The sequence below is a fragment of the Elaeis guineensis genome, chromosome 14, assembly GCF_000442705.2.
Source record: "Elaeis guineensis isolate ETL-2024a chromosome 14, EG11, whole genome shotgun sequence".
Classification (NCBI taxonomy): domain Eukaryota; kingdom Viridiplantae; phylum Streptophyta; class Magnoliopsida; order Arecales; family Arecaceae; genus Elaeis; species Elaeis guineensis.
In genome coordinates this window covers 69,021,086-69,092,179 of record NC_026006.2, presented here as the reverse complement: position 1 = coordinate 69,092,179, position 71,094 = coordinate 69,021,086, and the positions used below count along the sequence as shown (strand labels likewise).

Genomic DNA, 71,094 nt, shown 5'->3' with positions numbered 1-71,094 from the left:
GATTGTCCCACATCAAACACCTTGTAAAAATCAGTTCCAAACCGTTGCTGAACTGAAAATCTGCATCCTGGTCTTTCAGCTTCAAAAACACTGCATCAAACATGGAGGCAATCCGCTTGCTTAGGAAATATTATAGACATTCCAGAAGATAGTTAAGTAGTTTCAAGGGAATATGGCCAATGCATAGTACAAGAAGAACATCAAGACCTGTTTAATTTAGATAAGCCAAAGTGAAAAGTTAGAAAATCCAAATCTCAAGGTAAGTTCGAGCCACACTGCAGGTGATCAAGCAATGAGATTTGCTATTTTCAGGGCATAAATCAAATGAAGTTTGCCCAGCAAAGAGAAACTGTGATCAGATTGGCAGCTGATTAGAAATTTAGTTTTCTATAAATCTTAAATCATTCAACGAAGTTTCATTTTTTGGACGCTAATAATTGAGAGCTAGACTCATCATGTAGCTGAAACCCTATGTCATTGTTTGTTAAAAAACAGGCAGTTCATAACATAAAACTTAGCATGCGCATGCCTACTAATGTACATATGGCGCAAGTTTTTGGAACACTCAAGGAATATTGAAGAGTCATAGGGTTCTCCATGATATCAAGTCTTAAAAAATAACTGATCTTTGGTTACATAATATAATAAACTACTCATCAAGATTACTGAATAAGTCTGTTACTAGACGAGAGTTACTTTCAACTACACATCGAAAAATAACAGATTAAACCACTATTCAATTACCATTATTTGCACAGCTGAAAGAGATTAAAAAGATATAAAATGATTCTTAGACATTCTTTTTCAATAACCAGGTCAAATGATGATGATGTAACTCAGGAAATGGTAAAAACAAAATGGGTTACCGCACACCCGCTAGGCAGAGCTCCATAAGCTCGTGTTATGCATCCAAAAAATCCTTCTGAAGCAGATGGCTGCCCAGCGCATGCGTATGGTGCTAACATACCCACCAAAGCTACATTAACAACTATACCTACCACTAGATCTGCAGCATACAACTCAAACTCTGCCGAGAAATCCCTGCCCCTCTTTTGAACTTCAGCAAATGTTGCACAACAAGAGTCAATAATTATCTGCATTGAATAAGAAGAAAAATTAACAACACCTCAAACACTCTTAGGAGTCTATCCAAGCACATCTCAGGGAATACAATGTAACAGACCTCAGTGCCAACTTTAAATAGGAAGGATGGATCGGCAAGCATTCGGTTCCGAAGGAGTGAGCAAGACTTCATTGCAAAACCTAGAGGCCAAGCTGAGGCCTTCAATTTGATAGTGAAAGGTTAAACTACTTTAAACATTGAAAACCTTCATGATAAGATGTGAAGCCTTTTTTTTTTTGGCCAAATAATGAAGAAATACCTGCAATTCCAAGTATCTCAAAAGAAGAACTTTTTGGATCCCTACAGTTTTTGCATCTTCTAACATGTCGGAAGGCAGACTGAACCCCTGCCTCTCTGATCGCTTCATTGAACTTTAGTATTGGCCCAAACTCATCGTCTTCTCCGTTATTTTTTTCGTGATCACCATCATTTCTGCCACCATCACCTCCCCGTCTGCCTGGTGGAAATTTTCCATTACCACCAGATCCATCAGGATGATCCATGCCTCCATTTCCAAAATCAAGGTTTGGATGATAGTTTGATTTAAGAACGCAAGCTTCCTTTTTTAAAGAGGCATCACCTCCCTCCTGTGGAATAGTGATTCTCGTATCTGTGGAATCTGCTTCGTCGGGGTGCTGCAACTCACTCCTGATCTCAGAGCTCCCTTTCGTCTTCTTCGAGAAAGCACCACCAGCACTTCTCTCAACGCTGAAAGAAGCTCGAAAGGTGGTCGTTTTCAAAAACAAACTGCACTCAGCAGCAGGATCACTTTGAAACCCAAAACCCCTAACCTCGACTCCTCCTTTTCTACTCTGGCCCCTCGAAAAATTGATGCCAGTACAGCCGTCACCATGAAAATAAGTGGAATTATACAATCCAAAGTTAGAACAAGAAAACGCCATCCGATTCCCTGACTGACCTAAATATCTACACCTAAAGCGCACCACTGTGTTGAACCCTCAGAATCTTGCTGGTTTTCTTTCTTGAACTCGCAAAAACAGTTTTCCTGATTCAAGAAAACCTACAAATTTCTCAAAAAGAAAAAGAAAAAAAAAACCTACATATTTGTGTGGACCAATGAAGGGCATAAGTTGCCTTGCTTAATATTGAAGCAGAATCGGCCACAGAAAAGCCTAAGATTTGGAAGGTAGAGAGGAACAATTTGTTTTAATCATTGTTGAAATACCTAAGAACAGTGAGATTTATGAAGCCAAGAAACTGGGAAAGAAAAACAAACAAGCAGAACTATAAACTAGGAGATCTGAGCACGCAGAAGACACCAAAAACGTCAAAGAAAGAAAATATATGTGCTAGAGGGTACTGATTCTTATTGGATTAGAGAGAGGTTGTTGGATTGACTCAACCGTACGCAATGGGATTGGGAGAGGGAGAGGGAGAGGGAGAAGCGGCATCGTGGAGATGTAGCCAGGGATAAGTACCTCAGTCCCGCCCGGCGTTGCTGCCCAGCTCGCGAGATGCATCCAGGCGGTGGGCAGGGATCCTGGGTTTTAGGCCGTTAGATTGCATTTCGCCATAGGCATCGAAGCCATTAGTATGGCAACGTGGACGAGGCTGGCTTGTGCACGTATCACGGTCAGGTCTTACGTGGACTTAGTCTCTACGGACACATTTGATTTGATTTATCAGCAGAATTTTTTTTCTTAAAACATCATTTTTGAATAGCTGATTTTTATGAATATAATATTTAAAAAAAATAAAATATTTAATTGATAATAAAAAAAGTGTAGTATTTCAAAATGACCTGTGTTTAATTTAATTTTTATTTTTTTAAAAAATTATGTAAAATATTTGTGATATCCTTAACATGGAAAAAAAAAACTTATCCTATTCAATACATTAATATTATTTATAAATTAAAAATTATGATGGTTAAGAATAATTTTGATCATAGACTATGATAGAGGAAGATTTAAAGTATTGTGATAGAAAAAATATTTATTTCAATCTTAAAATTTTTATTGGTTTAAAAAAGTATTTTTTTTAAAAAAATCTTTTATTTTCTGTCCTATAGAAAAATCAGACTTATGTTCTATATACATTTTTTTCATAAAATATAAAATTTTATTTTTATAAAAATATATTTTTATAATTTTTATTTTTTTTTAAATTTCAATCAAATAAAAATATTTTTTCACTTTTTGTCAACTAAATTTTCCCTCTTCACTTACCACAAACCAAATGAGTCTTAACGTCCACTCAGCTCTCCCTGTCTATTTTCAGGATTATTATCATCAAATAAATTCAAACAAGAAAAAGGGGATTAATCAACTGTGAAGATAAGGCCTGTGAACAAGTACACGGCGGTTATCCAAGATCCGGAATCATATTGTTACCATGTTTTGATGCACATGATCATTGATGGGGTGAAGCAACTCTAAATCACCTTGATGTTGCCTAATTGGTATTCTAGTATCCTTTACTTCAAAGCACCCTAAAATATCATTAATGAAAAAGGAAAGCTACAGATAGATACAATTGGGTCAATGACACCAAAATTTAGCCACTATGATCCACAAGCTATTGAGATTTCTCTTCCTCTCACTTCTATCAAATTTTCTATTATTTTCTCTCAAAACTTATATTACAATAATCATCTCATAGCAGTTGTTGAAGCTGTATCTGTAAACTCTTTATATTTATAGTATGGTCAAACATAATTGCAAACAACTAGTATTCTAACTTTGTCAATCAATTAACTATACTAATGAATACAAATACATGATGGATATTGATATGGCACAAAACTAATCTCCCTATCATGGTTGAACGTGTGGTAAGCAAATTTGAAAAAAATTGAATTCTAAAGGTTACGCAATAAAAAAAGAAAGGATGGTTATGATTTGTAAGGAAGGAGGTTATGACTCGTAAGGATGGTTGCGGCTTATAATAAAGGAGATCATCGCTCATCTCTTGATTTTCCTCTCCGATCATAACTTCCTTCTCTATATAAATAGGGCCAAACAATCACAAAAAGAGAGATAGAGGGGCAGCTAAAGGTTTTTAAATTATCATAACATATCTAGTGGCTCATCCATCATTTTATGTTAAGATTTGACGCCTCGAGATTCAGCCCACATTAAGCCCACAGCGAGGCTCGCGGTGAAAAATGGAGTCCAACGAGACCAAGATCATCCGAAACGGAGCTCGGATGGAGGAGATACGAACTTTTGAAGTCGGCACGAGAATCGAGGCGGTGGAGGGCCGCCGGCGACCGGTGGCGGGCGGCAGCGGCGCGGCCGCAGGCGCGGCGTGCGGGACGCGCGACCCAGGCCTGCACGGGACGCGCGACCCAGGCCCGCGCGAGACGTGCGACCCAGGCCCAGGCCCACGCGGGACGCGCGATCCAGGCCTGCGCGGGACGCGCGACCCAAGCCCGCGCGGGACGTGCGACCCAGGCCCAAGCCCACGCGGGACGCGCGACCCAGGCCTGCGCGGGACGCGCGACCCAGGCCCACGCGGAACGCGCGACCCAGGCCCGCGACCCTTTGCCCCGGTCCACGGCGGGGCCTGTGGACCGTGTAGGCGTTTTCCACACGTTTCTCGCGGTCCACGGTATTATTCCGTGGACCAGAGCGCGATCCGACGGCATGGATAGCTCCCGGTCTTGATCGGACGGTCTGAAACGTGATTTGGGTTGATTAAGGAGTCCTAATCATAATCTAAGTCGTGATTAAGGTCTATAAGAGGCCCTGTGACGAACAGAGAAGGTGTGGTTCGGATTTCTCGCCGTACAGCACCGTACGAACCCGAGAAGAGAGAGAGAGGCGGAAGCGTTGCTGTGAGAGAAGGAGCAGGGTTCCTGGACAGCGGTCGCCAGGCTCTTCAGGGGTTCAGGGGGGTCTTCAAGAGAGAGAGAGCTTTTGTGAGGGGAACTTCAGGTGAGAGAGAATTGGGTGTACAAGGGTTGAGGGTGAGGTCTCCTCTTGTAAAATTTCTTTTTCATAGTGAAGTTTGCATGCCCCGTGGAGGCGAGCCCATTTGTGGCTGATCCACTTATTTTGATTATTTTTTCTTTTGTTTTGTTTCTTCTTTCTTCCTGCTGCATCGCGTGGTACTGAAAGGATCTTGAGAGGTGGTGTCCTGACCAGACATACACCAACATTTTACTTTGTTGGTTCTTAAGCTAATCTCTTGCAAGTCCTATTCATATCAAGCCGAGCATTTAGATCAAGCTTCTAAAGGCCAAACTTAGATCGAGCTCCTAAAGATCTAGCTATCAGGATCGAGGCCAAATCTTTCAAATCGAGCATTTGAGACTAAGCACTCTATTCTATTTTTTTTTTTTTATTTTATCTTTTCAATTTCTTACTATATTTTAAAATTTTTTTTGACTCGAGTATCCAAAGACTTTTATTGGATACACTCAAATAAATAGATTTTTTTTTTTTTTAATGTAGATCAATGTCTCTTTGCAGATTGACTGGCACCCTCCAGGCCTCCACCATAGTTTGGCAAAATTTTGACATCAATAGATGTATTTAAGTCTGGAACATCCCAAATTTCTTTTTTAAAAGGATGAACATGAAGAATAACTAACAGTGTAAAATCTAGCAAGAATCTGCAAATGGGACACCATGCACTGGTGCATCAAATATTATAAACCAACAGCAAAACACATATAGTCACCAAAGTTCCTTTCCAAATGTTTATGCCCTTCTCTACATTCTCTCAAATATCAAAAAATTTTATTTCCAGAAAAATAAATGGACTAACGCTAGGTACAGCCTGGTCATCATAGCTTCTCCGTCCCTTTGATTGGTGAATTCCCTTGCTCCAGCTTGAATCGGCCCCGCGAATATTTGTAGAGCATGCCACATCGCTCATCCCGACGGGGCTCCTGCGTTTCGGCCAATTCCTCCTTCCTGCTACCGGGTCCTCTAACGTCATCGAAGCTATTTGCTTAGCTCCTGCCTCCCGAGAAATCCCCCCACCTCTTCCTCGTTTCCGTGGCGCTACATTCCTCCAATAGACGCCATCCATCCGATCTCTGAAACCTAAACTCGCTCCGAACGGCCCACAACCGTGAAGTGCCTCAGAATTCTGGCTCAGATGTTTGCTTCTTGCTCTCACCCAGCCCTTCTTCAAGTCTCCTTCCTCCAAAACCTTCACAACTCCAGCTCTACTCACACTCCCCTCCACTTCTCTCCTTCAAAACCCTCTCCTTCATCAACTCCTCCTTCCAAGCTCCCTCACAGTGCCCCCCCTCCACCACTAACACCACCACCACTAGCCGCAGCAGCAGCAGCTACAACCATCTGATCCAATCCCTATGCAAGGAAGGCAACCTCAAACAAGCCCTCCAGCTCCTCCCCCAGGAACCCAAACCCACCCAGCGAACCTACGAAGCCCTCATCCTCGCCTGCACCCACCGAAACGCCCGCCCCTACGGACCGATCGTCCACCACCACCTCATCGACAACGGCTTCGACCAGGATCCCTTCCTCTCCACCAAACTCATCGATATGTATTCGCAATTCAGCTCCCTCGTCGATGCCCGCGACGTGTTCGACAAAACGCATGTGAAAACCGTCTTCGTATGGAACGCTTTGTTGAAGGCCTTTGCGCTGGCCGACGAGGCGGAAGAGGCCCTCTTCCTCTTTCAAGAAATGGGCCGAGCTAGAGTTCCGCCGAACAGCTTTACTTATGCCCACGCGCTCAAGGCTTGCATCGCTTCCTCGTCCCATTCGTCGTTGGCTTTCGATAGGGTGAGGCAGATCCATGGCCACATTGACCGACACGGATTCGAGTCTAGCATCTACGTGGCGACGACTCTCGTCGATTGCTATGCCAAGCTGGGGCATGTTTTGTACTCACAGCGAGTGTTTGATAGGATGCTCGAGAGGAATGTCGTTTCATGGAGTGCCATGATTGCCTGCTATGCGAAGAATGAGCGCCCTTTGGATGCATTGGAGCTCTTTCGGGAGATGATGCTGAGGGACCCTGATGCGATCCCCAATGCCGTTACCATGGTCAGTGTTCTTCAAGCTTGCGCTGGTTTGGCTGCACTTGGACAGGGGAGGCTCATCCACGCTTATGTCCTTCGAAGGGGACTCAATTCCATTATACCGGTGGTCAATGCTTTGATCGCCATGTATGCAAAATGTGGAAGTCTGGGGACTGCGCATCGAGTTTTTGATGGGATAAATGGTCGGAGAGATGTTGTATCGTGGAATTCTATGATTTCAGGTTATGGAAGTTATGGCTTTGGCGTTAAAGCAATCCGAGTCTTTGAGGCGATGATTCGTTCTGGGACATCACCAAGTCCTATCACGTTTGTGAGTGTGCTGGGCGCCTGCAGCCATGCCGGGCTCGTGAAGGAAGGAAAGAAACTTTTCGAATCGATGGTCCGGGAGCATGGTATCACACCTCGAGCAGAACACTATGCTTGCATTGTGGATCTCCTCGGTCGTGCTGGCCAGTTAGACGAAGCAGCTAGGATCATAGAAGGGATGCGAATCGAACCAGGTCCCACCGTTTGGGGTTCTCTTCTTGGAGCTTGTCGGATCCATGGTCACATAGAGCTTGCGGAGAGGGCATGTGTTCGCCTGTTTGAACTCGAGCCCATGAATGCTGGCAACTATGTACTTCTAGCTGACATATATGCAGAAGCTGAGATGTGGGAAGAAGTGAGCAGAGTAAAGAAGCTTCTCGAATCACAGGGGCTGCAGAAGGTGCCAGGATGCAGCTGGATCGAGGTGAAGAAGAAGATGTACTCATTTGTGTCTGTAGATGAAATGAATCCTCAGATCGAAGAGCTTCATGCTTTGCTGGCTCGGTTGGTGAAGGAGATGAAGGATAAAGGTTACATCCCTAATACTAAAGTTGTTCTTTATGATCTAGATCAGGAGGAGAAGGAGCGGATTCTGCTAGGTCACAGTGAGAAGCTGGCTGTGGCTTTTGGCCTCATACATAGTGGTAGTGGAGAAGTGATTAGGATCACAAAGAACCTAAGGTTGTGTGAGGATTGTCATTCTGTCACAAAGTTTATTTCAAAGTTTGCAGAGAGAGAGATTCTTGTAAGAGATGTGAATCGGTTCCACCATTTTAAAGATGGCGTCTGTTCATGTTTGGATTATTGGTAAGCTTGATGGTTCACAGCCCCTATCCAATTGAAAACTTCTCATATTCGAGAGATGATCGAGAGGTGTACAGCACCAGGTTATGACTTAAAACTAGTTACTAGGATCTGTATAGGGAAGATTTGAAACCTTTGTTTTTTGGTTTATCAGCATTATCTATCTAGTTGTTGCTATTTATGCCACAGAATGCAGTGTAAACATGTCACTGTCATTTAACATGATTTTTCCTTGTGTAACATCTTTAAATTCTTTCTGATAATACATCACAGATATGACCATGAAAAGAAAAAAGACGAGAATCGCTTGTATAATTTTATCTTTATTTAGCATGCAAATAAGCACCTCGCACAGATCCAACCTGTGTGCATGATTGAGTATAGGAGATGCTACAACTGATTTACTGGTAGTTTCTCATGAGAGCTGGGCTGATCAGTCTGGCAGGAGGAGCATACGGACCACTGAATCCATAGTTGGTCTCTTATTCCTGACTTTCTTCCAAGCAAGAGATTACTATCTCCTCCCTCTTCTCTTATTCCTGACTTTCTTCCAAGCAAGAGATTACTATCTCCTCCCTCTTCTTTGCTTGCTTGCAACTGAACTGCCCATTAAACCTAGAGTCCAGTCTCTCCGGCCTATGACTCCACTCTCTAGTTTTCTCTTATCAGCACTCCTTCGACCTCCTCTTCCTCATTAGCCAACCAATTTGAAACCCTGCTCCCCTTCGTCTCCAAATGCACAACTCCACAGCTATATGTCACGGGCTTAGCCACAGGCATGTCATAGGGGTGCTGGCATGGGCATGGTACGGTGCTGCGAAGGATTTGGCATGATCAAAATTTGCAATGCTGCTCGATATTTTAGAATCCCCCGGATGGGATTTGAAGAGATGCTTTGCTGAAATATTGAGGGAGCAATGGTTCGCCAAGGAGCGATATAGCCGTGGCATGATATATGTGGATACTCGAAGATTCCTTTTGGTTTGAGGGGTACGAAGCTTTGGCCATGTATCTGACTCCCCCAGGCCCATAGGAGATAGGTCTGTTGTGGCACGATTGTTGGGCAATGGTGGTGCCACGCCCGAATGATCTCACATGGAAGCGTTCAGGGCAGTGCTAGTCAGACGATCTAGCCACATTATGCAAAGAGGGGATATTCGAAAGGCTTCATTTTCGAGGGGTTTGTCCAGACTACTCTATGCATTCTTGATTTCTGTGATGGAGCGAAAAGGTGATAGAAGACTAGTCAGGCAATAGTGTGGCATACCCAAACAGGTAAGTCTCGTGAGCATCGCAGGGTGATGTCTTGCGGGGATCCACGAAAATCGGTCGGTCGTGGAGTACAAGCAGGGCTTATGAAATATCGATCAGAATATATGCCTTGAAATTAGGCCAAGGATCAAAGATGTTCAAGAGGATCATGCTGAGGAGAGGGCAGCTTCATGCAAGGATCAGTCGGTCAAAGATATTTATTTGATGGGCAAACTTGGATGCCAATATCATGGCAGTGCACAATATGCGAGCAGACCGTGAGTTAAGATGTTGGGCGGTATGCCATATATCTTCAGAATTGTGGCAGTACACAGTGATAAGCGAGCAGGTCGTAAATATTATCGAGCGGTATAGCCATTGATGGAAAGGCAAATCGAGGATGTAAGACCGAAATCGTAGCATAGGAGCTTGTGGGGGAGCTTGGATAGTAAATTTGGAAAGGCTCGGATGTGTATGATCGGCTGTAGCTTCAAGAAGCTGCAGGGCATGTCAACTTGGTAGTTTAGCTGGGCGACATTAGAGATAAGTTTGCCCGAGCCTCATGCATAGCAATGCTGCAGCATGGTTGTGTTGTATGGATTTGATCTATATAGAACTGAAGGGCAACTTGATGGGTTGCAGATCAGTAGCACAGTGGTTATGTCATAGCACAACAGTATACCGAGGATCGAGACATCTTGGGTAAGCATTACTTGGCTTGAGGGACAGAGCCTTAAATTAGCACAGAACTGCCGAGCTATAGAGCACTCTTAGGAAGAGTATACGTTATGGCACGGAGGCACGCATGAGCATTGCAGTTCGAGGGGTCGGTTGCTTGCAGCCACTTGAAAGTGTCACTTGTGTTCAATGCAATAGAGTTGCCGGACAGGGGCACAAAAGTGCATGCTTGGCTTTGTGGCTGGATAGCTGCTTGCTTATTGGTATGTCTGAGGAAAGAACTCAAGAGGACTGGTCTTGGTATGTACATGTCGGGACGCCGCACGGGAGTTTGGATAAGAAAACACTCACTCCATGGTATATAGACATCAAATTACAAGGCCCCAAGGAGTCCTAAATTTATCTAAACCCTCATTTATATTTTCCATATCATGACCGATCACCATATGAAATCATGGATTAAAATGAAAAACTAATGAAACATCCTTCTCTAATTTTTTTTAGTTGCTCAAATCTACCTGGAGGACTCACCATACATATGTAGAATGTTTAAAATATGGTGCTTCTCTGGTAGATACTAAATTAAACTTCATCTTCACATCATTATAAGTTTTTCTAAAAATTTGGTCAAAATAATTTTAAATTATTAAATGTTTATGAACATTCTAAGCTTATTGCTCCATTTATTCAATCCAATATGTTATTATAGATGCCAAAAGATGAGAAGCAATATTTTTAATTACCTAGCATAAGAGGATTGGTGCTGGCGCCATTGTCCCTTGTGACTTGCACCATCATTTTCATGCTTGTCACCTGGCACACGGCATGGCAAAGGATTATCGCCATTTACCGCAGCCACAACCACAACGACGATGAAAATAAGAGGTTATACCTGAGATCTCAAGGCCCTCCTGTATCTCATGGTTCCTGGCTTGAATAAGCATGATAATCCTCCCGCCATCGCATATCCTGGGGTCATCCTAAGTGGGGACCTTTAATCACTTCATATGAGTGGTGAAGAAAAGTTTCTTCCTACTGGCGACTGTATTGCATTGGTGTCAGGAGCAACCAATGCTATACTATGAAAAATCAACAGAAAAAGTCAGCCATGCTGCCCGATAGTCATGCCAATTCAAAGGGAGTAACAAGGATGCAATACCAGATTTTTTTTTTTTTTTTTTTCAAACACACCTAGATTACATCTGTTTGAAATTTCCTCAAAATATTAAATCAGGATACTCCCACCTTCCAGAATTATAGTGGACGATATTAACCGACTAGACGCAGCTCAGGCATCTTTTAATATGAAGATTGTCGTACTTTCAGACTGAGTAACGTGAAAGATTCTCATCGGTGGTAGGTTTCCTTATTGCGCACGTTTGATAATCAATAAAGGCTTTATCCACCTCGAGACCAGGTAGTAAGTAACACTCAGAATTAAACAGGATGCTCAGAATTAAACTGGATGGACTACGAACAACAGCAAAATCAAATTGATGCTGCTAGCATACAATCCAACTTGCCTATTCCAACCCAATGATATGCCAGATTGCAATATACACTGTATTACTACAAAACAAGGACTCATATAAGAGAATTGGATTGTCACATTCATTTAATTAGCTTCTCTATGTTTACAGAAATTGCACCAGATTCGTCATGGATGCAAAGCCCCACGGGCCAAAAGAATCACTGTACAATTAAATGAATATAACACGACCAAGCACACTGCTTCCCAGCACACTAAATAGGCTTCTTTCAAGGCCTCTATTCATCATCGCACTTGAGGGCCATCCTTTGGGACAGAGACCGACCTTGCCTGCTGTTCAGGACATCAAAGTAGGATCGGAGGCGGTATCGATCAGAATTTGTGGGCGAGAATGGCGGGCTGAGGGCAAGAGAGGGGGCTTCAACCAGAAGAAAATACAGCAAGCATACTGCTTTTGAATACTGAGAAGAAGCTTTCCCTGTATTTCCCATCATCTCATCAACCTGTATTGATTGTAAACACCAGATGTTCTTAATCAATCACCATACTCTCCCCGTATAAACAATTAAAACCAATATCTAAACAGTTTCTCACAAATTCCCACAAAAAGTTTGGACAACCATGATACATGTTGTTGTTCGAACCAAATTTCAATACATAATGCAAGAAGTAGAACAAAACCCAACATCAGCCAAATCAGCCCAGCTACCATGCATATCATATAACAGCTAAAATTAAAGTAGAGATGGGATATTCTACTCACAGCACCATGTCTGCCGAATGCGAGTGCAGATTGGAATATTATCTCAATTGCATCTGGCATCTCTGTAGTTTCTGCATGTGATTTTTTTTTTCCTCTTAAGAATCAGAATCTTGTTAATTTATAATTCAGTTAAACTTCGAGGACTTTTTACTGCTGATCATTAATAGTTCTATTTAAAATCATACCAGCAATCTGCCCAAAATCCACAGCAAGCTCCTCTGCATGCCCAACTTCAAGAAGAAATTCTTTTTCGATTAGCAAACACACAGCAACTGGCAGTTTAGAACCAATGCAGCTGATATATTCTCCTGTATTGGAAGCATCCTTGTTACTCTCCCTAGTCCTGGTCTCCGGAGATGGGCTTCCTTCCATAGCTGAAGCAGCCTGTGCATGGCAGATGTGCAGCGCTTGCTTCCAAATTGCAAGAACTACTAGCTGAACTGCAAATGCTTCCAATCGTCTACCATTTTCAATCTTTCAAAACAATGTTTCCGATGGAAAGAAACATGTCAAGTAATGATTTTGAGGAACAAAAGAAAAATTGCGATCATGAGCTAACAATCGCGATTATGATCTAAATGTGTTCTAAAAATGATCAGAAAGACTCAAAACATACAAAAAAAAGGGGGCAGCATACTAATTTGGTATCAATTGGATAACTAAACAAGCAAGCGCTGGTGCATATCAGATGGGGTCAAGTAACACCACAGAAATGATACAGAAATAGAAAATAAACTAATAAATCAAACCACTGAAATGCCAGTCCATAGATAAGAAACTTTAAAGACTAGAACCAGTGTTGCTCTATACTTTGTTAAAACGATTAAATTTGGTTCAGGTAAGCCTCTGACTCAACTAAAGCAAGGGAATATCTTATTGTTTTTGAAAAGTACAACAAAACATTGTCCAAGATACTATAGGAATATAAAAGAGAAGCCAAAACCACCTTTTTCCATCAGATGTTTTACCTTGTCTTTCACCAACTCTGTTATGACAGACGCACATCGCTGCAATGATCTAATCCTTGTCAAGCAGTGGGCTGATGGCTGCTCCATAGCATCTCCCATGTCCATTGATCCTTGTGAAGTCTCAGATGCTGGAGAGCTGTGACTTTCCAGGCTCCCAATGGCACGAGTTTTGTTGATTGCTGCACCAATTATTGGCATTGGTGCACTTAATGCACTAAACTCTGGAGATGCAATTGGCGAACTTTCTGATTTGCATGGTGAATTGCGTGACTGGGAGGCACTAACTGGAGAAGATGACATCTCCAGGGGTGGTTCGGGCACAAGGACATAATCATGGTCAGCAAACTCTAGAGAATCTATGGTTGTAGAATCTATATATCAAAGAAAAGATAATTAGAGCCAGCTAATGAACAAAATAGGAAAAAAGCAAAAAACTGAGGTTGACACCTTTCGACGAAACATTGGAAGGTCTTTGTTCCATGGTTAACTTGGTATCGTTGGCATTTCCACCAGGAGTTCTGTGGGAATCATGCCTATAACCAGCAGCTTCTAGACTATTCGTGGAATTATATCCGGAAACAATGTCTATATTTTTGGATGTGCTACGAGCAACATTATTGTCTAATCTGATATCAACAGAGAATCCATAAGTGGTCCTCACTGAGCTCTTTTTCATGGCCAGAGATGGACTTCCATCTTGCCCACTGGATTCATCATCTAAAGGGAAAGGCAGACAGTCTTCCTGAGAACTTTCTCCTGATGGCCTAGTTGGATTACACTCAACCAATGGAGTGTCATCTCTCACATTGCATGATGTCCGCCTGCTTATGCAATGTAGAAATTTACATATTTTAATATGTTTCAGAAAATGGTGTATGGTAGGTAATACTGGAACATTGGATTCAGGATTCTTTACCTCAATCTTTCATCTAAAGGATGCTCCAAAAGAAATCGGTGGTTGAAGAATTCTTCAAATGTTAGACGCTCCACTGAAAGCATGGGCTGTGTTAGAATCATAAGGTAATACATCTTTATCATTTTACCTTAACACTTCACATGGGTGAATTCAAGGCAAAATCATATTAGCCAGCACCAGTGGAAACTGAAAAGGACAAATAACAGCTCCTAGATATGCAATTGCTAACAAGAGCATGAATACTGTTCAATAATATCTTTGAAACTGCACATAAGCCTTGTTCTCTCTCTCTCTCATGCGCACACATACATGAACACATGCACATACAAAGAGACGCACACACATACACACAATAATATTTCCCAAATCCGAGTCTGCTCTTGAGGTCAAAATTGTCAAATAAAATCAGTATGTCTGGTCGTATGCCAGTTGGCGAAAGAAGAAAACAAAATCAAAACCTAAAACTGACTCATACTTTTACAAATGTCATACAAGGCAATCACACAAATACTGAAGATCCAATGTTGCTTGCCCAGAGAATTCATGGGAGTTCTATGCCATCAACATGATACAATTTCAAGTTTCAAACAATTGTTTGCAGAAAGATTGTTGATACATCTCAGGCTAACAAAGAATAGTGACCTTGCAAGGCAAACAACAAAAAATTTACCATCCAATACTACAGGAGCAGATATACAAAATGACTCTTAAGAAGAAGACCAAGCTGATGGTGACAAGAGAAGCCAGAGGTCTGTCGCTTTGTATAAAGGTCATTAAAATAAAAATTTAGTTTGTATGCACATTCCTACGTACAAAATATATTATTGCCTGGAAGTAGGGAAATAGACTCTGAGAAGACAGAAATTTCATAAGGTTAGCAATCATATTGATCAAATAAATCGTCAAAAAATTGATTACACTAACAACTATGAACTTCTATCATTGGTCTACATATAATTCGCAAAAATAATGCCCAATCTAGGTAGAAACTAACACCTAAAAAGGGGAAAAGGGTACAAAACAAACTGTTAGTAGCAAGACACTTTTACTTGGGTACCTAACCACTCTGAGATCTCTTTAAATCTTGATCCCACACGTGCTTCACTTCCTTATTCAGTTTTTTTCCTAAGAGGTGCTTCCATGAATCCACAGCCAAATGCAGTCCTCCACCTGATCCCCTTCAAGAAACCATGGGCCAAATTTATATCAGGGAAAAGAATAGCTACGATTGAACAGTTGGAATCTTTTATCACAAATGCTTTCCCTGCGCTAAAATTTTGCTCCTACATTTGATGTTTATAAGCATCGGACCGCCAGATTACTCCAACAAGAGCAACTTCTGTTTTAGAATCTGATTCTCCCTCTTACCATAAAATTAAGTGACACGTATATGTTTTTGATTGCTAGATGTATGCTTCATGCACACTTCTAACTAAATATTTCTATGTTCCTATATATGTGCTTCCTGCACACTTCTTGGTTTAATTTTTCTCAGCAAGCTGTTTTTCCCTTTTTATTCTTTTGCCTACTTATACTTTAGGCACTAAAAATTAGATGATTCTCATCTATTCTCCCTAAAATCAATAACTGTAGTGAAGGCAACAATATCCATAATACCACCAAAGCTAGTACTAGATATAGTTTTCATAATGCAATAATAATAATAATAATAATAATAATTTCAATCAAAATCTGAAATGCATACCTGGATTACGGCGCAGTAATTTTTGGCACAAATCAATGCAGTCATGGCTCAAATTGCTATCAGAAAGTAAATGTAGCACATTTGCTTTGCCTATGTTCTGAAGCAACTGGTTGAGAAAAAGATACTCCACTATTAAGACCAGAAAACTGTATTGTATAACAAGCTCAAATATAAATAGCCAAACCTGTGGATGACTATTTCCATCAAAAGGAGTTTTTCCAGTTATGAGTTGGAATAGAATGACACCAACGCTCCAGAGATCTGCCTGCTTTTCCAGAACAAAGTGAATAAAGCCAGGTTGAGAGTTATGTAGGTGGTAACTCTTATGTGGTCAGAGATGGGTGTCACCTTTGCATCATATTTCTGACATTGCATTACTTCTGGAGCCATGTAAAGAGGGGAACCACACAGAGTTTCAGCTAGGCCACGAGGCTGCAGAGATCTGCAGGGAAGGAAGCAACCATATAAGCTTTGAAGTTCAAACATTAAAGATAGTTGAAGCACCATACATTACAGAATAAAGGCTCCATATAAAATCCAAAAAGAATGACAATCAGAGAAAATGCAATATATGGACACTATAACATCTAAACTGACATCACTGATAATGTTAAGCATGTTATCAGGATTGGAACTAAGTGCAAGAAACCAACTAGAAATCAAGATTTAATTTCCAGTTTCATAATGCATCATGACTGTGTTTGACACCAAAACAACTCACTTGATTAAGACATCTTAAACTGTTCTGGTTGAAATCAGAGAGATCAAATAGACAGAAAATGGGAGAACAAGAAAATAAAACATGATGCATGTAAAAATATAGAAAGATATCACATCTTAGAGCTTGAGATATTTGTATGAAAGCAGGAGGATCACCATACCTATTGTAAACCATTTTGGCCACTTTGGGTAGGTCCGGACAAGGTTCAAGAGCAAGATCTGCCACATCAAAGGCCAGCTTATGCATAACCTCTGAAGGGCATAACTTTTATATATGGTGCCCTTTCCAATGCAACTTTTTTCTTTGAAATTGAGGTAATTATTAGAGATCTATAATGTGACAACTCACCAATAGCCCTGTCAAGCTCCAAATGGCCCTATTTCATGATCGTTTAGGCCTTTGGAACGCTTGATCAAACCAAATTCTATCATTTGGGGAAACTTTTAGACCGAGCTATATCTTCCATTCTGGGAGTTACATGGCATGACAGAAGGTAAAGTAACTAGAAGTTGAGATCTAGCTCCAGGAAGATTTTAGCTTTTCCATGATTATTCCTTAGTCATTAGTTTAGAAAATTTTAATATCTTTTAACTAATAGAAGAATTCGAACAGATTTTGGGACTTTAGATCGCACTAGTATATAAAATGGTGCTTTCATCAATTATATTATTGAATTAATGACCCCCTCCTTCTGAAGTCCATTTCTTTATTATTATTTTCCATGAGAGTCCAAGTTGTGCAGATTGAAACAATCACCACCTTATGTTCCCAACTGAATCACATATCTTGTCCATACCACGAATACTTAGTACAACATAAATTGGTCAACTTTTTCCGTTGCCATGAAGCACTGTTTTTAAAAGGTGGCAGCTTGAATTCAACCCCACTTAGGACCCAATTTCATAAATCATCCCCATATTCAAGTAAACAGCATAGTGAGTGCCCAAGTAGCTCACCGAGGTGGATCAAATTTAGACTCTCTTTTCAGGCTGATCAGGTGATAGGTGGAGCAACTCAGCGTGTTTGGCATGTCATGGCTCAATTATGAATACCCATCCCCTTCATTAGTCCCAAACACCTTAGCTGTAACTAGAGAGTTTCACTTATTCTTGTTTAATTTATTAGTTCAAATTTTGTATTGATTATTTGACATTTTATAAAGTTGCTAATTCCATTGACTTAAGCTATTTTTGTTTTAGAGAACTAACAAAAGCTTTTTATAACCTGCTAGAAAAAAAATCATGTTTTTTACTGGCTGATACGTCATGTCACATTAAAATAAGTCATTGAAATAAAAGTATATTAAAATACATCATGTCCATTTACTCATCATTTTCTAATTTTCATATAGTATATTAAAAGTAAATATTTTTAGATATATCCATTAAGGCATCTGCTCAAGTGCCTTCCTTCTGCCAAATTATTAGTGGTCCCCTGCCTGGTTTTTAGTGGGAGAGAGAGTGGGGGAGGGGGGGTGACAACTTGAAGATCTGGATAGTTGTATATCAAGAACTATGGGTTTGGTGTTGTCTGGTAAAGATAACCATTAGTCTGGTTTCATTCAGAACCATGTGTTCTGCCAAAATGATCTAGTTTCTATTTAACAAGAAAATGCTTGTGTTCATCACTCTTTCTTCTTCTATAGACTGACAGTCAAATTATTTCAAGTGAAATGAACCATCAAAATAAAAATGGGCAGAAAATAAGTCATATTATGTGATTGTTGTGATAATTAAGTAGGACTATCAGTTTCCTAAAGTTAAAGCAACTTTTTCTGAATATATAATGCAAACACGAGAACTATAGCCTGAGATATAGGGTCGAAATTGACATGGAAAGCATATATCCAATTATAATAACCATATACAGGACTAGCAACTCAAGACTGATAGATTAATTTCACATGACGATCTATTTATTTTTCCCATGATGAAGCTTTTATGAAAAGGAAATAGCATCAGCTGCATATTTAACATAATCTTTCCAGCAATGAAAATGAAATAATCATATGGATTTAGTATGATAGTCTGAACTGAAAAAATAAAGAAAACTAACCTGGCAAAGCCAAAATCTGCAATTTTCAACACAGAATTGCCATCAGATGTTGAAAGAAGTAGATTCTGTCACATAATAATCAGCTTCAGAGCTTTCTCGAAAATTATGAACTACAGAGTATAATGGTTATGGTGCTCATATTTGATCAAAATTACTATTAAGAACATCAAACCTTTTTTTTCTACTTTCCTTAAAATATACAAAATGCAAGTTATCCATGTTGAAAAACTTATTAGATATTACAATGAGTTTTGTTCAATGGATAATAGCATAGTTTTCAGAACTGTCCTGAATCGGGAGGTTCAGAGCGTGCCGAACCGGACCGGCGGGAAACGGGATGGTTCCGGCTTGAAAAATGGCACATGCCAGCGCCGAAGGAGAAAGAGAGGGAAAGAGAGGAAGAGAGAGAGAGAAGGGGAGGGAAACGCCAGACGACGCCGTCGGAGGGCCACGGAGGCATCCACACTCGTGTTGCCCGATAAGGGCTTTAACCCAGAGAAAGGGGGGAGGGATGCTATCAAACAACGGGGATGATGGTGGAGAGGGATCTCCAGCACCGCTGAGTGGCCGCCGTGGCCATCGGGTGGTGAAAAAATGCTACACAGAGCCGCGACTGCAAAACAAAGACGATCGCCCCATTCCTCGCTTCGCATTTTTTAAAAATAATGATGAATAGTGAAGCCGTCAGTGGGTCTGTCGGACTTCACTATTTCAAATTTTTAAAAAAAAATCAAAAAACAATGAAGCTAATAATGGATTTAACAGTTTCACTATTTCAACATTTAGAAAAAAAAAAGCTCAAAAACAGTGAAGCTGGTAATGGATTTGCCGACTTCACTTAAGTTGTCGAGCTTTTCTAAAAAAATCCGTGAAACAAAGGCGATCGTCCTTGTTCACGACCATAGAGCCGCAGGTAGCGTTTACGCCACCCGACGGCCTCTCCGTCAGACTCTCCTCGGTCCTTTTCTTTCCCTCCACCCTCTCTCTCTTCTCTATTTTCTCCTACAGATGATGTAGAGCGGCCCGTGCAGCCCTCCGGTGGCCACTGGCAGCATCTCCGCTGCCTCAACCTGCTTCCCTCCCCTCCTCTCTCTTTCTCTTCCTCTCTTTTTCTCTCTCTCTTTTCCTTCTCCACAGTTCGTCCCTTCCTTTATCGGTTCGTGCCGATCCGGCCTGGCATGGGACCGTACTGATTCATGCTGCCGCCGACCGAAAGTGTCTAGTACCGGTTTTGAAAATCTTGGATAATAGTGTTCCACAGTGAGGAGGAGCGCATAGCTAAGGGTATTTACATGGATATTTGGAACACCAGAGAAAAATTTAGGATTCGCACTTCAAGCCACTAATTTCAAAACACGATTCTTGAATATTAGTCAACAAAGATATAAAGTTATAAAGTACCATTTAAATGGAAAGTTCACAAACTTCAAAATGAAAATACAGAATTCCAAGCATGGATTATTACATTTTTTTTCCTTTAAACATATGTGATGTTTGTTCAAATAGTTTTAACATGCTTGCGTATAAGTACAAACTCATAAAAAATCCACACACATGAAAAGTCATAAAATTAAAAGCTTAATGACTATTAATAGATGAATGTTAAATGTAAGTAAAAACATCAAAAGTTGCATATGAAAAGCAATTTATTAATAAGCAAGATCCAGTTTAGATTTAACTTTCTATTCACTCATAGGATCCAGACAGTCTGAGGGACCACCAATAGCTCCTCTCTTCTCAAGAATTCATATATCCTTTATCAGTCTATGGGCAACCATCTCCCCAGCGTAGGTTTAGATTTGACCTCAATAAGAAAATGGGGCACCTAACAATACATCTTCATCGTCCAAGAACTATGCCCCTTACATTTTAGGGTGATGATAGGATTGTACCATGATCTGCTATACGTCCCTTACCAATACCATACCATACCGATCTCACATCGGTACACTATTGTGCCATATCGACACTCAATATAATATATTGTACCATAACGAACAACGTACCGACACTATAATAGGACGATAGCAATACACGATCCGGTACCAAGATAGTGAACCTTGGATGGTACCATTCAAGCCTTTTTTCATACTTTACTTAGAGGTCTGGAGAAAGAAGCAATAAATAGAATATCCCTAATCTATTGAAGGCTTAACTGAAAATTAATTTCAATAAATGATTAAGATGAACCATGCAACAAATACTGAAGGCTTAAATGAAGATTAATTTTGATAAATTATTTAGATGAACAATAACCTTTGAAGCTAAACCTACAAAAAGTTCCAACTTTCAAAAGTTAACGTAAATCAAGGAAATGGCTAAGACAACATTGGGATCTTGCATATATGAGAGAAATTATAAGTTAATGTAAATTAAGGAAATGGCTAAAGACAACATTGGAAGCTTGCATATATGAGAGAAATCATCAATGCCTTCAATCACGAAAATATCATTTTTTTCCAAAATCGTCTACTTCACCAAATTTAAATGAAGAACTTCAAATTGTTATCTATCAGTAGTTCTTTGATCCCATCCTTCAACACTTCCATGAAGAATCTGATTCCTTTGGTAAAGCTATATAAGTATTTCACAGTTTGTCCCCGTCCAAAAAATTATATGACATAAAATTAATAATCATATATGCATTTCAACTTTATCAATTTAATAAACAACGTCTATGATTCCACACCCCCCCCCCACCCAAAGAGAGTAGACAGTACATTCATCTCCTGCCCTACAATGATCACTGCAGATTCAAGCATTCGAATTGACAATGCAAACTTTCAAATTATTTTGAGAAAGATGCTGCACACCTCAAATTGATATTATAATCTGTGATAATGTAAAAAGAACTATTGTGTTCGCCCAACCAGTGTAAGCCCTTAAATACTTTGCATGGAATTCAGAAGGCAAGCCTCCAATGAACAAAACCCTTTCTCCATTAATGAACTAGAAAACACCTTATAAGAAAGAGTAAATTCAAGCTTCCAGATATTTTCATACTTTGCCCTTGAATAGGCTGGACATAGGTTACCACAGTGACTATGAGAGATGGAAATTAGAGATCAACAAACAATATATGCAGTAGAGAAAGGTAGAACGAACCTGTGGCTTTAGATCCCGATGAACAACATTATTTTCACGGAGGACCTGCAAACCAGCAGCTGAAGAAGAACAAAACGTTATGAGAAAAGAAATTAGCATTTTGGGTTAGTTGCATGCAATATAAAGACATATGTGCAAAGATATCAAATATTCCAAAACTCAAGCTAAATGTACCTAGCTGTCGCATGAAATTCTTTGCAGTTGCTTCCGGAACTCTTCCATGGCGCTGTATATACTTGGATAGATCACCACCTCTGCAGTACTCCAATATGAGATATATCCTCCCAGAGGCCTAGAATAACAAGATAGGCAAATATATAAACAAATACAATTATTAAGCAAGATTGTTATGATATAAGGAGCGCTCTTCCTCTCTATGAAATTGCTTTAATTGAAAGAAAAATCCATAACCAATATGCATTTTCTTAGTTAATCAAGATTATATTGTAATTTGTACATTAGTAGAAAACCCTTCAGCCTGTATAAATTTTCTACATCTTCTTCTCAGATTTTAAATTCTCAAATTGTATCCATTCCTATGTAATTGAGCCATGTTTGGCTTATGCTTCATATAAGGATGCCATCTCATTCAGTTCTCCATCATGTTGCTCCCTGCCACCACCATAACCATGCACTAACGGGAATACAAAATCCAAGTCTTGGCAATCCATCCCTACCAAGCCTATCCCATGTACATTCATCACTCTCACTGCTCAAGCTCCTACATCAAGTAGTCTAAATAACACTTTCTTGATTGCTAAGGTACAACTAACACGTGACAATCACAAGATATTCTGAAGCTGCATCTCCATATTATTCTTTGAATTTCATTCGAATTGAAGACATCCTTGACTGAATGTTCATCCCTCCATACCCCTGTTTACACCACACCCTAACCAGTAGTGGAAGTTCAAAGGCAGACTAAGTAAGGCCACATGCCGATACCTGAGAAAGCTGAGTAATGATGAAAAGGGGCCTTGTCCATAATAACGAAAAGTAAACTGAGCATTAAGGTGCAACAGACTGGCCAAGCATCGGAGTTCGACTTAACAGGCCAAGTGCAAAAGCCTGCTAATCAACACCGAAGTGCTAGGTAGCAGGCTGAGTACCAAGGTGTAGATGAACACCAGAGTGCATAACAAGCAACCAGATGTTGGATTGAGTAGTGAAATCTATTGGCTTAGAGATCAACCTAGCATAAGATACTTCGAGAAAAATCTGAATAATTAATTATCAGCCTGGAGCAAGGTATTGGGTAAAACAAAATCGAACAGTTGGAGGGCAATTACCAAGGATTAGAATGTGAAGACTAGAGGTAATGCCTGGAATCTAAACCAAAAGTGGTAAAGGTCAGAAACTAATGGAAGCGATGCAAACCAACATACAGATGGCAAGTTAGTAATCGGGCATCTATCTGGCGGTTTAGACAGTCATGTATAAATTTTAAGTTGTACCCATAGAGAAGGATCTTTTCTCGAATCATTGTCATGTTATATTTTTGTAACTCTTTTCATTCCCCATAGCTCAGTTCCTTAGGAACTACTCTCCAAGTGGGTACCATCTCGGTAGTGGAAGTCCTCAAAGGTTCAGACCGTAGGACCTACTACCACTTCTCTAACCTTTCTGGTTCAAACTGGCGGCATGCCAGCAAATTGGTCCAGCTAGTATCTCGGTCCAGCCCCTCTCGTATCCAAAAAAGCAAGCAAACACCTCCAGAACCCAAGACTATAATAATTAAATGAATGTTCAATTTTCTATCGAAATGTCATCCCCATGAAAACAAACAAAATAAGTAGAGTCATTCTGATTCCCTTTATTCCTAAACCATATCATCCACCACATCTCTACATCATTCCAGCAAGGCAGACTTCTACACGCTAGTTTCATTAACTAACTAAGCCTCTGAACTTTGATTGGCATTTCACCAATACAAATCTAAGGGGTCAAAATCTCTAAAACTGTCCAGTAAGTTTAAGCTTTTCTAGATACAATCATCAAAAATATACCGACTGTTCACTTCATAGACATACACTAATAGTCAGGTAGCAAAAGTAAATGGAGTATATTTCCCAACTACTCAAAACCCTACTCTAATTTGATTCAATAACATTCCATCCTCAGTAAATAACATTGCAAACTGTCCTTTTCTCTTATTGCTTTTATCCCAAAAAAAAAAAAAAAACAATGAGAAAGGGCCTCACAGTCAATACTAGGTCCTGCTACGCAAAATCAGCAACCTTGTTCAGTTGTCCACACAGATGGTGAATTATTACAGAGCTATATACCTATCAATGATATATGGTAATAGTGTAAAGAATCAGTAGCAGCCATCATTCTCCCATCCAGAATTTTTTGGAATACCGGCAACCATCTAAAATGGCAATTTCCGTATCTCAAATTCATGGAATCTAACGAATTGACCCCTCATGTTTCCCCATGATTCCTCGTCCGATTGTCAATTCATTCTCATGTGCACCAAATCACGCAGATGAGCAGGTAGGGCATCCAAAAAGCCCCTTAACAGTACTATCTAAATTCCAATAATTCGAAGAAGAAAAGAAACTCATATCTAATGGTGCAATTCCGCCTCAATCAAAGTTCCCAACCAATGTCATATCTTCACTTTGAAGAACTGATACAAGATAAAGAAGGATGAAAGAATATGGCTATCGCGAAACCAGATGTCAAAGATCTAGCTAACATGGAGGGGCCAAAAAAAAAAGGAGAAGCGCCGACAACAAAAACAAAGGCAAAAGAAGAGGAAGAAAAAGACGAGGGAAGCAAAGAGACCAACCTGGATGAAGTCGTGAAGGGCGATGACGTTGGGGTGGTTGATCTTTCGAAGGAAGAAAACCTCGGAGAGAAGACTTTCCTGGAGCTTCTTGCTCATGCGCTCCATGACGATCTCCTTCACGGCCACCTCCGTTCCCCGAACCCGGTGCCGCCCCAGCCACACCTCTGAGAACGCCCCCGATCCGATCCGCCGCCCTATCATGTACTCTCCAACCACCCGACCTCCTCCTCCTCTGCTGCTGGGGCTCGCCATCGACCTTTTTTTTTTTTTTTTTTTGCCTTCTCTTTTTTAATCGAAGAAGAAAGAGAAGAACCCTAGACGAGACAACGAGGACGGATGGAGAAGAAGAAAGAAGATATTTGCGTTCTTCTCCGCCTCTTCCGGTTCCGTAACGAGCTCGAAAAGCGTCCGTCCGGCGGACGAGAGAATTACGGGACGGGGGACGAATCGGAACAGAATCTTGAATAAGAAGAGGGAAGCTTCTGATACTACGTCTCCGTCCAATCCACGGCAGGTTGATCTGTTACTTTAAACAGGGGTTCTTTTTATGAAGGTTGCGACCCATGGGAGGCGGCCAATGTATTATCTTTGGCGCTCGTTTGGAATGATTAATAACGCGGTGGGTGAGGGCTAACATGTCGGTCCAAAAAGATAAAAAAAATAAAGGTATGACAGCGGACGCGTAAAACATCGCGTGATGGAGCAGAAAACCGATGGAAAAACTGACGGTGGATGATGGTTAGGTGGAATGTCAGACTGCAAAGACGCCCAGTCGCGTACTGAGAAAAGACAAGATAATCATCACCAACAAGGCTGGGTTGGATGAAATTGCCGGTGATGATCGGCTGTTTATAAAGGAACGTGAAACGCCGTCAGGTTCCGGTGGCCGAGAGGAGCCCTTTACGTACACTGGACCACAACCCAAAAGGAGGGAAATTAATTTTTTTTAAAAAAATATTAATAAAAAAATATTTATAAAAAAATTAAAATTATTTAAAATTTTTAATTATATTTTATATTTTAATTTGGTATAATGAGAACATCAAAATTTTTATAAAATTTTAATTTAAATTCTCACCTATCTTTAGTCCTGTGAGATAGCGTGACATATATATATATATATATATATAGTAAAAAAAATTTATATGACAAAAAAAAAAAGCTCATGTGAAAAAAATTATTTTTTTATATTTTTTTATTTAAGATATTTTTTTTGGACAGCTAAAATCGATGATTTTTATAGAGTGATAGTCTATTAATCGACGAGCAGTGGCATTGTGCGGTGATCAGATCTTCATTTTACAAAAAAAATAATTTCTCACCTTACATTAGGGATTTCACTTATTAGCATTTAGCTTAGATTTATTTATAATTCATAATTTTTTCATATTTTAGATACCATCTCTTTTAATTCTCCTATCTATCTTTCTCCACTAATGTGCAATCAATGCAAGTTGCAACTAAAATGAATCAACAATCGACGATGGAAGAACGATGAGAAAAATGATAGATTAAGAAAAATAAAATCCTACTCGCAAGAAGAACAAAAGATAATGTAAAAAAATTATCTCCATCGTAAAAATAGATGACTGGTCACTGTCTTCTCACCGATCGATAAACTACCCCTCTTATAAATTTTTCAATATTAAATCATCCAAATAAAAAAATAATCGAATTACACAACTAAAAAAAAAAAAAAGAGAAACATCTTATCTACATCAATTTCTCCTGCCACATATCTCTATCATGTAACCTCACATGGCCATTTGATAATGGCAGTCGGATGAAATCTATGATCAAAATTTAAATTAATTTATTTAAAAATTTGATGATTTAATTATATTAAATTAAATTAAAATAAAATTAAAAATTTTTAAATAATTTAAAATTTTTTCATGATTAACCCCCGATCTAACTACAGCTAACCTGAAATTTCTTTTGGCCGTGATAGTCTGCTTCCAGATTCTAAACCATGCCAAATCTCACCCATGTCATTCACGTCCCCGCCATTACCGTCAGGACAGGTGCCATCACCGGCCATCGGTGCTACCTGATCACGTTGCCTCAGGATACCTTAACAAAGCAAATGGAATATAAATGAAGATTCCTATTACTTCATGTTTTCTTCTCCGCCTGTACGTGAGCTTTTGACATTCACCATGTTACAAAGGCACGAATCGTGATGACCCCAATGAAATCAATTCCCCAGATGCGATCCTAGATCATTGCTTGGCATGATATTGGCCGTAGGCAGAATATATTGGAAATGTGCTTATAATTTTAAGCATCACTAAGAAAAAAAACGTGACCGTACAATATCAAATCAATATTTTTCAAATAAACATAATTATATTCACAGACCTCCTTAACCTGAAGATTTCAAGCATCCTTTCTGACAACACTGTTTTGCAACAAAGCGATGACCTGGAAGGCCATCAGAATTTCCTTTTCATCTCCATTGACATTTCATTTGGACAAACAGCCGGCAGCCACCAGGCACTTCCCACCCACCTAAACTGATTCTCGATCAACCAAAGGAGGAAATATCGTTTCACTTCTTGATTAATCTCAACACATCCCCCACGAGGTGCAACGAACCAGTCACTAGGACCTAAAAGAAGCATGAGACATACGTTATCAAGATGGCATACATGATTGGTAAGTGATAAAAAGTAATACAGTCATCAGAACGTTGTTGGTTTAGGGATTAAGTCTATACTGGCAAAAATCTTCTTGCTTCCAGGGTATCCGTTGCGCATAGAGTTATTCTATACATGAATTGCTATCTAAAACGGTACACATCATAAAAGAGTGCGATACTCCAATCAGGCAGAAAAAAAGGGGAAAAGAGAATTTTCTTTTCTTTTCTTTTCTTTTTTCACGTTGGAGAAAACAATATGGCATAGGCTCACATAATGCATATTGTCATAATTATAGTGCAAGCCATAGTGCAATGTCACGTGTCTCATTTTTTTTCATGAATAGACAAGATTATACTACAATCTCAAGCAGAAACTTAATGACATATCCCATCATTAACAAGATGCTTTTGACATCTGACATCAGGTAAACTACAAAACCAATGAACTTCATAGTTTGACATCAGATATGGATATCCATAAGAATGATGCATTTGGATATTAGTAGAATATAAAGGCCAATTAAGTAGTTTCTAAACTGATGCAGCACAATATCATCTTTTACTTGGACATAAAACAAGCCTGTACCTGGAAACGAGTAGATCGGTTTTGCTGAACATGTTCCCTGAGCCACTTAATAGCTAAAGGGAGCGAAGGAAATACCGAACTGTGTTCATGGTCCCTTGTGCTACTTAGTCCTGCATCTTTTCAAGCGATAATCCATGATGTTATTTTTATCAACTGCTACTAAATAAAAGAAATTATCAAATGAAAATTATTATCAGACCAAAAAAAAAAAGATGAATGAAAACTATTATCATGCCACAAAAAAAAAAAAGGATCTGAGGGTGAATTTATTACTTTCTTATAGGTTCTATAATTAGCCAGAAAACCTTAGCATTCCTTGTACAAATTAAGAAAAAACAAGCATAAGATGACATAATACCTTTTTCGCTGTGGGTAAGGCTTTCCCACACTTTTTGAAGTGTCAACTGCCAGGACAAATCCACATGCTGAGAATCTGCTGGTGCCGATACATGGGAACCAACCTTGTTATATACTGACTGGTTTGGTACAAAAAGAGCCCTATGGAAGTGGACTCCTGAAATAATGACCACCTTTATCTTGGTTACACAGTCATGTCCAAATAAATGAAATTTCACATAAAAATGTAAGTGCAGTAATAATTCCTGGAAAAAAGTTAGTAACATAATGAATAGCTCCAGCATTGTTGATTAACCCAGCATTCCCCTAAGATACGCCAGATCAGAAAGCACCAGATCCCGTGCTCTCTGATTGCTCATGGAAGAATTCAGAGAAGAGATCTGTCTTGGACTACCAAAGACTAATCTGCACTCTGCTGAATTCCCAGAAAGCAGGACACGACATCATGCATAGAGTAGATCGTGCGGATCTGGTTGTAATTAATATGATGATTCTAGTTAATCATAAACCAAAAGATTGATGTTTTATGCAAATGCATAAGCTTGAAGCATATAAAATGATTGAGCCTTATAATCAGGGAAGAGAAATCCCTGTGATCATTCACAAATTTGGTGCATAAACACAACCACTCCCCTGTGGTGGTCAAAACAGCCACCATATGGCCCTCTTGAGTAGTTGAGTGCACATCGATCCTCTAATATGGAAGTAACATAGATATATAGATTGGAAGTCCATTTATGGCCCAGTGACAGCACAAGAAAAAATGCCATTGCTTGAATATCATGATTTTGTAAATTATTTTACCAGTTTGCAGGCTGAGCAAAGTCAAAAAAAACATTTCAAGGTATTGAAACAATATCTACAGGAAACATGATAAGAAGATGCTGGAATATGGGACTGGTAAAACAAAAATATTACAATAACTGAGGAAAAAAGCATGTAGGACATATTTAAAAAGAAATAAAGAGGACATGGAATTCAATTGCAAGTTTTCCAAAATTTAAACTAATTATGTTAGGAAAGGATAAAGAGCTGCATGAGGCAGTGGGATGGGTGTATATTGTTGGCTGTGAAATTTGATCATTATCTGCACGAAACCACTGAATCAAATGCAAAGCTTTCATGAACTGAGTTGATTCTCCCGAAACATCAAAAGATTTTTCCCCTTGAAACTTACCATACTGGGCACAAGTATTTACAAGACGTGGAAGCAATAACTGAGGATCTCTCACTGACATGCAATTGAACAGAAGTATCTGCAATGTTGTTTTTTAAAGAACATTAATAAGACCTCACTGTCAGAGATAATGGAACATAAAGAGCAGGCTGGGAGAAACTAAATAAGACTTTACCTGGCTAGCATTGTGCCCAGCAAAATGTTGTTCCCCCTGGGTATCTGAATGTTGAGTAACATCTCTAATGGCATGTGAGAACCATCTTGCACACACCTCCAAACTTTCAGGGCTATGTGCTCCATCCAAATAGAAAACCAAGTCCCCAAGGCTGAAGTTCCGCTCTTGCGACCTTAAATGTGAATCAGGGACAATTTGTGCTCGTCCTTGCAAACTGGTTATTGTGAGGCCTCTGACAAACTGGTCAGGTAGAAAGGTCTGTTTTTCATGCAGAACATGACGTTATCCTGTATATGAATCAAAACAGGAAAAGAAAAGAAATACACCAGCCAATCAATGAATCAAACTTACAGTATCTTGAAAATTAATGCCTTCTGCATTTCCAGTTTCCTTAAGCCAAGCTCTAGACAAAGAAATTGCAAGGCCTGCATTTATGTATTGATGCTCACCATCAAGTCCAAGATGTAGATCCTTCAGTGCTCCAGAATCCAGAGGTGATACAACATGCAGAGGAATCTGCAATGGAATAAAGTCAACAATGTCTCTTACATGGTCATTGGATATGTTTACATTCTCGTTTATGTAACAATGTAGGTTGTGCAATATCTTCGTTGGTTGAACTTTGCTGTGCTACTTACACCTAATTGAAAAGCCTTATCCTTGAGCACAGACATTGCTTCTTCTGGCTGAGGCACAGTATAAGCTGGAACTCCTTGCTGCATTGAAATGAACAATTGGTGGAATTTAATGAAAATATGAAAAATTTGCTTGTAGCAGGTAGTAAGTTATTTTCATAGAAACAGTTCATGAGAACATAAAAAGAACCTTAAAGATGCCAGATTTCTCTCCAGCAATTTCACCCAGTGTATTTCCTGTTCATAGAACATGGAGCATTTTGAAGCCAAATTAACTTTCTCGAAGGCAACAGCAATTGAACTTTAATCTGATCATATGCATCAAGGATGTCATGTTTACTATGACTCCTTTTATGGTAATCTTCCCTGAGTGTGTGCAAACAAGATATGTATTTTCCAGACTCTATTCTGATATGCTAGGTGAATAAATATTCTAAGCTGCAGACACATCTTTTTTTTTTTTTAACCACTATGAACAGCATGCAGCTCATTCTCAACTTACACCACTCTGGTGAAGGAACATAAGCTGGTTAAAGAGTTGCCTACCAATTTGAGTCCCCGACAGCAGTAATCTGATGGATGAAATCATGGGTCACACAAAAAGATTTTTGTTTATTAGATGAGAGCATGATCATCCAAGAGGGAAGATTGACTAGGATAGGCTCCAATGAGTTGTATAATTTTAATCCCAAGGACCATGAGATTCCTAGAACAGAAATTTAGAGAGTTGTCACCAGTAGCTGTGGTAGTGGGCAAAAGGAGAAAGGAAATCATCTTTAATGCAAAACAATAAAAATGAGTCAAAAGCAGATGACAAAAGAAAGCGATCAAGGAATCGATATGCAGGATCATCTCATTGATTTCTCATGAAGGTAAGTAGGACAATATTTTGTGGAATTGCGCCTTAAAGGATTTGAGTTTAAAATCAAATTATTTTCAACCAAAGGCTATGCAAACATCATATGAGGAGAGAAGAGAAGAAAGTTGTTCCTGAATCTGCTAGACCATGCAGGAAAAAAAAAAAAAAAAAAAAAAAAAAAATATATATATATATATATATATATATATATATATTCTGAAGTTCAGATAGAAATTAGTCAAAAATTTGCAACATATTCTAAATCACCATAGACCATACCAATTTGTAACATTATGCTCTAATCCACCCTATAATTGATCCCACGCACTAATCACAACATAGAATACATATTATAATTCCATTTAGTTTATTATTATATGTATAAATTAAACCACTCATATGTTTTAACCACCGTGGGATAGGGCCATCCAAGTTTTTCTGTTGAATGGGACCTCTTGTGTACTGACACTCGGGACGGTGGATATCTGATATCAGCCCAGTCCATTCCTTAATTTCACCCATCCTAACACAGAACTACTTTCTTGGGAATTGGATCTATAACTAGCAAAAAAGAGATAAGGGCATATAAGGGATCTTCAATCCAAACTTACTAGGAACTCAGTTTTCATGACAAAGTTTTTTAACACTAGTCCCTTTTTTCTCATGAGTCCTCAACAATCTTAATGAACCTTTTGAGCATATTTTTCCACTATTTGTAATCTATCATATTCTTTCTGTAGATAAAATAAATTTACATTATTCGCCTCCAATGTCTACACAAATAACTATTCCAAGGTTGACCTTCATCATAGAAAATTCAATAGACTCAGAATTTTGATTTTATTTTTATTTTATCACCCTCTCCTATGATTTTGTATTGTTGTTTTGTAAGTGAAATTTCGTGATAACTATTGCAATTTTAAATATCAAATATTTTTACTCAAGCTACTGCAAATTATGAAATGAATGGACAAAGATCTCCACAATTTATTGTTGTCAGGAATGTACAGTTAGATCTTTCAACACAACCAAAAAGACTGTGACAGCTTGTTCATAATTCTATGCAGAAAATATATTTGAAAAAAAGGGAAACACAACTAACCAAGAATTTCCATATGGTCGTACCCTAGGGAAGATATTCCACAAACAATAGGTTTCTGCACCTGAAAAATGATGACTAGTTTTATGTCAATCGACATGCTCCAAAGTGAGAACATTGATAAAATAAAATAATGCCCTTCACTTATTCATCCTCTAGTCAATTCATTTCAGGCAATGAAATATCAATAAGATATGATGATATAAAATACTGTTAGAATTTTTAAGGAACACCCAGATTATATCACCAAGTCATGATAGTTTTTGCTGGAAAATCAATATCTGGACTCAATAGCATTTGTACGAACCACATTAGTTGCATCAAATTTTCCGCCCAAACCAACCTCGAGAATAGCAACATCTACCTGATTCAGTCAAAAATACATTGTTAAAATAGTGATTGGTTTCTCCTGATTTCATCTGTATAGGAAAGATTGATGTACAAAATTGCAAACTTCAACATTTATAGCCAATATAAATGTGATAAAACAACAAGAAGAGAAGAGGAAATCAACATGAAATCATCAAAATGGAAAGAAGCATTATCGCAAGAAAAAGTAGAGAATGGGATTACATGAAAGATCTTGTAACACACTGGTCTGCCATGCAACACATTTTGTACTGAAACAAATTTGCACACATGCCTGCTTGATAAATAATAGACAGGCAAAGACAAGAATCCTTATTGAATTATAATGGTATAATGCACATTAAGATCAAAGTTATGATGGTCAGAGGAGTAAGCAGCAATATCCTCATACACACCAATGAGGTCTCTGCTTCCATATCAAATCCTGTCCTAACATAAAAGCAATGAAGGTGCTTAACAATAAATAAGCTAGAAATAACCCTTCAAGCTAAATGCTTAGTATGCTTGGAATATTATGAGAATCACCTTATGATTAACTTTCAGGAGGTGGCACTCCAATAAAAAGTAACTCCTTTTTTGGAAGTTGATTCTTCTTGCTAGGCAGTTGTTTGTTACTTTGTTTTGCCTACTTTCAATTTGAATTAGTATTTCATAACTATATCCTACAGAAAACCATATCTAGCAAAAAAGATATTTTTCTAAAAAAATCTTTTACCTGCTTACATTCTTTAAGCTGAAAGTAAATCAATAGCTTCAGAAAGCTGCTCCCACATTGCTGGAATGAGGCTTGTTTAAGATACTTCTTAATCTAAAAGGATTAGATGTAAAGTTATGAAGCTATAGTTAACTGCAAAGTAGGTGAGGTCCAACATATCTCCAAACTGAAACAAGGGCCATATAATCGTATTTTAAATGCTGTTGTGATAATATTATACCAGGAAAAAAAGAAAGAAAGAAAAAGACAAGAGAAAGCCATGCTAACTATGATATTCAGCCAAAGAGCAAAGCTGACATCAGTATGGTAAGCATTTAATTTACAAAAATCCAACACACAATTCCATATTAGGCTTCTAAGGATAAAAAGGATATTATAAACTTGTGTCAAACAAGACTACACAGATATACCAAAGCAGCTAAAGAAAGACATTAACAATAGCACCAGAGATCTATGACAAAAGGAAAAAAAAATAAAAATGAAAAAAAAATGAAAAGAATTGCAATGTTGACCTGCTCGGCTGAAAATATCTTGAATGCAAGCAAAGCTAGGAAGCGGAAGTAGGTTGGCATGGGTACATCATCATTAGTTTTCTCCTGCAAGACAGAGCAAATACACCTCATGAATCGATTATTCTTAAATTAAAGGCAACATTTAGGGCCTACTTGTATGACTTTTGTTTTCTTTTTGAGTTTTCAAAAACACCAGAACAGATATGAATTTAGACTGAACACGATGAAACCCTTTTGCTTTTTTTAAAAAAAATTGTTTTGTAAAATCTTCATAGCTTTTGGAAGCACAGATTTATTGCTTTCAGAAAAGAGTGAAAACAGAAGCAAGGAACAGCAGAATTTCATGCAAATGCTATCTTCCAAATCAAATCTCGATGTGCTATTTCACCGATTTGTAGAGAAACAGTACACAAAAACAGCAACGGGCCTTCTCAAGCTATTTGTGCTTGGAAGCCAAAGCACTTAAGGTAGCTCATAATCTCATTAATCTGACAGCATTAGAAATGCAAATACCTGCAGCCTGTTCCAACACCACCAAAAGTATTCCAAAAACTTCTCTTCTGAAATTTCCACCCTAAAATTCTCAGGTCAGGAAAAAGAAGAAATCAGTACCGACTGCAGCTAAGCTAAAATATAACAGATTTTTTTTAGGGATTAACAAAAAAGAAAAAAAACATGCAGAGATGCACTTGAAGTGCAACGACGAGAGGCCTATACAACAAGCTATATCAAAAAAACCAACCAAATACCAGTTCTTGCATTTGGCAGAAATCTTTGCAACTGAGAAAGAACAACATCAGATCCTGATCCCTGACTGGGTCTGGAACTACGGTACTTGATTAAGTGAGCGAATCCAAAAGCTTACCCATCTATCCTGAACCGCTCCCGGACATCGATTAAGTGAGGGGATGTAAAGAGCCCAGTCCGAAATCCGCAACACCGCAGAATAGACTCAGTGAAGGCGCATGTCGAACCCTATGAGATTTATTCAAGATTTCATGCACATAAAACCCACATCCATCTGATTCTGCAATGAACGTTAAGAAAATGAGAGGCAAAGCAAAGCATTGTATTCACCTTTCCTTTAGTCCCGGCGACATGGATAACTTTCAGTCGAGAGATCGGACCATCCAACTCCAGCATCTACCAACCCAAACAAAACGTATAACTGTGGAATGCCAATAGCAAAGAGGGAAGATGGCTACCAATTAGAAGAGGAAGCAGAGGCACCTTCAGATAGTCAAACATTAGATCGAAGTTGTCGCCCTTGTTCGTCCCATCAGCTCGAGTGCGTCGAGTGATGAGGGAGGACAGGCAATTCAACGACTCCTCGTACGCCGTCGGCGAACTGTCGCGCTCCGGCGATCCAACGCCTCCTGCTATAGAAATGAACAGCCATCATCAATATTACACGAATCCTGGAAGGAAGGACGGGTGAGTAAATTACCTCCAGCCGCCATGCCTAGATTCGACGATCCGGCGCGAAGCGGATAGCTTTCTGGAGCTCGGAGGGAAGGAGCAACAAAAAGCAAGCGACTCCGGGTGCAGCGGAATGGAATATTTCCTCCGAATCCCCGTATAAGGGTGGCGGCTGGTACACGGGCAGATGGGGATGGGGTTCGAGGCGACAGGAGAGCGGGCGCCACCATAGTACTGGCGCGCGGTCAATCAATCCGTACCTAAGATTTTTTAATCACAACAACTCAACGAGAACCAAAGCGCCTTCTTTGCCTCTGTCGATCTGAACCGCCCGCCTGGCTGATGTTTCCTCTCTTGATCGCTGCAACGGCTCTAATTGTTCGAACGCGTTCACCGATCGCACGGACAAGAGGTCAATCACTGCTCCTTCGAGCGGACCTGAATGGGTTTACGTCGAACCTATAGACTTGCGTAAAGTCGGCCGTTGAGCAGTCCCCCAAGGTTCTGGAGAAATTAGTGGTGACATATGAGCCATCCTAATAAAAGGTTATCATGTCGTCCTTTTTTTTTTTCCTTTAAATCAATAAAAATTATCAATTAGTGGTTAAAATAATTTTTTTCATAGAAAATTTTCAATCAAATTTAGATAATTATAATTTTTCTAATAATAAATAATATGATAATTTTTTATTAAATAATTCAAAGTATATGGGATAGTACAGTCCTAACCAACAATTTTTCTAGATTCTGTCCATTTTATATAGCATTTCAAATTTTGTATACCAAGCACCCGCTACATGTCCGAGCTGATATATCAGCCGATATTAAGAGCTTGCGAATATTAGTTGATACGTTTGGAACATAGACTTTAGATAAATTATGACACCCAAAAAAAGCTTATTTGCTGGCAAAAAAAAGGAAAGAAACGCACACTCACAAAAAGACTGATTGTAGACCAAAGATAAGAAACAGGAAGCAGATCTTCTGAAACCCAAGTTGTATGAATATCCTACCACATAAATCTGGATAGATGATAGATTTTGATGGATCTCTTTTCCAACAATAGAAATTTGACAGATTTTGATGGATCTATTTCCAAAAAAAAAAACATAAACTTCTATAAAATTAACTTTATGAGCTGGTGCTTGGTCATACCTCTTTGCTTGGTGAATCTACATTCAATTCCTGCTCCACCTCAGAAATGAGAAGCAACAGTAGCAAATTTCCATCGTATCAGACAACTTTCCTGACTTCTTAAAATTTTGATTTAATCAGTATCAATAGGATTGCAATCTCGCAACTAAAACATATCTTTTATGAACTTCTTACATATTTGAATTTAATCTATGTCAGTCGGAACACAATCTTACCACAAACCATATCCGATGTAAATAAAAACTACTTAAAGAATAATGTAAGCCAACTTTTCGAAATGACAGTTCATAAAAAATTGCCTACCACCGAGCAGAAAATACAGAAGATAAACCCATATTAAACCATAATTTTTAATAAAAACCTCTTCATGAAAAATATTATTTTCCAAAAAAAATAGTGTTTTTTTTTTGGGCGTTCTTTCTTAACTAATTTCCATCAAATTTTATGTCTTGGAAACTAGCTTTCAACTCCTTTCAAGTACATTCTCAAGATGAAAATAATAAGTGCAAGCACCCCATGGCTCAAAGCTCGGGCAAATGTACACACATTATTATCGCACAGCTGGACATGGAGAGAAACTATAACCTTCATTTAACATACAAAATTGCAACAGTTTGGGCATTAGATATTTGCATCAGTTATGCTGTAAACGTGTTAGGACTTCCTTTTACATTTGAAAAGCCCCATAAAGATGACTTGGCAGTCACAGCTAGGTAGGAAACTCAACAGGCTGCACTCCACATTCTAATTCGAAGTATTTTTGCACAAGTGCCTCAGAAGCAGAGAAGCATCAATGTCTCATAAATGGCTTTCGCCCTGAAAAAACCAACCCAAGCTCCTTGCACTGTTGCTCATCAGGGTGCAAAGTATCCGGAATTGCACCAAAGGCACAACGTGCGGCCTCTATACCAGAAACAGTATTATGCAACAACGCAGATGCTTCTTCTATGCTCCTACTAAGCTCACGAGACGAGATCAACATGAAAGGCCCAGAAGAGGAAGCAAGTGCTTCCTCAGAAGCAACCTCATTTAGATCAGCAACCCTCAGAAATCTCTCTGTGGCTGCCTCCCATGACAGCTCATGCCTCAGTTCATCTGTCAGCGGCATAGGTTCTTCTGCCAAAGCTTGAAGAGTTAATTTCACAAATTCCTCACTGGTATTATACATGTGGCAGTTAGGAAATTGCTTGAAGAAGTCATTTGAAGGATGGTTGGCACAGATGACAATTTTTCCCATCGCAAGAGCTTCTGCAGTTGTTGTGCAAACTACATCTGTAGTGCTCGGATTTATAAACACCTTGTACCTGAAAGACCAGAAACAAAAATCTGAAATTCAGAGAGCAAATGATGAATTATAGACTTACTAGCTCACCATGACAGAAATTATTAAAAAGCAAATAGAAAAGTTCAGGCTGACAATCTCAGATTGACCAGCAGAGTTTTTACAAAACAGAACATAAATTCTAGCCACAGTGAACAAGAGTTCACATGCAGCATACTTGCAGTTCAGTTGCTAAAGGGAGGTTACTTACTCATGAAACAAAGGATCCACATGATCACAACCATGGTGAACTCTTACATCCAATTTTAATTTTCTAGCAGATTGTTGGACTTGATCAAAGTCTTCTCCATTTCCATATAATTCCACTTGAAGACCAGCAAGTTCGTTTTGGTGCTTTGAGAGCAGTTGAAGTAATTCCCTGTAGCCCTTACTCCATACCATCTTCCCAATAAAGTACACACCCTTGGTGAATGCTAGTTCTCCTCTCTGTTGCTGCCCATGCTTCAACTTGCCAACCTCAAGAAATTTGGGGTTGACACCATGAACATTGCAGATGATGGATTTTGGGAGTTCTTGAGTGGCAGCTGATAATCTTATAACCTGCAATCAGACAGAACTTTATATTAAGATACAATTCCAGAGGATGATACCAATGAACATTAACATCCTGCTTTCTATAAATACAGAGTACTTTTATCAAATTGAGAAGGAAAATTCACCACAGAACAGTATGTAAATCAAGGAAATGCTTTTTAATTGATCTTCCTAGAAATAGGAACTATGAAGAAGATACCAGAAATCTCACTAACATACACAGGATATTCTAATAGAGGGTTCCACCCAATCTTTCTCCATCATATCAAGTTTCCCACTCATATGTTGAACTGTTGCTTATGATGTCAAATCACTCTTAAACTCATCAACAATGCTTTAAAAAGTTCAAACTGCATGTCTTAAGAAAATGAACACAAGATTTTGTAATATTAGGAATTAAAGTTATCTCCTGGTCCTTAGGTATGCAATGATGGCAAGTAAACAACAAACTCCAAACAAGTTCAAGTAAAATATAATTAAAGGCTCCTAAATGAACACAGAAGAAAACAATTGGATAGGATAAGCAATCAACAACCCTTTTTTTTTTCTTACTATTGGAGAAAAAGGTAAACAGCAGAGGAGACTAGATATGGATTTCACACATGCAAGACATGCTCCAAAGAATGATCCAAGAACAGGCAACTAGGTAGCAAGAAGCATCAATTCTTGGAAATTTCGGAAGTTATATTTGCAATTGTTCATCTGTACGTAGTAATCTTAGTGCCATTTATAGGTAGCCAGCATTTGAAATCCTCTTGCAACATTTACTCCAACCAAGGTCAAAACAAGCCGTTCCTCAATTTCTCAATTCATGGTTTCTCAGGCCCCACTATTTATATAATCATATCTGCCTGTCCCTAACAAATTAAGATCCATTCTCCACCAGTGCCTCTGATATTTGTTGCACTTGGTCATAGCACAGCAAGAATTTCATCACGTTATCCTCCATTGGTGAAAAAGTACCTATTCATAATTTCACCATGACCACTGCTCAACTTTTCATATGCACTAGTTTAACATATAAGGACCTAATTTTCAACATTGTGGTGTATATATGCGTTATTTTATTGATTTTTTCTAAAACCTGATGGACATGGCATGACCACACGACGCTCTAGAACTAGTAAATATTTTCTGTTCTGCAAATTTTCCCTTTGTTAGCGGTCACACCGACTTCAAAGCATTCACCATGCGTAGATCGAGCAATGTGGGGCAACTAAAAGAAAAAAAAAAAAGGTAAAGAAAATGTTCTATAAAGAAGTAAACTCCAGTTCATATCATTAATGCTGGTCAGCAACCTCAACTCATGACCAATTTGCCACCATGCAAGTCAGTTTGTATAGTTATCTTCATCCATGACTCACCAGTAAAAATAAGCAAGATACTGGTACCAGACCCAACTTCCAGCTATTCATAAACAATCTGTCTTTCTGAAAGATCCTTGTGCTCAGGTATTCTTACTACTCCAAATTCAAAAAAGGAAAAAAAAAAGTTGGATTCATAAAATTCCTGAATCTGTTCATCTGAGAAAAAAATGGAAGTGAGTTAACAGAGAGAATCCACAATTTCTCTTTTTTTTTTTGATGTCCATGGCCAGTGCTCCAACAAACTATGTTGCATTCTGAATAGGGATCGGGAGATGATATACAGCTGCCTCCCTCCAATATCCTATAAAATAGCCACCAGGTCCATTTATTGTGCGATTGTGAGTACATGCTTAAATAATATCAATAAGCACACATTAACTCAAATATCTTACTGGTCTACTTTAAAGATGGCACAATTTTATATTTTTCAACATTGCTCATATGGTAGTTAGGCTACTCTCAGACTCTATGCAGGCACGTTCTTCATATATTAAATTGGGTCATAGTCCATTTTGGTGCATATCCTGCCCACATAGCACTGAATAGTTATGTCCATTAAGGCTTTATAAAATATTACCATTTTTCTTCACCAAAAACATGTACAACAAAAGAAATACCAACTTAAACAATAGATGGGCATTTGCATGCTGTTATAGTCGGCACAGAAGATGACCATAGGGAAGGTCCTAATCCAGGGCCACAAGTCAACCTGCCTATTGTTTGTTCATTTGCATAGCATGCACCCCTTTACAAGACAAATTGAAGTAAAGGTATCAAAGAAAAACTTCTTGTCTATTTGCTCATATAGGCACTTATTTTTGTCACATGGTTGGGGTTATCTTAGATGAAGCTGAGTGTATGTACCAGCCAATTGGCCTTAATTTAGGTCCATGCATGCATTATGGTACCCCCCCCCCCCCCAGCATGAACTAGCAATGTAACTCAGGTATTGAGCTGGCCACAAAACCTGTTCCATGTTTTTGTGGAGCCTATCCAACATCAACCTGTATTCCATATTTAAACTTTTGGCGCAGAGTAGACTTGGTTCTTCTGGACATTTAATTTTATCAAAGTGGACAAAATGCAGGAAAGCTAGAGATTGGTTATCATTCTCGTTCAAATTTTATGGAGGGGGAAATGCAAGGAGAAGTGGAGATTGTTCGATGATCAACTCTTCGGAGAAGCATACAGGCAGAACAATATCTTAAGAACAATTTTTGTAGAGAAACTTACTTTGTGGCAGTAGATACTAATAACCCAGTTATTGACGTATTTCAAAAGAAAGGCCTGTATATGCCCGTTTTGCTCTCTCTTCACATATTCCAAATAATTGGTGTGAACAACACCAATCACCCTCTGGAATTTAGTTTTCCATCTTCGTCCATGATGGTACCATGTAAGATGCTCGGGTTCCTCAAGGACAGCAACATCTGCCTCTTCATCAGGAATTGTTTCAGTAATATCACCAACAGGTAGAATGCTCCTTTTCTCTTTGGAAAACTGCAAAGTAATAAAAGCAAGCCAAATTATTCTCGGTTTAGAACAAGATGACAGTACTCTCTTGTTGTTGATTGTGGCTTGGATCCTAGTTGAACCACTCTTAATTGCAAATTTGCAGCCCCACATATGTTAGACCAGAAAACATAGGCAAATTCGATGTTAACAAACTAAAACATATAAACACCAAACAGGTAATTGTTAAGCCCAGGCAGCTATGCATAGAGTAGGATAAAAGGTTTTTAGATTACACATCACTTACCCAAGTCCAACTTATAAGCATCTTTACACAATAGTTCCATAACCACATTTAAATTATAATAGTGAATCTCTGATTGAATATGTGAATGACAACACAAAGGGCATAAGCCAAGGTTTATATATAGCATAAGCAAGAATGTATGAGTTGTTTTCGACATATTCAACAGAGATAGTGCAAAAACATATTTACCCTTCCAGGGTAGAAGCTTATTTTAAATGTTGATGAAATAGTAGTCCTCTCTTCAAGCCACTGGCGCACATAAGCTTCCTGGTCAGATGGCAAGTTAAATGTGATTCCATTGGGATAAACTAATTCTTGATCCTTCACGGACAGCCAAGGAATCACTAAAGTAACCTCTCTGTCACCCTCTTTTGCAAGATAAGCAGCACGAAACACAGGGTTGACAGCAGTTCCAGTCATCCATGGAAGGCTTGCAGTTGTAAGTATTGCAATATGTTGCTTCCGAGCCATTGATTCATCAGGGACAATTCTGGGTGAAGGCTGCTAGAGATGCGAGCTGCATATATCATGTGGTCTGATAAGCGATGGTCGCGTCTTCATTGGATAAAGATTGTGATGCCCAAGCTGCATTTAGCAATGGGGAATAAGCAGTGTTATGGAGAGAATTTCTTCTTCACCAACATAAAACACCATGAGGAAACTGTGGCAACAGAAGATACAACAACAAACATTATAGCACTTGCGAGAAATATTTGAACCATTAATAGGCATAAAGTTGCCCAGATTTTTTTTTCTTTTTTACACATATTTTAGAAATATTTAAAACACCTATAAGATAAAGATCCTTAAATAAAACTTTTATAACCAAGGAGAAGAAATGAAAGAAAACAATCATGGGATTCTTTTTCTCTATTTTACACGAAATCATGAGTCGATGCTGCCCATGAATTGAAATTTCTCTCACCACCAGTTCGAAACAAACTGCTCTCCTTTACGAGCGTCCCAATAAAAAACAGCAATCATTTTCACGCCTCAGATTTATCACATAAGTTACTGCATATTTTCTGACCGAACTCTTAAATGATTTTTGAGATTCAGAAGTTTTCTTCCATTTTTTCCCTTATCGTTCTCCCATATATTTTCGCTTATCTAATTCGCCTAAAAACCAAATTGCATTCCGAACCACCTGAAAAAGATAAAAAGATGGTCAAGTTCGACAAAAGCAAAAGAACGTACATGTGGAAGGAGTTTAGATTCGATAATTGGTTCGAAATGATGGAGACCCCTCGATTCGTCGACCGAAAGAGCCGAAATCGCGTCTCCTTAAAACCCTATCTTCTGCTCAATATCCTCTCAAGGGATAGACAGGAGTCATCGTGATCGCCTCAATACTATATATGCCGGTCTCAAAAACCTAAGATATTCCAGACCTGATCGTGGTCCGACGAAGGAAAAGCTCGTTTCGATTTCAAGGCATCATAAGAGAGCAGATAGGAAGAAAGTTACCTGGAAGAGACGAGATTCCGACGTCGGCGGAGCTAGGGCTACCGAAGAAACGCGATCGACGACAATACAGAAGAACCAAAGAACGAAGCAGCTCGAATGGAGGAATAGGAATGATACCAAAAAAACACCTTTCCTCCACCTAATTAAGTCTCGCCCCCATTTAGCTGTGCCAAGCTAACGCGGCAACCATCCATATTCCGACAATAGGCCCCACAAATCGTCTCCGTCGCGCGATCGGGCGACTTAGAACGACCCATTTTAACGAATTTCCTATTTTATGGGGGAATATTCCGAAATTAACATTTGGCCACCGCTCTCCCCAAAAGGGCATGTGGGCCTTACATCATGTGTGTGTGTGTGTGTATAGGTTATTAGGTGTGTTTGTATGTGTGTGTATATATATAATAATATATAATATGTCACTATTGGATCCAATGAATTTAGCAATTTGGCATGCCAATGCACTCTCATGATCACCGAGGTAATGTATGCCGTGCACGTGCCTGGGCCGTATCAAATCTACTTACGTTTTTTTTTTTTTTTTGATATCAAGGGATTCTTGCAAGCATTGCTAACCCGAAGATGACAAGAATATGATCAATAAAAAAATTATATTTAATTAGAGATTTCAATGAAAAAGATAAAAAATAATCTTTCTACAAAATAATTTTTTCATAGAAACATTTAAACCTACTATTTCATGAGCTAAGAATTAAGATAAAATTTTTTTTAAGATATTTTTTAATTTTTTTTCTTATATTTAATTTATTAAATATATAAAAAATATTTTATACAATTCTTTTCAAAAAAATATATATCCAACCAAATAAATAAATTATCTACAAAATATATTTTCTATACTCTATCTCATGATCAGTCAAATATATTGAAATTATTTTTTCAACTATAATATATTCAAGCATCAATTTTTTAGAAAATAAATTTTAATAAAATAATTTTTTTTTATGAACCTAGTGAGTCCATAATATCACATTAAAATGGTTATCAATGTCCATGTCTTCCACGCGCATGTGTTTAGTGTGTGTGATCACCCAATATTCTATACGTTTGGAGACATGATCTCTTTTCTGAAAATTTTTTAATGATAAGAGAAGGAGGATATCCACCCGTTTGATTTATTAGTAAGCGAGGTTTAAAGTGGATTACAAAAAGGTCTTGCCATTCTTAAGGTGACTTAAAATATTACATTGTTGATTATGCTCTCCCTTGTATTGAGGTAACATAGAGTACCTAACAGTAGAAAAAATAATAATAATAACAAGTACCCATATTAGACAACAGTGCGCAAACCCACCAAGTGGAGAATTAATCCTATGATCTCACACTGATCTATCCAGCATTTTTTTTCTCAAACGTCTATTTCTAGACACAAAGGAAGGGACTAAACATCGCCCTTCTCTTTGACTGACTTCCTTTACTCATTTCTTTCTTTGTCTACCCATTTGTACCATCTTTTTAAGGATGGTAGGAGGCTTGAAATCCGAGACTTATGCTTCCCATTATACTCTAAAATTCAATTCTCAAATAACAGGATTAGCTACTAAACTACTTTAGTTGCGCACCGCCTTGAACCGGAAAAAATCCTACTATTCCTCTCTTTCCATATTTCCCAGCATGCCACTGTCACCACAAGAAAAAGATGTTTTTGCAACGGACTTCTTTGCGACGGTTGATTTACCATCACAAAAAATTTATTTATGATAGCAAAAAATCTTCATAAATAAGATATAAATTTTAATTACTATTTGTAACGGCAATCAAATTTTGTAGTAAAAAGTAGAGTTTTTACGACTGTAATACACCGTGATAAATAATCTACGATTTTTACCACGACAGTAAACCGTGGTAAATAATTTATAATTTATATATATATATATATATATATTTTTTTTTTTTTTTTTTTTTTTTTGAGATGATATTTTGCAGTAGTAAAAAATCGAACCATAATTTTTATATTTTTTTTGCGACGGCATTTTGTCGTGATAAAAAACCTCCCACCTACACTTTTTAACATCGCGCCTAATTTTTTTTTTGCGACAGCATTGCACCGTGGTAAAAAATAAAAAATAAAAACCAATCCCACCGCCCGTGCTCAACTCTCAGTTTCCCCTCTCCTACCGCAGTCTCCTCTTCTCCTCTCCAAACCCTACTGCGCCTCCTCCCCCTCTTCCACTCCAAACCTCAGCGTGCCCCCCGATCTCTCCATCGTGCCACTCCAAACCTCGGCGTGCCCCCAGTCTCTCCATCGTGCCCCTCCCCACGGTGTAGCCCCCAATCTCTTCGGCGTGCCCCAGCCCGATCAGGTACGATCCCTCCCTCTCCTTCTCGATCTCTCTCTCTTCGATGTCAACTGAATAGAGAGAACAAATTAATGGGGAATATATAGTTTGTTCCATCTTCCAGTCTTGGTCTCCGTTTAACCCTTAATTTTTCTATATATGGGTTATCCAGCACCTGTGGTTGCGGCATCTGTGTTGGATAAACAGAGATTAATTTGCTAGGTGGATGTCAAATTTAACTTCGATCATGGTTTGTCTTCTTCAATGTGATTGGACTTGGGAATTCTGGATTTGAGTTTAGTGTGTCAAATTTCTCCCTCTTTTTTCTTCGGTTGAAGTGTTGATTTGTTCTTGAAAGCAAAAGAGGCAGAGTGGAATGTCCATAATTAGCTGCCACCTCTTTGCTTATCATTGGGATTCATTTTTAAGATCTTTCTGTTGAAGAGGTAGGTAATTATACTCATATAACGAGGTACTGCTTGGTTGCTTGCATCTCAAAATGCTGTCCTTGGACTAGGAAGTTGTACCATAGGTCATGGGGAATAGACTTCTGGCCTTCAATGTCCTCCTTTTTTTCTGGCGTCTTGTTTGAGACCTTCAGCTTAATGGGATTAAGTGGTAGAGTTAGGATGATGATTTCATTAGTTGGTGTAGTGAAGGTGGTTATAACATTCTTACATTTACTGACCCTGCAATGGAAGATGTTTCCATCCAGAAGCTTAAGCCAAAAACAGGTTTAGCAAATCGTTTGTTAAAAGTTGTTCAGTTTCAGACCTTATATTAATTGTCTATTAAAGCATAAGTATTTTCCTGTGTCACCCAGCCTTTCACACTTTTGGAGGGGGTAAACTATTGCTCCAGAATTGAACAAAAGAAAAACAAAGAGCAACTACACTTTTGTGGCTTATTCACTAAAGGTCATTCTGTGTTTCAGCTTTTGGTGCCACTTGTAATGTCAAGGTTCTTTTTATTATGCTAGTATGTCATGTCATATATGTGAAAAGATTTGCTAGTATATTTTTCTTTTTCTTTTGAAAGGTCTAAAATTAGACCCTCCTGCTTAAAGTTTACTTAGTATTTTATTCTTCTTTTATTTTAAGAGATCATCTTCATATTACTAAGAAGTTTGTATCTGTTTCGATATGTATCCTCGTAAATTTTATTTTTTTTATAAATTTTATTTTTTTTTATATTTATAAAGAAATTATTGTATATGGTTTTCAGGAATACATAACGATAACAGTATCAGTGGATAGTAGTTATGGATAAAAGTTGGATTGATTTGCGAGAAAGGACTTCACCTACATACATTGAGGGGGTCAATAAATTTTTAGACTTTGCATATGTTAATCAGACAGACGATGCAAAGATTTATTGTCCATGTAAGAAGTGTAAAAATTATTTTTTTGAGAACCGACATGTAGTGAAACAACATATTATTATAAAAGGTTTCTTGATGACATATAAGATTTGGACTTATCATGGAGAGACGTACTATTCTACTAGGTCTAACCAAGACTGTGGAAGTAGAGATTTTTTTGATACAGAAGATGATATGGTTGGAATGATACAAGAGGCAACTGGAATCTTAATGTCAAATGATAATATGAAATTTAATCATTTAATGGAGAATGAGGGTCACGAGAGGTCTAATCAAGAAATAAAAGATTTTTTTAGACTTCTTGAAGATGCAGAACATCCACTTTATTCAAATTGCATGAAATTCACCTCACTGTCATTTATTGTTCGATTACTGCATTTGAAAGTGCTAAGTGGATGGACAGATAAGTCATTTACATTGTTACTAGAATTGTTGAATGATGCATTTTCAGAAGGAGTATGCTTGCCAAATTCATATTATCAAGCAAACAAAATCACCACGGATTTGGGTTTTACTTATGAGACATGGGATGCATGTCCCAATAATTGCATGTTGTTTAGAGGCAAAGATGAAGGACATGATAAATGTCAAATATGTCAGAGCTCTAGATACAAATAATTTACAGAAGATTCAAATGATGATACTACTAAGAATAATCAGATTGCTGCAAAACAAGTGCGGTACTTTCCATTGAAGCCGAGGTTGCAGAAGTTCTTTATGTCATTAAAAACTGCAGAGTTAATGAGATGGCATGAGGAGGAACGAACAAAAGATGGTGTTCAAAGACATCCTGCAGACTCAATTGCTTGGAGAACTTTTGATGAACGGAATCCATCTTTTGCTGCAGATTGTCGAAATATTAGACTTGATTTAGCAGCTGATGGATTTAATCCATTTAGATCAATGTCTATAGCTCATAGCACTTGGCCTGTTGTTCTAATATCATATAATTTACCACCGTGGATGTTTATGAAACAACCTTTCTTTATTCTTTCTGTGCTTATTGATGGACCACAAGGACCGGACAATAAGATTGATGTTTATCTACAACCATTGATTGAAGAACTAAATGAATTATGGGAGAGAGGGGTACTTACGTATGATGCATTAAAAAAAGAGATGTTTCAACTTCATACTGCATTATTATGGACAATCAGTGATTTTCCTGCATATGCAAATTTGTCTGGATGGAGTACAAAAGGTGAACTTGCATATCCTTCTTGTTACAATCAAACAGAATCAACATGGTTGTCACATGATAGAAAATTTTGTTATAGAGGGCATCGACGGTTCTTATCGAATACCCATAGATTTCGAAGAGATAGAATATCTTTTAATGGTCAAGAGAATACAGAAGGAAGCCTGTTAAATTATCAGGTTGTAATATACTAAATCAATTGAATGGGTACTCACAGAATATAAAAAGAATGACCTCGTAAAGAGAAAAATTGAAGAAAATCAAAAAGGCACTTCAGGTGGAAAAAAGTCTGGATGGAAAAAGAGGAGTATATTTTTTGATTTACCATATTGGGAGCATAATTTGATTCGGCATAATCTTGATGTCATGCACATTGAGAAGAATGTATGTGACAATATACTTTGGACAATATTGGGGGTTACGGGAAAATCCAAGGATAATTTAAATTCTCGATATGATATGCAAGAAATGGATATAAGAAAAGCATTACATCCACAACAACGAGTGTCTGGTAAGGCTTATTTGCCTCCAGCTTATTTTACAATATCCAAAGATGACAAAGATATCTTCCTAAAAGTGCTAAAAAATGTCAGAGTCCCTGATGGTTATGCATCTAATATCAATCGCTGCGTATATTTAAAGGAACGTAGTATTTGGGGATTAAAAAGTCATGACAATCATATTTTGATGCAACAGTTACTTCCTATAGCTGTACGCAAAGCATTAGCTAAGGATGTGGTTGAGGCATTGATTGAGTTAACAAATTTCTTTAGACAATTATGCTCAAAGGTGAATAAGATGGCTGACCTAGAGTATATTCAAGGTCGTATTGCTTTAACACTTTGCCAGCTTGAGAAGATCTTTCCACCTTCATTTTTTGATATAATAGAGTATTTACCTATACATTTAGCAGAAGAGGCACTCATTGCTGGAGCAGTACAATTTAGGTGGATGTATCCTATTGAAAGATAATATTATTTATATAAAATGAAGCACGTCATACTCTTTCGATTTTAATTTATTGTTATGTAAATTTTATTTAATTTATATCTATATAGGTATTTACTTACGCTCAAACTTTATGTGCGTAATCGAGCTCATCCGAAAGGCTCAATTGCCAAAGGATACCTGATGGAAGAGTGTATGAATTTTTGTTCAAGATATTTACAGGATGTTGAAACTAGATCAAATGATCGATTCGGAATAATGATGGTGGAAATAATTCAGGTCGTCCCATTGGAAAGGGAGCCAAAATATATATTGATGAAGTCACATGGGAGCAAGCTCATCGTTATGTGCTGCAAAATATTGATGCTATAACTCCTATTCGAATGTAAGTTTTATAATCAACTTGTAAGATATACTAACAAATTTATACTTATTCAAGGTATTGTTTATAATATTTATAGGAAGCATATTGAATATTTAAGAAGACAAATGCCTCGTTCATCAGATGATCAAATTGAAAAGATCCATGTATCAACTTTTCACACATGATTGATGGAGCATGTAAGTAATCATATTTAATTTTTCTAACAATTCAAATTCAAAACTTTTATTTATCATTTAATTTTTATATAATTTGAAAGTTTAAAATATTATATTGAATATAGGTAAGAACATCTGAAATTCAGTACTCAGATGAAATTCAGCATTTTGCTAGAGGTCCAGACTAATTTGTACGACGTTATGGTGGATATATCATCAACGGCTTTTGATTTCGCAAACTTGATAAGGATAATAAGAGAACCACTCAAAGCCATGGTATTGTTGTCAAGGCGCATACAAGTATTGGAGATATAACCTATTATGGAAGATTGATAGATATTATCAAGATTCGATATACCAATGATATGCAATTTATGCTATTTAAATGTGATTGGATTGATGATATCAAAGGGAAGAAGATAGATGAGTTTAAGATGACACTTGTCAATTTTAGTCATTTTTTACATAATGACAGTGATGTTTCAAATGAACCATTCATTCTAGCGAATCAAGCAGAACAAGTATGCTATATTCCAGATCCTGTAGAATCAGGATGGAGTGTTGTTCTCAAGATGACAGTTAGAGATTTGTTTGATATGTATTCAAAAAATGGTTCAAATAATGTTAAATCAGTACCTCAAGCAGAGCCTTTTAACGAGCAACATTTAGATGAGACAATATATACTCGTGATGATGATGTTTATTGGGTGAGAGAAGGTGTAGATGGAACAACTATAGATGATATGAGATCCATTGAAGATGATGTTGAGATGGATGAAGATGAATGACCATTATTAATTATGAAAATTTGTATGTAAGTTATTATTATTCATTTGTTAGTTAAATTCTGTATATTTATTTTTTGTTAGTTATTATTGTTCATTTGTTAGTTAAGATGAAGATGATGCTTACTTTTTATATTTTACATATAGGATGGCTCCAAAGAGGAAACGTGGTGTATCCATGTTGGATAGATTACAGGCTTATTCATCATCTCAGTCCAATCATGATGAGCCACAGCAACAATCATTTTCAGCATATAATACTCAGCCACATAGACAGCGATCAGAGACCATATTATTTCAGCCACAGTCATCAGATGTTGCAGGTAAAATCACTTATTCTACTTATGTAAAGTTAAAATTATTGTACTATCTTATCTGATTATTGTATTTGGATACTAATTAGATATTTCGAGTCAGTCAACTTCTAGACGAAGAGGTCGAGGCATGGCTCATGGTATTGAGTTTTGAGGCACGGGTCAGAAAGTTTCTTTGGTATTTGATGCTTATATGCAACCTTGTGGGTCCAATGCAAGTAAGTTCAAGAGTCAATTAGGGGTAATAGCGAAAAATGGGACATATGTCCCATTGACATATGCATCTTGAACAGAAATACCCCAATATATTTTAGACCACATTTGAAAGAGGTGCAGGTAAAATATATTTATAAATTTTATTTTATAATTATGTATTTAGTTGTAGATTATATTTGGAAGGAGATGCGAAATAAGTACTCTTGTCCTTTATATTCATACATTTTATATGATTACTAATTTTGTTAAATTTTAATTTTGTAGGATAACACAGATGCCCCTAGTGAATATAGAGAAAATTGTTTAAGGTCGGTTGGTGAGATGTGGAGGAATTAAAAGTCTTATATCAAGCGTCATTACTATGATGAGCACCAGAGGGAAGAAAATCTTATCTCTAGACCTCCTTCGCGTGTGAAAGCTGATCAGTGGGAGATACTTGTTCGTTATGGGGGACAAGAAGATGTCCAGGTACTTATTCTTTTGTGATTAGTTTCTTTTTATATAATAAAATTATATATTATATTTTTAATTACATTAATAACTTTTGTAGGCACAGTGTGCACGAAACAAAAATAACTGGAAGATGTTGGGAGGCTTGCATAAGACAGGGAGAACTTCATTTTCTGTTATTAGAGCAAATGTATATTTAAAATATTATAAGTTTATACTAAATATAATTTAGTATAAATTTTTATATATATTTAGATTATTTATGTTAATAGATGGAAGCAGAGAGATTAGAAACAGATCGACTAAGCGTGTTTATTAGAACACGTACTTCAAAGCAGGGTATCATCGATGCGGATGCACAAGAGTGTATAGTAAGTACATAATTTAAATTCTCATTATATATAGTATATTTTATATATTAATATCAATATTATAATTTTTTATTACAGGAGGAGATGAAACGACGACTTGAGGAGGTACCTGAGGATGAGCGCACACCAGAACTAAAAGATCGTATCTTTGTGGAGGTGATGGGAGAAGATGGACATGGACGGATGCGTACTTGGAGTTCGAGCATGACAAAGCAACGTTTGTATCAGCAATCTAATCAGGCACCATCAGAGGAGACCATTAGGAGGATTCGAGATGAGCTTCGGACTGAGTTTGATGACAAGATTTCCTACTTGGAGGCACAGCTCCATCAGATGCATGCTCAGATGGCAAGTGGATCTTTTGCGCATAGCCCAGTAGGTACTCCTCGTTCGGTGCCATCCAGTAGTGGGCAGATATGATTTATTTATTTAGTTAGATTTATATTATATATTAATTAATTATTATTTATAATTAATTTTATATCTTTCAACTTTTTATAATATATAGGTTCCAGATGCATCTAGTGCTCACCAAACACATGCATCAGAAAATGAGAGATTCACTCAGGTGCCTGATGAGGTTTGTGATGATATTCTTGTTATCCGGATTATCTTTTCTTTCAGTGTGATGGTATTAAATTATTTCTGCAGACTGGCAAACGGATACATACGCATACATATAACTTATTAGATTCATTTGTATTCATCCAGTATGAAGGGGCCTTTCACCTTGGTGGATAGCTTGGTTACAATGGACGTGATGACAATTAATCTTGGGCCTTTTTGTAGCTGAAGTCATTTTGTGCTACCATTATCTACTATTTGTTATCTTCCATCAGCAAAACTATCCTCTTGACTCCATTGGCCATCAAAAGTGACAGGAGGTCTGTCATAACCCCACGTTTGTGGCTCTTTTTATCTATATATAGATAAAAACATAGACCAATTGTGCGGTGAATTTTGGTTATGTTGATTTACCTTGGTATGATATTCCAGTGTGACCTTTGTTTTGTTTTGTCTGTTTGTTTCTTTTTAATTTTGCTTCTTTAGGGCTTAGGATTCATAGATCGCCAGATTAAAGTTTGGTTTCAAACTGTACTTCTAATTTATTGGTCGATGTTTTGGGTCTTTTGCTTGTTGACTTGGATTGATGTGAAGATTGGATCTCCAAAGTAATTTCTATCTGTTACGAGGGCTATGATTTTTGGAAAGCCTTTGCTTGGCCTGTGGCAGTATATAAGCTACAGTTACAATTTGTCTTAAAATTTTCAGTTGGTAGATCAACTAGTATGTCTTTATTAATTTAAATTTTACCTCAAAATTCAATTCTACTTTTGTTCATCATTGCTGCCCTTTTTATAAAATCTAAGATGCAGGTTCATTTCCAAATAGAAATCATATAGCAATTATGTCAAATTATAATTTTAGTATAGTTGTTGGTAATTTGCTGAGAAATCCCTGCTGATTGGCTGGATTTATCTTTTTCCATAGTTCACAATACCTGTCCTTTTTACAGGATATAGTCTCAGGTTTAATCAAGTGAAATGCCTTTGTCTAGCTCTACCATATGCAGAAAAGCCAATCATCTGCACCTTTTATCGATTTTCTTTTATTCTATTTTGACAGTTGTGTGATTGAAATGTCACAACAGTAAGGTTTTATAGTGCAACCATTGTTCTATCAACACTCCATAGTAGTTCAGATAACTATCAACACCATTATTAAACTGAAAAAGTATGCATAACAGTAAGGTTTTATAGTGCTACCGACTTTGGTGTCGGCAGGGGGTACAAGATGATACTCGAATAGTTGTAGCCATTTTAATGAGGAAGATAATAAAAACTGAAATGTTATGCATGATTGGTAGCTTCAAGCTGGCTGCTAGTTTTAAAGTAAATCTGACCATTGTGTAGTATAAAAAACAATAATTTCTTGTATTAGACCTTTGTGCCAACAATATGAACATGTTCATATTGTTGGCACATCCTTTGGTACAAGAAGTTGGAAATTGTAAGTGGATTCCATTGTAACTTTTGTTCTAAAAAATTAATTTTTATTGGTGATCTTATTTTATATTTTTTTATAATAAATTATTAAATTAATATATATTGTTTATTTATTTTCAGATTTAGGTACAAGTCCATGAAGACGAAGCAAGCGAATTTCTTGTTCTGTTTTGCTTTTTATTGTATTTTGGACAATGGATATGTACTTGAATACTTATGTTATGTTTGAGTAAAATTTGGATGAATTTTTAATATTGGGTAATGCATTTCAAGTTATTTTTGGTTGAATGAATTTATTTTTAATATTTGAGTATTATGCTTTATTTTTTTTCTAATTGATAAGCAGGTGTATCAATAATGGTTACAAGTTCATAAGTACATTTATATAAAAAAAATAAAAAAATAAATATAATTAATAAAATATAATTTATATTTTTTACGACGGTATTTGCTATCGTAAATAATGTATCGAAGATAATAAAAAAAATTTTTTGCTATCACTATTTGCGACGGTAAAGTGCTGTAAAGAAAAAAAATTTTTGCTACCATTATTTGTGACGGCAAAATACTGTAAAAAATAATTTTTTTTAGCTACCACTATTTGCGATAGTAGATTGCTATAATAAAAAAATTTTTACTACCACTATTTACGACGGCTATAGTTGTCGTAAAAATAAAATATTTATTTACGACGGCAAAATATGGTGGCAAAAAGTTATTTGCAACGGTATCTTCTACCGCAAATAAATGTCACAAATGCATCTTATATGACGTTTTTTTATGACACAAGCATTTATCGCTGTAAAACGTTGTCACAAAAATTTTTTGCAATGGTATTCCACCGTCGTGAAGTTTTTACTGCGGTCGAAACGACGACAGTTAAAATATCGTCGCAAGACCGTCGCAAATACGTTTTTGCGACGGTAAGTCATTATTAGCGACAGTAAAATACGGTCGCAAAAAATATTTTTTTCCGTAGTGTACAGTTAAATAGTGTAATGCTATTTCCATCCCTTTCTCTTTCTGATGTGACCCTCATGTGGTCCGCATTTCATATAGGTGGTTCGGAATGAGTAGGATGTTTACTTTGAAGAAAGCTGTCTCCATATGTCTTGAGTGTAGTTGTTCCATAATTTCTTCCTCAAAATCGAAGGTTGAAAATTGAAACGTTTTCCTTTTTAGCATTCTCTGGATGGTTAATGCGTCCGGTATTGCATGCAGTCCTCTTACGTACATGGGTAATGCTATGTTGTGCATGCACTTGTGCAAATTTTATGCAGGTGACAGATAGTTGCTTTTTCTTTTGATTCCATAAATCATGTCAAATCGAAAAAATGTCCTGGAGATGATGTTTAAACCGACAAATCTGTTGGCTTCGCACGATCAGGATGAAACGCATCTTTAGCATGCTCGTGCATGCAGTACTAGAAATTTTGGAGCATCCAATTTGCCGTTTGTGTTGCTTCTACAAGCCCACGTTGTTTATGTCTATGGCATCACATCAATGGAAAGGAATACATACAATAGAGCAACGTGAACATCAGACTAAGATTTGAAAGCATTTACAACAGCATTATCCGGGCACTTAGGGACCGCTATCAATGATCCAAGGAGCAAGTTGAAGGATCGGCAGGCCATTATCTTCGTTATTTGCTTTGAGAATTTTATGTAAGCACAAATATTGCCACCGTCACTGCCAAATTGAGCCCCATCATGTAAAGATGGCATCCTATATTGGATGATCGTACACGGGATGTCAGTAATACAACGGAACATGATAACTCTGGCCTGCTCGAGATCCAAATACCATACTAATGATTTTGTGCTAAGGACATGAAAGTGTTAAGGATTAGGGAAGATAATAACAAGGGGTTGGTTGACACGCAGTCAAGGGACCGTAACACGTGAAGTGAGGCGTACGACAAAATAAAATAACTGGCACCTAACTCATAATCAAACCATGCGCCAGACCTGTATCGTGTAATCCAGAGCGTTGTTGCCGCAATTTGCAACCCCGACCGAAACAGGATCCCCTAATCAAGACGGAGAAAGCTTTTTGCCATTCACTGGGGTGAGGAACACGATAGCTTACATGGATCCCCCGCCGTCCAACCAACAGGCTCGTGTATCTCACTCTCACATGATACCCTCTCCAGGTCCGCGCGAGTACATGCCTGAAACCACTGCCTACTAAAATATTAATATTAGAAAAATATTATTATACTAAAATTTTTGACTTTCCAAAATCTTTATCTTTTATTAGGAACCTTAATTTATTATAATCGAATCATCCAAATATTATATTTACTATATGGATGCTGACGTGGCATTAATATGGGAAAGATATTCTAAACTCCAATTTTCCTCTCCTCATAAAAATTCTTGCTTCTCATTTTTCTTCTTTCCATCGGATGATTGCAAACTGATGTGGTTGTGAGATCTTAGTTATTTGTCTTCATACTTCATAATAAAACTTAAAATAAAAATTAAGTTAGAGAACTTTTTTAATCCATAATGTTCCCACGGCCTCCAACTAGGTCCCATATTTAACATACAAAGATTAGGAAGGACGTAGATGATCAAATACCCATCCTCGTCGTCTTTATATATTGTCCACATCATATTCATGAATAATTTTTTGATGAAAATGATTTAAAACATATCTTTATTTGTATGAAAATTGGGATAACGTAAACAAAGCCTGTTTAGAGATACCGTAGCATGGTTAAGAGTTTTTGGCAGCAAAACATATGCAAAGCATCTTTCTAAAATATTGACAGTAGAATCAGTTTAGACCTTTTAATTGGTGGCCCATAGATTGTTTCTTCAGGGGGGAAAGGAGATGGTGCAATACCCACCCATGCATTATGCATAAGTAAACATGAAGAGGGATGGCCTTAAAATTTTAAGATCAAGGAGTTATTGAATATTTCTCTTTTTATACTAATTTTGAAGTTTGCATGTGATATCCATCGCCGATCGCTGGTGGATGGGAAGGAGGGGAATGAAGGGAAATAAGAAATAGAAAGGGAGGAAATAAGGAGTTCAAGACAACTTTTTCATAACGGTCGTTCTATACTGCATTAACTTCTATTACATATCATATAATTTTAATAGCTAGAAGGGTGATTATAATATTTTAAAGATGATTTGAATTTCGAGGAATTGTAAGTTGGTGATAAAAATAAAAGTTGTTAAAAAATTTAAAATCTTTGGCATGATTAAGTGGGGAAAAAATATTGAACGAACGGGAACCAGCTCGAAGGAATGGTAATTAACTAATGAATATTAAATCAAGAAAATTAGCCATGGGGCAGGTGGTGTTTCTCGGTTCCAACTCTCTTGAAGGAACGTAATTAATTAATTAATACTATTAAATCAAGAAAATTAGCAATAGGGTGGGTGGTGTTTCTTGGTTCCCACCCTCTCTCGTGGGATTATTCTTTTTTAGATAGCGTGTGCTCTCGGCACACCCCTCTTTTTCTTTCAATATCTTCCCTCTCGAAGATATCAAATTGCGATCTTCCAATTGATCCCCCTTTTGTCTCTTTGTTTGGTGTTGAATTCGTTCTCTTGGAACGTCTGGGTTTTATTTTCCGTTCTTCCTTCATCTCTTGCAGTCGAATTCCATTAATTATTCAATTCCTTTCGGTTTGGTTTTGAGATGGAGGGGATTGGGGGAAGAATGGGCTCGTCCGGTGGCGGACGGGAAGAGGGATGGCTTCTGGAATTCGGGCTCGTCGACGAACTTAATCAGGCCTCCGATTTCATCTGGGCTCCCAAGATCGTCGAAAAACCGACGGCTTCCAGGTAATTTTGCGTTGGATTTATCTGCCCTTTTGTTTTACATTCTAGCATCGTTTTTTTTTTTTTTTTTGTGCTCTTCCATGTTTTTTGTCAACTTAGTTTAATTAATCGGTTCTCAAACACAGTCGACTCAACTTTTCTTTCTTTTTTATCTGAAAAAAATATACTTTTTAGGCTCCATTTTGCTCCGATTTTGTTCTAATTGTTTTGATTTTCCTCTTTTGTCGTTCTAATTTTCTTGTTTTGTTAACTTTGCTTGATCTTATGAGGTCTATCCAATAATCAACAGGATTTTTTTGTATTTTTGATATATATGTTGACTTCTTTCAATTAACAAGAAGTCAATCTAACGGCATCGATAAGTTTGACAGGTAATTGTCTGAACTGCATGTTATGCTTCAACCTCAGTTAAATCCTTGCTATGCTGGTTAATCAATTCCAATTACCATATTTGTTGCAAAAAATTTCTTTTTTTGACTTGGAATAATTAGTTGCAGGGCAGTTTGTTGGTCTTAGCTGAATGGAAACAAGTCTTAACCTCTATGCCAGATAATCACAAACTCTTTTATGACTTTGCAGTTCTAAACATTGACCCACTTTGCATTTAGATTTCAAATCGCAAAAGATCATTGTTTTGCTGTCTGAGTCTCAATTTGCTTCTAAACTGCTGCATGTTCGATGTGGACGATTCATTCTGCTTTTGGATCTACAGAGTCATCATTGGTTTTGATGGTTTGCACAGGGACAGCTCATTGGATAATTCAAGCTCGAGGAAGAGGTATATAACCAGCTTCTTCTGACTACTAGAGAGTAATGGGCATGCTTGCCTTCCCTGCAGTTGAACAAAAGATAGAGTTGAGTAAATATATCTGTCGAACATAGATGAGATAGAGCTTGTTTCTGTTTGTATATACTCTCTCTTAACCTTTGAAAATGTCGCTTACCCTTAATAGCATCCATTCTGCCTTACGCTTTGATTGGCCAAAATATGTTTCTTTTTCTGTTCATTTCACTCTGTTCAAGATAGCACAGAATGATATTTCTCAAGTCATTTCGTAGCAGTTTGCACTAATGATAATTAATGACAGTTTTAGATATTCCTGACCATGCTATGTCTGCCTCAAAAAGTTTTCATCTACTCATTCAGTCAAATTTTGATATGGTTTGATATTTTCTGCCAACTAGTCTACTTTCGAACATGAGAATATAAGCATCATCCATGTTGGGCAAAAAAAGAATAGAATGTATATCCATTAAGTAAACTTTTATACAATTCTAAACATAGATAACAATATAAACATCATTTTCTTCATTGCTTCATCTGACCGTTAATGTATTATGTGGATCAAGTTGTTGCCAGCATTTAAACAAGTGAAGCCAGATCCAAAGCTCTGCCAGAATAGATGGGTTGTGACTTGTTTCTGTTGATTTGAGCATTCATTTTTTCACCCTGTGATACCATTATTCTTTGGCTGCATTCTGTCTGAACTATGTGTAAATTGGCTGCCATTTATCTATTTTCCAACACATACTATCATCCTCAAGAACGTTTCGAATGAAATTCTCAAGTCATCCTAGCACTAATTTTAAAGTTTGGCAATGCAATTTCTTCTTCTAAATCATACCCTCTGTAGATACAAAAACAGTCAATACTCTTCAATCCTGGCCATTATATTTGTCCACTCTAGAAGCTTGCATCCTCTAGTTTAGCTTAACTTTGATGACTCATTTTTGGTACTGGACTATTATAAGCAACAGCTGATTTTAGCAAAAGCAAGCAGACACATGCATGTGGATTGTCTACAATCCTGAGAATGTGGAGGTATGTATCTTGACCCAAGAAAGAAAAGTTAGTCCATTAAGATGTGCATTTGAAGTGCCATTTTTTGATAGCATTTTCAACAAAAAGGTTATAAAAACTAAGAAATGAAAGCTATTGAAACTGATTCTTTGAAGCTCTAGTGTCCACTGTTCTATCTCAAGGAAGATAGGTCTTGGCCCTTAATAGCATGCACCCATAGATTATTTACCCTGAAGGGTGTATGATCAAGGAAGAATGTTCATCACAATTAGGAGAAAAGATTGATTAACATCAACAAGCAGGAAAATACCAGGAACTACCCGAGCTTGAATCTTTAGAAATTTTAGTTTATACACTTAAATTGAAGCAGAGCCGATTGTTGCAGCTAAAAACTTGAAGGGTGGGTCGCTAGTTGCACTTGAAGAAATGCAAGAGGTGGCACAAGGTTATCTTGAGAAAATTATTGCTTTGAAGAGAGCAATAATGAAGCCTGTAATGTAAATGGTAGAGCTCAGCAAAAAAAAGTCATTAGGGAATATTTATCATTATATGGTGTGTCCGTCAATGTTTTTATTTTCTTAGCAGCATGCCTAATAAATTTAAGGGTGGATCTTAGTAGCAGGAAACTTACACATGGGGTAATTGACTCGCATTGGAAACTCCTGGGAAACTCAAACTTATACCCATTTTCTAAGAGTCGGTTAGTGTTTCTAAAATATCCACTTCCTACAACCACACCCATACTTGCTCCTGCACATGCTCTTGATTCTAGCGACTAATGGGTGGATCATGTTATGCACTTGTGAATAAATGCAAGTTTATCTTTCCACTTGATTTTTAACATGCCTGTGAAAAAGAAAAAAAAATGTTTTAATGATTATCCTTTTTCGACATTAAATACATTTGCTTGATGTGTTTAATCGTTTATTACTTTGTACTGTTTCTCAGGGGCCGTGTGGAGTCATGTTCTGCGGCAGGGACCAAGGCTGGCCGTGAGAAAATGCGAAGGGACAGACTTAATGATAGGCAGGTTCTATGTAGCATATGGTCTCCATCTATATGTTGTGTCCAATGCATTGATGGGCAGATAGGGTCAAAATTTGGCTATTTTCTTCTGAAAATATAGGTGATGTATGTGTATTTCATAGCTGATTGATAACATTGCATTGTCAGGTTTACAGAGCTTTGTTCCATATTGGATCCTGGGAGGCCACCAAAGGCTGACAAAATCGCCATCTTAAGTGATGCAACTCATCTTCTGAACCAATTACATCTTGAAGCAGAGAAGCTTAAAGAGTCAAACGAAACACTTCAGGATGCCATAAAAAGTCTCAAGGTAAAATATCATTCTTAACTTATATGTATTTTAAAGATCATTCTTAACTTATATGTATTTTAACTTTGTCTAATGTGCAGACTGGGTCAGGTTTTCTATTTCTGAGTTACAACTCTATAATAATTAAGAAATATAATATCTGTGAGTATTTCTATCATTTTGCATGGACTTATGTGGCTGACCATGCTTGTCAACTTAGGTAAGGGTAGGGCATTCAAAGTAACCTCGTCAGTGAATGTCATCTTATAGTACTCTTCATGCATATGAATCCTGTGTGCCTTGATAATGTTATATATCACATACCTAGCAGAGAACCAGATTAACTCCACCGACAATCATCATTATTGCCTCAATAACATGTTTTTTCATTAAAAAAACTGGGACTGCAACAAAGGACTGTAAAATTACTCCAGTCATTTGCTGACTGGATGGAGAATAAAGAAAGGCATCTGTGTTCCTTCCGTCACTCCCACTCCCCCTGAGATTGATTACCACGAATAGATTTTCTGTTATTTTCATTAGGAGATTTCAAGATTAGATTGATATAAAGACTCCTACATTCTTCTTATCTCTGGCTGTGATTTTCTCCAGCTCTCCTCCAAGTTTATAACAGTTTTTGATATAAAGACACCTTAAAGTTTAGAATACACTTCAGTTTAGGTCGTCATTCTGTAAATTTGAATTTATCAAGTCTGTTTCACGAGCATGGCACTAGGAAGTATCTTGCTCATTCTTCTGGGTCCGTTGATCTGTGACTTGCAGGCAGAGAAATTGGAATTAAGGGATGAGAAAGTGAGGCTTAAAGCTGAGAAGGAGCGGATGGAGCAAATGCTGAGAGGCTTTAGTTTGGCATCACCCTTCGTCCCACACCCTGCTGCTGCTGCTGCAACATTCCATGCAGCATCTTTTGCCGCTTGCAGCAAAACCATCCCATATACAAACTACCTGCCAACGTGCATGTGGCAATGGATGCCACCAGCAGCATTGGATACTTCTCAGGATCTTGCGCTGAGGCCTCCTGTTGCATAGTCTCCAACACTCTCAGCTTCACCAAAGATCCTCATTGGTCCTTTATGGTTATCTGTGTTACAAGTCATTTGATGCTGTCATTTTGTTTATTCTCTTTGAATATCTGAGGTCCAATCAATCTTTGGGATCTCACGGTTGCAATACTGTTATTTTATTCATCCTGTATGAATATCAGAGATCCAATCAAGCTTTGAGATCTATTGACCATCTCTCCTTGACAATAGCTTAGACTACATAAGGACATCAACATAATTGGACCTGCATCACTGTGATATAGGTAAACAGAAGTGTAATGTGCTCCAGACATTGGGGCATGGATAACCATACCTTAACAAAACCAAGTAGAACATTTATAAGAATTTATAAATCTTAGAATTTAATTCTATGTATTTATTATTGACAAGCCATAGTAATTGCACTATCAAGAAAACTAAAAGAATTATGGAAATGAGCAATAGTGGTCTCTCTTGTATGTGTATTATCTTGTATTTTAGGCATTTTTTTAATTGAAACCTGGAAAAATATATTTGTATCACAAACTAAATGCAGAAAGTATGCCCATGAAATTGGACCCATTTAAGTGCAATAACATGGGGGCTTGTGGGAACGGTAACAAGTAGAGCATGATAGCCGTGGAATGGCAAGATTGCAACTTATTTCTGACCTGACATTTGCATGTCTAAGTGTATTTATGTTTATTTATTTATTTTAATCTGTATAACATCCATGGACAATAGAAAACATTGTGTCTATAAAAGCATGAACTCGAGTTTGGTCAATGCCAAAAAAAAAAAAAAAAAAAAGAAAGACTCCACCTATCTTTCTCGCTGTCACATGTTTGGGCTAAAACCAAAAGACGCACAGGAATTAGCATACTGGGTTCATTTACAGAGATGGCTAAAATACATTCTGTTGGGGAATACCCACCGACCGACTTACGGTCGAAGGGGCCGACCCCGACGGCCGACCGACCGACTGGCCGACTCCGACTGGCCGACCCCGACGGCCGACCCTGACTGGCCGACCGACCGACTGGCCGACCCCGACGGACGACCCCGACGGACGACTGGCCGACCCCGACGATCGACCCCGACTGGCCGACCCGACGGCCGACCGACCGACTGACCGACCCCGACGGCCGACCGACCGACTGGCCGACTCCGACGGCCGACCGACCGACTGGCCGACCCCGACGGACGACTCCGACGGCCGACCGACCGACTGGCCGACCCCGACGGACGACTCCGACTGGCCGACCCCGACTGGCCGACCCCGACGGCCGACCGACCGACTGGCCGACTCCGACTGGCCGACCCCGACGGCCGACCCTGACTGGCCGACCGACCGATTGGCCGACTCCGACGGCCGACCGACCGACTGGCCGACCCCGACTGGCCGACTCCGACCGACCGACTGGCCGACTCCGGCCAGGAAGTCTGATGGCCGACTCTCGCAACATGATGCTCGCCGACCAATGGAGGGGCCCGACACCACTCAGCTGGCTACCGACTTTGGGTCGGTCGGCTCCTCCAACCACCGTACAGCCGCCAGACGTTGTCAGCTCTGACACGGACATGCGGCGCAGTTACCTAGGGGCATTGTCCCGCCGAGAGCGGGGTCAACCCTGGTGATTGGACGGCCACACGGCGACATGACGTTTTCACGGCGACTCTGACAGTCCACAGTGAGTTGACAGGTCCTTACTTGTCCGCGCCATTAATGACGGCGCCATACTATGCTCCACTATATAAACCGGGGAAGGCAACAGTGCAAGGGATCGATCCGCTCCGTCTCTCCCAAAAATGCAGGCTCGCTCCTCCCTCTCTCTCTCTCTCTCGAGCTCTCCGTCTATATTTCACTGTTGCCCAGTCACCTCTCTGACTTGACCGTCGGAGGGTCCCCGCCGGAGCCGCCTCCGGTCAGTGCGGACTTCCTTTTGCAGGTGCACGCTTCCCGGCGATCGGGCGACGAGGCGATTGGCCGCAACAGATTGGCGCGCCAGGTAGGGGACAGCATGACAAAGACAAGAGCTCAACGATCGAGAGTCACTGGGTCGGCGAGGCGTTCTTCCCGCCGGGAAGAGGCCTCCCCGCCACCACCGGCGGCGGAGCCTAGCTCTCCGCGCCCTGCAGTGACCACGGAGGCGCAGATTGCGGCCATCGTACGGCAGATGACCGTACTGACCGACGCAGTCAAAAGCCTCCAGCAGCAACCGGCGGCCCGACCTATGCCTTCCAGGAGCAGCCGCCGACGACCGCGCCGATCCCTGTCGCCTCCATGCGAGCGCCCCCAAAAGCGCTCCCACGGAGAAGAGGAGGGACGACCATGGCGCGACGACCGACGGTCCCAGCGGCCCTCCCCTTCCCCGTTGGAACGGGCAAGGAAGGAGAAACGGCCGCGCACGCCGTCGGCCTCTCTCTCAGAATCTTCCGGAGGCTCCACCCCTGGGGTCTCCCAGCATCGACGAGCGGATGACTACGAGCGCCGGTTCGAGGAAATTGACCGCCGACTCGCTCAGTTGCAGATGGACGGCCAGAAGTCTTCAAACCACGTCGACTTCCAAACCGCCCAACCTCTCTCCCGACTCATCCTCGACGAACCGATCCCCAGTCGGTTCAAGATGCCGCACGCGGAGTCTTACGACGGCTCCACCGACCCAATCGACCATCTGGAAAGCTACAAAGCTCTCATGACGATTCAAGGGGCAACCGACGCTCTCCTTTGCATCGGCTTCCCCGCCACACTCCGCAAGGCTGCCAGGGCCTGGTACTCCGGCCTCCGATCGAGAAGTATCCACTCCTTCGGACAGCTCGAGCACTCGTTCGTGGCCCATTTCAGCACCAGTCGAAAGCCGCCGCGAACGTCGGACAGCCTTTTCTCCCTCAAGCAGGGGGAAAACGAGACGCTCCGACACTTCGTGGCGCGATTCAACGCGGCCACGCTCGAGGTCCGGGACCTCAACGAAGACATGGCAATCTCAGCCATGAAGCGGGGGCTGAGGGCATCCCGATTCACCTACTCTCTGGACAAGACCCTCCCCCGAACTTATGCCGAGCTACTGGAGCGCGCATATAAGTATATGCGCGCGGATGAAGGGGCATCCGACCGACGTTTGGCCGAACCCAGAGGCCCGAAGGAGAAGCGGAGGAAAGGTCGGGAACCCGCCGAACCAAGCAGGCTCCCGACCGATAGTCGGGTCTCGCCACCCCGACGAATCCAAAAGTCACCCTGACGATGGGGTCCGAGACCGACGCATCGCAGGTATGACTCCTACGCCCCTCTCCCCGCTCCTCGTGCGCAGATCCTGACAGAGATCGAAGGAGCGGAGAATCTACGACGGCCTCGGCCTCTGAAGGCAAAAGGCTCCGACTAACATGGCCGATCGTCGATCGCCGAATCAACGGCTCGATCACTGATCGCCGAACCAACGGCCTCGCCTCTGAAGGCAAAAGGCTTCGACCAACATGGCCGATCGTCGATCGCCGAATCAACGGCTCGATCATCGATCGCCGAAATCGACGGCCTCGGCCTCTGAAGGCAAAAGGCTTCGACCAACACGGTCGATCGTCGATCGCCGAATCAACGGCTCGATCATCGATCGTCGAAATCGACGGCCTCGGCCTCTGAAGGCAAAAGGCTCCGACCAACACGGCCGATCGTCGATCGTCGAATCAACGGCTGGATCATCGATCGCCGAAATCGACGGCCTCGGCCTCTGAAGGCAAAAGGCTCCGACCAACATGGCCGATCGTCGATCGCCGAATCAACGGCTCGATCACTGATCGCCGAACCGACGGCCTCGCCTCTGAAGGCAAAAGGCTTCGACCAACACGGTCGATCGTCGATCGCCGAATCAACGGCTGGATCATCGATCGCCGAAATCGACGGCCTCGGCCTCTGAAGGCAAAAGGCTCCGACCAACATGGCCGATCGTCGATCGCCGAATCAACGGCTCGATCATCGATCGCCGAAATCGACGGCCTCGGCCTCTGAAGGCAAAAGGCTTCGACCAACACGGTCGATCGTCGATCGCCGAATCAACGGCTGGATCATCGATCGCCGAAATCGACGGCCTCGGCCTCTGAAGGCAAAAAGCTCCGACCAACATGGCCGATCGTCGATCGCCGAATCAACGGCTCGATCATCGATCGCCGAAATCGACGGCCTCGGCCTCTGAAGGCAAAAGGCTTCGACCAACACGGTCGATCGTCGATCGCCGAATCAACGGCTGGATCATCGATCGCCGAAATCGACGGCCTCGGCCTCTGAAGGCAAAAGGCTCCGACCAACATGGCCGATCGTCGATCGCCGAATCAACGACTCGATCATCGATCGTCGAACCGACGGCCTCGGCCTCTGAAGGCAAAAGGCCCCGACCAATATGGCTCGGTTGCCGATCGCCGAATCTATGACTCCGTCGTCGGCCTGATCAACAAATCGCCGAACCAATTGCTCAATCTACGTCTCGATCGTCGAGGACGTATCGGATTCTGCGACGGAGATCGAAGGAGCGGAATATCTACGACGGCCCCCACCTCTGAAGGCAAAGGGCTTCGACTAATGCGGCTGGCTAACTTGCCGACTTAGCTTCGACTAAGAAGGGCAAAACGCCAAGATGACCGCAGTCGCATTCGCGACATACCGATCTGGTCACGACCGATCGAAGGATATTCGGCTTGCCACCGTTTATCATACATCCCGACGCATACGTCCGACCAAGGGCTGGACAATGGATATTCGACTTGCCATCGTTATCCTATCCGAATACGTCGGATGCTACTCGACTATCAGATTCTGCAGAATGATCGTGTCGACGAGCAACGTTCGGAGGTTGGCCGACCTCCGACCCGACGTGCATGCTCGACCTACAGTCGGGACGATCGATATTGGATCGTTCGTTGATATGATCGCCAGAGTCGGGGCAGGAAAAGATGGAACACCACTCCTTTCGTCCGAAGCCGTCGCCCACGTGTTCACGCGAGCCAACACGACATCGGGCTCAGGAGTGGAGGGGGGCAACTGTTGGGGAATACCCACCGACCGACTTACGATCGAAGGGGCCGACCCCGACGGCCGACCCTGACTGGTCGACCGACCGACTGGCCGACCCCGACGGACGACCCCGACGGACGACTGGCCGACCCCGACGATCGACCCCGACTGGCCGACCCCGACGGCCGACCGACCGACTGACCGACCCGACGGCCGACCGACCGACTGGCCGACTCCGACGGCCGACCGACCGACTGGCCGACCCCGACGGACGACTCCGACGGCCGACCGACCGACTGGCCGACCCCGACGGACGACTCCGACTGGCCGACCCCGACTGGCCGACCCCGACGGCCGACCGACCGACTGGCCGACTCCGACTGGCCGACCCCGACGGCCGACCCTGACTGGCCGACCGACCGATTGGCCGACTCCGACGGCCGACCGACCGACTGGCCGACCCCGACTGGCCGACTCCGACCGACCGACTGGCCGACTCCGGCCAGGAAGTCTGATGGCCGACTCTCGCAACATGATGCTCGCCGACCAATGGAGGGGCCCGACACCACTCAGTTGGCTACCGACTTTGGGTCGGTCGGCTCCTCCAACCACCGTACAGCCGCCAGACGTTGTCAGCTCTGACACGGACATGCGGCGCAGTTACCTAGGGGCATTGTCCCCCCGAGAGCGGGGTCAACCCTGGTGATTGGACGGCCACACGGCGACATGACGTTTTCACGGCGACTCTGACAGTCCACAGTGAGTTGACAGGTCCTTACTTGTCCGCGCCATTAATGACGGCGCCATACTATGCTCCACTATATAAACCGGGGAAGGCAACAGTGCAAGGGATCGATCCGCTCCGTCTCTCCCAAAAATGCAGGCTCGCTCCTCCCTCTCTCTCTCTCTCTCGAGCTCTCCGTCTATATTTCACTGTTGCCCAGTCACCTCTCTGACTTGACCGTCGGAGGGTCCCCGCCGGAGCTGCCTCCGGTCAGTGCGGACTTCCTTTTGCAGGTGCACGCTTCCCGGCGATCGGGCGACGAGGCGATTGGCCGCAACACATTCAAACTTTTATTGCAGTTGAGTGTGGTGCATCAATATTATACGTTGCGAAGAGTTGTATTATTTGTTCCATTTGTAACATGTATTCTTCCAGACGTTCTATGTACTTTCTTAAAAAGCTGAAAACAAGTTTCATGCGGAACTCCACCATCAGTTTGACGTTTTTCCACAATAGCAATCTTTGGCACCAGACTTCACCTATTATCTTAATTCCTCTCTGATACTTGAGTCCTTAATCCTGCTTCCTTCATGAAATTGTATTTGTATATTGTTGTAAGAACATTGTTGGACGTGGCACAAGCAATACTGCAGAATACACTCAGCTTGGACATCTAGGAAGGACCAGCTAGGGGTGAGCCCGGTTGAGTAGCTAGAAATTTAAATCTAACTTAATTCAAAATATTTGGATTTAAAATTTGACTCGAGATTAATTGACTCTTAATATTCAAGCTCAAATTTGATCCGATGAAAAAAATAATCCTTGAAAATGATTCAGTCAAACTCAAATGTTAACCAAACCACACTCAAGTTCAAGTTCGACCTTATGTCTGTTGGAGTTTGGTACTACTTGTTACAGCAGAAAGAAAGAAGAGATAAAAATAGACTATGTCCCTCGCTCATCTGCAACTGATAGAACTGCTTACAGAGGAAGAGCGCATTGATGAGTGACTTCGTCATATATATCTTTTCGAGCTTCGTCTATATCGCTGTTGGAGAAATCTCACCAAGCATATAGATCACCACATCATCCGCTAAGTATAAGCGGATCGTGCTCACCGTCTGTATTTGTAGCTGCCTCCAATCCTTCTCCTCTATATTTGTCGGTTTCTCCTCGCATATGAGAGTATTGATCAACTCCTGTTGGATGAGCACATTGTTCACCCTCGCTTGCCATTGGGAGAAGTTGCTCTCCTATCATTCTAATTGATCTCCACCTTGATTGAGCTTAACTTCTCCATCTTCTTCAATCTTGATCAATACCACTGCAACCTGGATAACCACAACTCTAATACCACCGGGCTTTAATACCAATTATTGGAAATCCTGGTACCATTTGTTGCAGTAGAAAGAAGAAAAAAATAAAAATAAGATATAATCAAATACATGGATTAGATCAAATTCTACCTTAACGGGATATGCAAAACTTTACTATGAAAGAAAATAAATATAAGAAGAGATCACACACTCTCAACTCTCATAAACCTTTCTTTCAAAAAGAAGCACTCACCTCTCACCCTTTATAGAAGCTCTCGCAAAAAGCTCCAAGAAGACTCAGGCCTCCCATATCAGGGTCCTCTAATGCCCTTGGATGCTTCCTACTGCTTTAAGCCATTACTATCTGTTCCACGGGGGCGCTCTATGCCTCTTGGCCCGTTTGCCTCTGATAAAAGGCCCAAAATCCACTCCAGATTGTAATCAGGCTTTCAATAGGACTTGTGACCGTTAGATCTTCCCCGCAGACCTCCGTGGTCGTTCAATTGTGCAAGATCATGCTCCAACACCCTTGATCACCGTTCGATCGCGATCGCATGGCTTCCTAGCCGTCGGATCGTGCAAAGAAAGCTCGTATACTGTGATTTTCAGCATTTAGATCAGGACAGTCCATGGCGGCCGCATGGACCGCGACATCTCACGTGATCCATGGTGGACCACATCAAATCTCCCACACTGGGTCGCGCGCGCACCTGCACATTGAGGCGCCTGCGCGCTTGCACTGGGCCATGAGTGCTTGTGCGCCCGTGCTGGGCCACGCATCCCACAGGCCTGCACACGCTGCGTCTCTAAGTCTCCACGTCGTCGTGCGTTATGTTCTGGACTCCTCCGTCTTGATTTTTTTTTTTCGTAAATCGAATCGGAGATACTAAATCTCAATAGGATCATCATTAAAAAATATGATTGAAATAAAATAAAATAAAATATTATATCTTAAATATTAAATTAATAATATATTATAAATTAAAATATAATATTATTAAAAATATGTATAGGTGATTAGGCTCGGAGGTCTTCAAGCTGAATATTTCACTGTTTGAGTTCGGCTCGAAAACGTGACTAATGGTTTGAATATAAGTCGAGTTAGGCTCCAGTCCTTTACTACTTAACCTAGATTTTTGCCTGTCATTTTCAAAACGGGCCAGTCAGGCACTCCATGTCTGCAAGTACACGAATGGAGTTCGAAAAGCTTGATTTTGGTCCGGAAGGTAATAACATAATGGATTCAAGCTTGGATTCCAATTCAAGATCATGAATTTGTTATTGAGGATTGCAGAACCAAAACTGTAGATCAAGTTACAGGGAGAATGTATCCCCCATTGATCACAAGTTAAAATATCTGGAACATGGTCATCGAAAAGCTACACAAATAATCACTGCATTTTACGAGAGAAACACTTCCATAAATCATTGGTATGCTGTTGACACACATCAAGAACACATGCATCAAAAGAGTTACAAAACTCACTGCATTTTAGCGAAGAATGAAAAAGTTTTGGGTTTTCCAGGGCTTCTGATGACCAAGAAATTAAAAAAAGAAGACAGAAGAACTAAACTTTAGGAGAAAAAAACTAAATTTTGATGTGTCATTGAAATCATTAACGTATGATTGGAGAGCTCGTGTTATGTACGGGGCAGCGCTTTTAAAGAATTTACCGCTCTTGCTCATCACACATCATCAGGCGGTACGTGGATGGCCATGATGTCTAATTCTATCGCGAAGCAAAAAAAAAATGCAATGAGAAACAGTAAGGTTTATCCGTATACATATATGTAGATTATTTTAACGGACAGCATCGTAGTTACTTTCAGCGCCAGGGGTAGCTCTGTAATCACGCGTAGATAGCTGCAACGGATCGTTTAGACGGGTAGAGAAGCAAGCGACGGAGAGAAGCCGACTCTTTTCTTCGGAAGCAGCGGCGAAACTCCATCCAAAACCAAACCTCCTTCCTCTTCCACTCCTCCATCCGGAGAAGGAGAGACCATATATTTTCCCTCCAATTCGAAAACCCACCCTCCTCTAGTCTTTCTTCGTCGCAGTCCGATTTCTTTCACCCTCGCCTCTCCGTCAACTTCGAGGTCGGAATCGAAGGACCGCCGATTTCTAGGGTTTCGTACGAGAGAAGAGGAGAGTTGGGAGAGTCATCGATGGATTGGGGGAACGTGACGGCTGAGGATCTGATCGACGCCCTTCGGGAAGTGGACTGGTCTTCCCCTCCGCGTCCGGTCTCCGAATTCTTCTCCAGATTCACGGTCCCCAGATCCTACTCCAAATGGAACAGCCGATTAAAGTGCAATCTCTACTAGTATGATCGCACCCATCCTCATTGATTTCTTTTATTTTAGGACCAATCGAAACCCTAATTTGCGTTTTTAGACTTATTTGATTCTTGATCTACGTTTTCTTGATCGATCAGATAACGTGCTTGGAGTTGTATTTCTATCAGTGTCCTTCCTATGCAAGAAATTCTTGAATGAACGATTGCTTTTTTCGATGTTTAGAACCCTAAAAATATCTGGCGATTTAAGAACTTTAGCATGCATAATTAATCAGGTGAACCAAGACTTTATGTGAAATAGTTCCGAAACCATTCTTAATTTTAGTACATAAATTAACCGCATTGGATCTCTGGGAGGAATTATACTTTTTAGATATAAAGGCAAATCCTTTTCTTGCTTTTGAATTCACTTTGTTATCTTTTGAAAGATTACATTTTGATGTCCTTTTTT

At 39.6% G+C, this 71,094-nt stretch overlaps 7 protein-coding genes across 16 annotated transcripts in view; 3 read left to right on the top strand and 4 right to left on the bottom strand.

Annotated features, from left to right (window-relative positions):
* Positions 1-20: 20 nt before the first annotated feature.
* LOC105037376 (protein RETICULATA, chloroplastic) lies at positions 21-2,556 on the bottom strand (the record flags this gene model as incomplete). The annotated part of the gene is given in 5 exon segments (XM_073248574.1): positions 21-90; positions 874-1,094; positions 1,184-1,282; positions 1,383-1,491; positions 1,493-2,556. Coding segments are annotated over 5 exon segments (1,032 nt in total), but the record flags the coding sequence as incomplete, so codon positions are not given.
* Positions 2,557-5,869: 3,313 nt separating this feature from the next.
* LOC105056879 (pentatricopeptide repeat-containing protein CRR2, chloroplastic) lies at positions 5,870-8,459 on the top strand. The gene is given in 2 exon segments (XM_010939222.4): positions 5,870-6,230; positions 6,233-8,459. Coding segments are annotated over 2 exon segments (2,031 nt in total). The 5' UTR covers positions 5,870-6,193; the 3' UTR covers positions 8,227-8,459.
* Positions 8,460-11,714: 3,255 nt separating this feature from the next.
* Positions 11,715-25,244, bottom strand: LOC105056880 (serine/threonine-protein kinase ATG1c). 2 transcript variants are annotated; one of them, XM_010939223.4, is made up of 13 exons: positions 24,665-25,244; positions 22,045-22,162; positions 21,871-21,929; positions 18,766-18,830; positions 16,338-16,431; positions 16,174-16,254; positions 15,990-16,095; positions 14,285-14,357; positions 13,816-14,189; positions 13,369-13,739; positions 12,586-12,874; positions 12,401-12,471; positions 11,715-12,140 (listed from the first exon to the last, which is right to left on the bottom strand). In XM_010939223.4, the coding sequence occupies exons 1-13, from the start codon at positions 24,914-24,916 to the stop codon at positions 11,916-11,918; spliced, it is 2,178 nt and encodes a 725-aa protein (XP_010937525.2). In that variant the 5' UTR covers positions 24,917-25,244; the 3' UTR covers positions 11,715-11,915. The 2 variants fall into 2 exon arrangements, with proteins under 2 accessions (XP_010937525.2, XP_029123942.1); XM_029268109.2 differs by having other exon boundaries at positions 22,045-22,124; positions 24,665-24,802.
* Positions 25,245-26,922: 1,678 nt separating this feature from the next.
* On the bottom strand, positions 26,923-35,453 carry LOC105056881 (folylpolyglutamate synthase). 4 transcript variants are annotated; one of them, XM_010939227.4, is made up of 16 exons: positions 35,237-35,453; positions 35,020-35,168; positions 34,867-34,932; positions 34,655-34,764; positions 34,303-34,363; positions 33,790-33,873; positions 32,501-32,557; positions 32,197-32,257; positions 30,426-30,472; positions 30,239-30,316; positions 29,952-30,116; positions 29,601-29,858; positions 29,426-29,504; positions 28,250-28,405; positions 27,892-28,007; positions 26,923-27,275 (listed from the first exon to the last, which is right to left on the bottom strand). In XM_010939227.4, exons 1-16 carry the CDS (start codon positions 35,436-35,438, stop codon positions 27,216-27,218), a joined length of 1,749 nt encoding a protein of 582 aa, XP_010937529.1. In that variant the 5' UTR covers positions 35,439-35,453; the 3' UTR covers positions 26,923-27,215. The 4 variants fall into 4 exon arrangements, with proteins under 4 accessions (XP_010937529.1, XP_010937531.1, XP_010937532.1 ...); XM_010939229.4 differs by having other exon boundaries at positions 27,892-28,001; XM_010939230.4 differs by having other exon boundaries at positions 29,601-29,840.
* A 1,478-nt stretch (positions 35,454-36,931) lies between these two features.
* On the bottom strand, positions 36,932-43,078 carry LOC105056883 (digalactosyldiacylglycerol synthase 2, chloroplastic). 5 transcript variants are annotated; one of them, XM_029268107.2, is made up of 6 exons: positions 42,833-42,991; positions 42,291-42,512; positions 41,555-42,026; positions 40,840-41,106; positions 37,896-38,245; positions 36,932-37,667 (listed from the first exon to the last, which is right to left on the bottom strand). In XM_029268107.2, exons 3-6 carry the CDS (start codon positions 41,834-41,836, stop codon positions 37,154-37,156), a joined length of 1,413 nt encoding a protein of 470 aa, XP_029123940.1. In that variant the 5' UTR covers positions 41,837-42,026; positions 42,291-42,512; positions 42,833-42,991; the 3' UTR covers positions 36,932-37,153. The 5 variants fall into 5 exon arrangements, with proteins under 5 accessions (XP_029123940.1, XP_010937533.1, XP_010937535.1 ...); XM_010939231.4 differs by lacking the exon at positions 42,291-42,512 and having other exon boundaries at positions 41,555-41,950; positions 42,833-43,078; XM_010939233.4 differs by lacking the exon at positions 42,291-42,512.
* Positions 43,079-56,765: 13,687 nt separating this feature from the next.
* Positions 56,766-61,514, top strand: LOC105056884 (transcription factor ILR3). 2 transcript variants are annotated; one of them, XM_010939236.4, is made up of 5 exons: positions 56,766-57,151; positions 57,861-57,926; positions 59,898-59,975; positions 60,123-60,285; positions 61,048-61,514. In XM_010939236.4, exons 1-5 carry the CDS (start codon positions 57,006-57,008, stop codon positions 61,312-61,314), a joined length of 720 nt encoding a protein of 239 aa, XP_010937538.2. In that variant the 5' UTR covers positions 56,766-57,005; the 3' UTR covers positions 61,315-61,514. The 2 variants fall into 2 exon arrangements, with proteins under 2 accessions (XP_010937538.2, XP_010937539.1); XM_010939237.4 differs by having other exon boundaries at positions 56,769-57,151; positions 57,891-57,926.
* An 8,729-nt stretch (positions 61,515-70,243) lies between these two features.
* LOC105056885 (PRA1 family protein A1) overlaps positions 70,244-71,094 on the top strand; it is an 8,308-nt gene continuing 7,457 nt past the window's right edge. Inside the window, exon 1 of the mRNA XM_010939239.4 lies at positions 70,244-70,670. Coding sequence (XP_010937541.1) covers positions 70,513-70,670 — 158 coding nt within the window. The 5' untranslated portion in view covers positions 70,244-70,512. The remainder of the gene's footprint in view (positions 70,671-71,094) is intronic.

Excerpts from the sequence above, each read along its gene's own strand:
- LOC105056880 (XM_010939223.4), bottom strand. The coding sequence starts at position 24,916 with ATGGCGAGCCCCAGCAGCAGAGGAGGAGGAGGTCGGGTGGTTGGAGAG. Across the intron at positions 16,432-18,765 it reads GCAGATTTTGGCTTTGCCAG|ATCTCTGCAGCCTCGTGGCC; the intron begins GTTAGTTTTCTT and ends CCTTCCCTGCAG. Across the intron at positions 13,740-13,815 it reads TTCCAATGTTTCGTCGAAAG|ATTCTACAACCATAGATTCT; the intron begins GTGTCAACCTCA and ends TTTGATATATAG.
- LOC105056881 (XM_010939227.4), bottom strand. The coding sequence starts at position 35,438 with ATGGTGGCGCCCGCTCTCCTGTCGCCTCGAACCCCATCCCCATCTGCC. Across the intron at positions 29,505-29,600 it reads CTGGGCACAATGCTAGCCAG|ATACTTCTGTTCAATTGCAT; the intron begins GTAAAGTCTTAT and ends ACAACATTGCAG. Across the intron at positions 28,406-29,425 it reads AAATACTTGTGCCCAGTATG|GAGTCCACTTCCATAGGGCT; the intron begins GTAAGTTTCAAG and ends TCATTATTTCAG.
- LOC105056883 (XM_010939231.4), bottom strand. The coding sequence starts at position 41,836 with ATGGCTCGGAAGCAACATATTGCAATACTTACAACTGCAAGCCTTCCA. Across the intron at positions 38,246-40,839 it reads TTAGTATCTACTGCCACAAA|GTTATAAGATTATCAGCTGC; the intron begins GTAAGTTTCTCT and ends GTCTGATTGCAG. Across the intron at positions 37,668-37,895 it reads GTGGATCCTTTGTTTCATGA|GTACAAGGTGTTTATAAATC; the intron begins GTAAGTAACCTC and ends CTGGTCTTTCAG.
- LOC105056884 (XM_010939236.4), top strand. The coding sequence starts at position 57,006 with ATGGAGGGGATTGGGGGAAGAATGGGCTCGTCCGGTGGCGGACGGGAA. Across the intron at positions 59,976-60,122 it reads AGGGACAGACTTAATGATAG|GTTTACAGAGCTTTGTTCCA; the intron begins GCAGGTTCTATG and ends TTGCATTGTCAG. Across the intron at positions 60,286-61,047 it reads ATGCCATAAAAAGTCTCAAG|GCAGAGAAATTGGAATTAAG; the intron begins GTAAAATATCAT and ends TGTGACTTGCAG.